General features: G+C 50.1%; 2 protein-coding genes across 3 annotated transcripts; both read right to left on the reverse strand.

Moving 5' to 3' along the window:
• Window positions 1-27,204: 27,204 nt before the first annotated feature.
• On the reverse strand, window positions 27,205-60,460 carry LOC142915453 (protein Wnt-7b-like). Its single transcript, XM_076061241.1, has 4 exons — window positions 60,345-60,460; window positions 47,907-48,133; window positions 30,005-30,279; window positions 27,205-28,433 (listed from the first exon to the last, which is right to left on the reverse strand). Exons 2-4 carry the CDS (start codon window positions 48,115-48,117, stop codon window positions 27,954-27,956), a joined length of 966 nt encoding a protein of 321 aa, XP_075917356.1. The 5' UTR covers window positions 48,118-48,133; window positions 60,345-60,460; the 3' UTR covers window positions 27,205-27,953.
• On the reverse strand, window positions 55,550-59,813 carry LOC142915454 (uncharacterized). 2 transcript variants are annotated; one of them, XM_076061242.1, is made up of 2 exons: window positions 59,756-59,813; window positions 55,550-59,106 (listed from the first exon to the last, which is right to left on the reverse strand). In XM_076061242.1, exon 2 carries the CDS (start codon window positions 58,916-58,918, stop codon window positions 58,178-58,180), a length of 741 nt encoding a protein of 246 aa, XP_075917357.1. In that variant the 5' UTR covers window positions 58,919-59,106; window positions 59,756-59,813; the 3' UTR covers window positions 55,550-58,177. The 2 variants fall into 2 exon arrangements, with proteins under 2 accessions (XP_075917357.1, XP_075917358.1); XM_076061243.1 differs by lacking the exon at window positions 59,756-59,813 and adding an exon at window positions 59,281-59,746.
• Window positions 60,461-65,012: the final 4,552 nt, after the last annotated feature.

The following is a 65,012-nucleotide window of genomic DNA, read 5'->3' on the forward strand; positions in this document are numbered from 1 at the left end:
AATGTGTGCTTCAGTCTGACATTGCATAGCGCATACATCAAGCAAACAAATACCCAGATCTCTTACTTGGCTTTTAATATACCACAGAGACACATGCAGACTGCAGGCACCTATAAAGACCAGCATAGCACATCAATTGTGGTGTCATCTGCAGCATGGCCTCGCCACCTTTGTCTCCCCAGTGCTGATGTTCACACACGACATCAGTCGGATATTTAAGGCTGAGTTGACCTTGGGAAGGCCCAGGACAGGTATGTTGTTGTATACCGCTGTATGTTGTTCAGCAGTGGATTGACTAAAGGCTGTACATTATTATTTTTACAGCTCATGAATAATGGCTGCATGGACGATTCATGCCAGGAGTGATGGCACAGTGACGGATTAGAGATGGACAAGAGATGGATAAGAGATGGATAAGTAAGTAATAAATGGCACGGCATTTTTTTTCTCTCTCAAAGGAATCAATCTTTATGGACATTTTGAACTGGGTCATAGTTTTACTTCTGCGCGCCTCTCGCATCTCCGCAAGTGACATGCGCGCGGCAGGGGCAGAGTTGCTATTATTAATACCCGGTGGATTACGTAATGTCTGCAGGCGCGTGCGCTACACCGCACTCTGTAATAAAACACGTGCTTCCCGACAGGCGCGCTGTAACGGGAGATAATGAATCCGCGGCGGAATGATCAAGCATGGATCAAGCTGTGATATTTTGAACACCTGTTTCTTTCTGCTCGAGCATGGATCAAGCAGTGTTCGAGATTTTGCATGGTAAAAAAAAAAATCGGTCGATTCCCCGTTTATTTGAAGATTGTTGGGTCGTTAAAATACGTCGATTCCCGTAGCGGTATTCCACATATGGGTAAATCCACGCCTGATTATTCCATACGTGGGCCTAAAATGCGACCGTAATTTATTATTCATTCTGTCGCGGATTAATTTTGTCCTGTTGGAGCACATTCCCAGGCAGTGGCGTTGGCCGTGCTTGCTAATGAGTTCTCCTCCGGGGCATTGGAGGCGTGCGCATTGATGCGACAGCGAGCTGAAAGAGTCCAAATACACGGAACGGCTGTGGCACCGGAACACGAGATTGATTTTCTGTTAGTGGCAAGTGCGTGGGGGCTGCTGCCCCTCATCTTCTTCCTCCTCCTCTTCCCTCCTCGTTGCTGCCGTTCGCAGCTCCGAGCTCGCTGCCTCCGCGCAAACTCCTACGAGACACGTCTCTTGGCTGGCTCTCGGCCACCTCGGGTCATTCGCACACACACGCTCCCCGCGTGCATTTCCCCTACACGTACCCAGGTATACGCCGCTGCCCACACTCGGCCATGCGCGGTTACCCACCACGTGCCCACGCTAAAAATAGCGCGGCGGCTGCCCGCGCGTCGCTCCCTTCGTCCGCTACGACTCGCGCTATAAATAGCCGTGTAAAGATGCGCGACCGCGGCTCCGCACGAGCACCACCAGTCATGCCACCGACCACAATGCCCACCACCACCACGATAGCCACAACTACCACTGCCACAACCGCAACAACCGTTGTATGATTATGCACGCGCGTACCCGGGTACCTCACGGCGCAGCTCTACACACACGCGGTAACCACCGCCAGCAGCAGCATCACGCACTTGAATTGCATAATCTTGTTTTATTTTACCGTCGATTATTTATTCTCCACGAATAAACAGACTAGACTGTTTCGATTTAAAGCTTTCGTGACTGCAAGGATTCATCTTCTTTGGTTCTTTCGGTAAAGTCACGTAGAATGAGAATAAAATAATAAATTGATAAAATAAAATAACACAATAATATTCTGACGACGTTTCGGCCACAACACAAGCGGCCTTCATCAGGTGAAGGGACGAGACTGTCTGGTAGGACAGCGCTGGAGTGAAAAAAGCCACGCTCAGATCATGACCTTTAAGCTGTGTCAGAAGAAACAAAGCGCCTTGACAAAGGAATTAGCATATAATTTAGCATTGAAATGGCCGAGTGATTAGCTTGTGACTGGTCACAGAAATGGCTATGTTAAAGTTAAAGCTTACACATCCGCAGAGGCACCCCTTGACAAAGGAATTAGCATAGAATTTAGCATTGAAATAGCTAAGTTAAAGCATACACATCCGCAGAGGCACCCCTTGACAAAGGAATTAGCATAGAATTTAGCATTGAAATAGCTGAGTGATTAGCTTGTAACTGGTCACAGAAATAGCTATGTTAAAGTCAGAGCATACACATTCACCGAGGCACCTAGTACAAATCAAACAGGAGAATTTAGCATTGAAATAACTAGGCGAATTTAGCATTGAAATAACTGAGTGATTAGCTAGTGACTGGTCACAGAAATGGCTATGTTGAAGTCAAGGCCTATACATCTGAGCTATTCACAGTAACTGGGTATACAATACAATGTATAATGAATACTACATAGTGAACCAATAAAAAACTAAAATATAAATTACCTTAATGTTATCAATAAACTCTATATTCTCCAATCAGCTAAGCTACCAACAATAAGTCGTTATATATCACAATGCTATATGGTGAAAAAAAAATGGGTGGATTCTTACCCTCAACTTTAGCAACACGGATAGCTACGGGCCCCGTTCAGACGGACGAGTTCATCCAAGGTCGAAACAGAGGAGGGGGAGAGAGACAGCTGCGAGGCGCTATTATACTCCATGTTGTAAACCATACCATTAACCGTGGTGTGAGAGGTATTAAGAGTCAATGCTGGCGAAAGAGCTGCGGTCTGAAGGTCATCGTGAAATACAATTAATTAAGAACGGAAATGGTTTAAAACATCTTTCCAATGGTTACTAAGCCAGAATCCATCTTCTCGGTTGAAATTGTCTCTGTGCTTGTATATGTGAATGGCCTCATGAACGAATCTCTCATGGTAGCCGGCTAGTTTGCAAAGAACCTCCGTCTTGGAGAAGTCAATGTCATGTGAGCCCACTGAATTATAACAGTGATCTGCCACGGCAGAGGAGTTCGTCCTACCGTGTTTCAAGTCTGCTTTATGTTCGCGGATGCGGTCCGAGATATGTCGTTTTATGTATTGTGTTGAATCGGACCTGGATCTTGTGTTTATTCAGGATTTTGGAGATATTTTTAGTGACCCCTGCAATGTAGGGTAAGGTGATGGTTTTGAGTGGCTCCACAAGAGAATCCTTCTTTATGACTGGAGTGATGGCTTTGCGAATTGTGTAGTCGGAGTAACCATTAGCCCTGAGAGCCTGGTGTACGTGATTGAGTTCACTGGTAATGTGTTCCTGGTTGGAAATGCATTGGGCTCTATGGTATAGAGTCTTGATGAGGGAGTTCTTCTGGGATGGATGGTGGTGGGAATCCGGTTTCAAGTAAGCATCTGTATGGGTGGCTTTCCTGTAGACAGAGTGGCTCATTGAACCATCATGTCTCCTTTTACTTAAGACATCCAAAAAGGGTAGTTTGCCATCTTTTTCGACCTCCATGGTAAATCTGATGGCTGGGTGTATGGAATTGATGTGGTCGCGGAATTGGTCTAGAGCAGGCTGGCCATGTGGCCAGCTGACAAAGGTGTCATCCACGTACCTCTTCCATAAGGTCGGGCGTAGAGTGGCAGTCTGGATGGCGTCAGTTTCAAATTTTTCCATGAATACGTTGGCTACAACCCGAGATAAGGGGAGCCCATTGGGGTGCCCTCAGTTTGTTTGTAGAAAGTTCCATTCCAGGTGAAGTATGTGTGTTGTGAATGTGTATGCTCTGACTTTAACATAGCTATCTCTGTGACCAGTTACAAGCTAATCACTCAGCTATTTCAATGCTAAATTCTATGCTAATTCCTTTGTCAAGGGGTGCCTCTGCGGATGTGTATGCTTTAACTTAGCTATTTCAATGTTAAATTCTATGCTAATTCCTTTGTCAAGGGGTGCCTCTGCGGATGTGTATGCTTTAACTTTAACATAGCCATTTCTGTGACCAATCACAAGCTAATCACTCAGCCATTTCAATGCTAAATTATATGCTAATTCCTTTGTAAAGGTGCTTTGTTTGTTCTGACACAGCTTAAAGGTCGTGATCTGAGCGTGGCCTTTTTTCACTCTAGCGCTGTCCTACCAGACAGTCTCGTCCCTTCACCTGATGAAGGCTGCTTGTGTTGTTGCCGAAACGTCGTGAGAATATTATTGTGTTATTTTATTTATCAATTTATTATTTTATTCTCATTCTACGTGACTTTACCGAAATAACCAAAGAAGACTAGACTGTGCATGTCAGTGCGGACCAGCAGGACAGGTCTAACCTATCTCTCTACTGCCCGATGCTTAATCGACCTGTCCGCTCTCTCTATTTTCTCTCCGAATTTCGCCACCTTTAGTCTTACCCCTCTCCCTCGTACTTGCGGTCCGACCTCGCGGCGATGGAGGTCGCGGCAAGATGATGCTGCAAACGGAATCTGGCTGCTCTCTGCCCCGTCTCACGGACGTGCGAGTAACAGTGAGGTGACGGCTCCTCGATCCCTCCCTCCTGTTGATCTTCAAAGCCCTCGCGCCGCCAATCTGCGGTGCATCACGGGTAGAACCATTAATCCGCGGTGCATCATGGGTAGAGATGCTAACCCGCGGTGCATTATGGGTAGAGACGCTAACCCGCGGTGCATCATGGGTAGAGACGCTAACCCACGGTGCATCATGGGTAGAGATGCTAACCCGTGGTGCACCATGGGTAGAGAAGCTTAAACCCGCGTTGCCCCACTCCCCACCTGCCTGCTGGTCCGCGTGTGTCCTGGGCATCTCCTCACTGCGGTTCTCAGCGAGTTCGCCGTGGTCATTTAAGTTAAGCCACGGCGCCCCAGTGTCATTTGGCCTGGGGGGGGGGGGGGGTGCCTGCCAATTCCCTGGCCCTTAGAAACCGTGGAGCACCCCCACGAGGGGGCCTCTCGGGTAAAAACTCAGGGCAGGTGCCCGCCCCCTCCCCACGAGGCCCTACGTGAGTGTGTGTGTTTATGTGGGGGGGGGGGGGGAAGTGCTGTGACGGGAGCCGGGTGGCTTCTCGGTCGCAGCAGCACAGCGACTGCCCCGGTTTCGACGGAGCGGCTTCGCTGTTGTGGCACCACACAGGTGCACTAATGCACGGTACCGTTATTTTATCATTAGCCCAGTGAGTACCGTTATTTTATAATTAGCCCAGTCAGTAGCGTTATTTTATCATTAGCCCAGTGAGTACCGTTATTTTATCATTAGCCCAGTGAGTACCGTTATTTTATCATTAGCACAGTGAGTACTGTTATTTTATCATTAACCCAGTCAGTACCGTTATTTTATCATTAGCCCAGTGAGTACCGTTATTTTATCATTAGCTCAGTGAGTACCGTTATTTTATCATTAGGCCGGTGAGTACCGTTATTTTATCATTAGCCCAGTCAGTACCGTTATTTTATCATTAGCCCAGCGAGTACCGTTATTTTATCATTAGCCCAGCGAGTACTGTTATTTTATCATTAGCCCAGTGAGTACCGTTATTTTATCATTAGCCCAGTGAGTACCGTTATTTTATCATTAGCCCAGTGAGTATGGTTATTTTATCATTAGCCCAGTGAGTACCGTTATTTTATCATTAGCCGAGTGAGTACCGTTATTTTATCATTAGCTCAGTGAGTACCGTTATTTTATCATTAGCTCAGTGAGTACCATTATTTCATCATTAGCCCAGTGAGTACCGTTATTTTATCATTAGCCCAGTGAGTACCGTTATTTTATCATTAGCCCAGTGAGTACCGTTATTTTATCATTAGCCCAGTGAGTACCGTTATTTTATCATTAGCCCAGTGAGTACTGTTATTTTATCATTAGTCCAGTCAGTACCGTTATTTTATCATTAGCCCAGTGAGTACCGTTATTTTATCATTAGCCCAGCGAGTACCGTTATTTTATCATTAGCCCAGCGAGTACCGTTATTTTATCATTAGCCCAGCGAGTACCGTTATTTTATCCTTAGCCCAACGAGTACCGTTATTTTATCCTTAGCCCAGCGAGTACCGTTATTTCATCATTAGCCCGGCGAGTACTGTTATTTTATCATTAGCCCAGTGAGTACCGTTATTTTATCATTAGCCCAGTGAGTAGCGTTATTTTATCATTAGCACAGTGAGTACCGTTATTTTATCATTAACCCAGTCAGTACCGTTATGTTATCATTAGCCCAGTGAGTACCGTTATTTTATCATTAGCCCAGTGAGTTCCGTTATTTTATCATTAGCCCAGTGAGTACCATTATTTTATCATTAGGCCGGTGAGTACCGTTATTTTATCCTTAGCCCAGTGAGTACCGTTATTTTATCATTAGCCCAGTGAGTACCGTTATTTTATCATTAGCCCAGTGAGTACCGTTATTTAATCATTAGCCCAGTGAGTACCATTATTTTATCATTAGCCCAGTGAGTATGGTTATTTTATCATTAGCCCAGTGAGTACCGTTATTTTATCATTAGCCCAGTGAGTACCGTTATTTTATCATTAGCCCAGTGAGTATGGTTATTTTATCATTAGCCCAGTGAGTACCGTTATTTTATCATTAGCCCAGTGAGTACCATTATTTTATCATTAGCCCAGTGAATAACGTTATTTTATCATTAGCCCAGTGAGTATGGTTAGTTTATCATTAGCCCAGTGAGTACCGTTATTTTATCATTAGCCCAGCGAGTACCGTTATTTTATCATTAGCCCAGCAAGTACCGTTATTTTATCATTAGCCCAGCGAGTACCGGTATTTTATCCTTAGCCCAACGAGTACCGTTATTTTATCCTTAGCCCAGCGAGTACCGTTATTTCATCATTAGCCCGGCGAGTACTGTTATTTTATCATTAGCCCAGTGAGTACCGTTATTTTATCATTAGCCCAGTGAGTAGCGTTATTTTATCATTAGCACAGTGAGTACCGTTATTTTATCATTAACCCAGTCAGTACCGTTATGTTATCATTAGCCCAGTGAGTACCGTTATTTTATCATTAGCCCAGTGAGTACCGTTATTTTATCATTAGCCCAGTGAGTACCGTTATTCTATCATTAGGCCAGTGAGTACCGTTATTTTATCCTTAGCCCAGTGAGTACCGTTATTTTATCATTAGCCCAGTGAGTACCGTTATTTTATCATTAGCCCAGTGAGTACGGTTATTTAATTATTAGCCCAGTGAGTACCGTTATTTTATCATTAGCCCAGTGAGTATGGTTATTTTATCATTAGCCCAGTGAGTACCGTTATTTTATCATTAGCCCAGTGAGTACCGTTATTTTATCATTAGCCCAGTGAGTATGGTTATTTTATCATTAGCCCAGTGAGTACCGTTATTTTATCATTAGCCCAGTGAGTACCATTATTTTATCATTAGCCCAGTGAATAACGTTATTTTATCATTAGCCCAGTGAGTATGGTTATTTTATCATTAGCCCAGTGAGTACCGTTATTTTATCATTAGCCCAGCGAGTACCGTTATTTTATCATTAGCCCAGCGAGTACCGTTATTTTATCATTAGCCCAGCGAGTACCGTTATTTTATCCTTAGCCCAACGAGTACCGTTATTTTATCCTTAGCCCAGCGAGTACCGTTATTTCATCATTAGCCCGGCGAGTACTGTTATTTTATCATTAGCCCAGTGAGTACCGTTATTTTATCATTAGCCCAGTGAGTAGAGTTATTTTATCATTAGCACAGTGAGTACCGTTATTTTATCATTAACCCAGTCAGTACCGTTATGTTATCATTAGCCCAGTGAGTACCATTATTTTATCATTAGCCCAGTGAGTACCGTTATTTTATCATTAGCCCAGTGAGTACCGTTATTCTATAATTAGGCCGGTGAGTACCGTTATTTTATCTTTAGCCCAGTGAGTACCGTTATTTTATCATTAGCCCAGTGAGTACCGTTATTTTATCATTAGCCCAGTGAGTACCGTTATTTAATCATTAGCCCAGTGAGTACCGTTATTTTATCATTAGCCCAGTGAGTATGGTTATTTTATCATTAGCCCAGTGAGTACCGTTATTTTATCATTAGCCCAGTGAGTACCGTTATTTTATCATTAGCCCAGTGAGTATGGTTATTTTATCATTAGCCCAGTGAGTACCGTTATTTTATCATTAGCCCAGTGAGTACCATTATTTTATCATTAGCCCAGTGAATACCGTTATTTTATCATTAGCCAAGTGAGTACCATTATTTTATCATTAGCCCAGTGAGTACCGTTATTTTATCATTAGCCCAGTGAGTACCGTTATTTTATCATTAGCCCAGTGAGTACCGTTATTTTATCATTAGCCCAGTGAGGATTGTTATTTTATCATTAGTCCAGTCAGTACCGTTATTTTATCATTAGCCCGGTGAGTACCGTTATTTTATCATTAGCCCAGCGAGTATCGTTTTTTTATCATTAGCCCAGCGAGTACTGTTATTTTATCATTAGCCCAGCGAGTACCATTATTTTATCCTTAGCCCAGCGAGTACCGTTATTTTATCATTAGCCCGGCGAGTACTGTTATTTTATCATTAGCCCAGTGAGTACCGTTATTTTATCATTAGCCCAGTGAGTACCATTATTTCATCATTAGCCCAGTGAGTACCGTTATTTTATCATTAGCCCAGTGAGTACCGTTATTTTATCATTAGCCCAGTGAGTACCGTTATTTTATCATTAGCCCAGTGAGTACCGTTATTTTATCATTAGCCCAGTGAGTACTGTTATTTTATCATTAGTCCAGTCAGTACCGTTATTTTATCATTAGGCCGGTGAGTACCGTTATTTTATCATTAGCCCAGCGAGTACCATTATTTTATCATTAGCCCAGCGAGTACCGTTATTTTATCATTAGCCCAGCGAGTTCCGTTATTTTATCCTTAGCCCAGCGAGTACCGTTATTTTATCCTTAGCCCAGCGAGTACCGTTATTTCATCATTAGCCCGGCGAGTACTGTTATTTTATCATTAGCCCAGTGAGTACCGTTATTTTATCATTAGCCCAGTGAGTAGCGTTATTTTATCATTAGCACAGTGAGTACCGTTATTTTATCATTAACCCAGTCAGTACCGTTATGTTATCATTAGCCCAGTGAGTACCGTTATTTTATCATTAGCCCAGTGAGTACCGTTATTTTATCATTAGCCCAGTGAGTACCGTTATTTTATCATTAGGCCGGTGAGTACCGTTATTTTATCCTTAGCCCGGTGAGTACCGTTATTTTATCATTAGCCCAGTGAGTACCGTTATTTTATCATTAGCCCAGTGAGTACCGTTATTTTATCATTAGCCCAGTGAGTACCGTTATTTTATCATTAGCCCAGTGAATATGGTTATTTTATCATTAGCCCAGTGAGTACCGTTATTTTATCATTAGCCCAGTGAGTACCGTTATTTTATCATTAGCCCAGTGAGTATGGTTATTTTATCATTAGCCCAGTGAGTACCGTTATTTTATCATTAGCCCAGTGAGTACCATTATTTTATCATTAGCCCAGTGAATACCGTTATTTTATCATTAGCCCAGTGAGTACCGTCATTCTATCATTAGCCCAGTGAGTACCGTTATTTTATCATTAGCCCAGTGAGTACCGTTATTTTATCATTAGCCCAGTGAGTACCGTTATTTTATCATTAGCCCAGTGAGGACTGTTATTTTATCATTAGTCCAGTCAGTACCGTTATTTTATCATTAGCCCAGTGAGTACCGTTATTTTATCATTAGCCCAGCGAGTACCGTTACTTTATCATTAGCCCAGCGAATTCCGTTATTTTATCATGAGCCCAGCGAGTACCGTTATTTTATCCTTAGCCCAGCGAGTACCGTTATTTTATCATCAGCCCAGTGAGTACCATTATTTTATCATTAGCACAGTGAGTACCATTATTTTATCATTAACCCAGTCAGTACCGTTATGTTATCATTAGCCCAGTGAGTACCGTTATTTTATCATTAGCCCAGTGAGTACCGTTATTTTATCATTAGCCCAGTGAGTACCGTTATTTTATCATTAGGCCGGTGAGTACCGTTATTTTATTTTTAGCCCGGTGAGTACCGTTATTTTATCATTAGCCGAATGAGTACCGTTATTTTGTCATTAGCCCAGTGAGTACCGTTATTTTATCATTAGCCCAGTGAGTACCGTTATTTTATCATTAGCCCAGTGAGTATGGTTTTTTTATCATTAGTCCAGTGAGTACCGTTATTTTATCATTAGCCCAGTTAGTACCGTTATTTTATCATTAGCCCAGTGAGTACCGTTATTTTATCATTAGGCCAGTGAGTACCGTTGTTTTATCATTAGCCCAGTGAGTACCGTTATTTCATCATTAGCCCGGTCAGTACCGTTATTTTATCTTTAGCCCAGTGAGTACCGTTATTTTATCGTTAGCCCAGCGAGTACTGTTATTTAATCATTAGCCCAGTGAGTACCGTTATTTTATCATTAGCCCAGTGAGTACCGTTATTTTATCATTAGCCCAGTCAGTACCGTTATTTAATCATTAGCCCAGTGAGTACCGTTATTTTATCATTAGCCCGGTCAGTACCGTTATTTTATCATTAGGCCAGTGAGTACCGTTGTTTTATCATTAGCCCGGTCAGTACCGTTATTTTATCATTAGGCCAGTGAGTACCGTTGTTTTATCATTAGCCCAGTGAGTACCGTTATTTCATCATTAGCCCGGTCAGTACCGTTATTTTATCTTTAGCCCAGTGAGTACCGTTATTTTATCATTAGCCCAGCGAGTACTGTTATTTAATCATTAGCCCAGTGAGTACCGTTATTTTATCATTAGCCCAGTGAGTACCGTTATTTTATCATTAGCCCAGTGAGTACCGTTATTTTGTCATTAGCCCAGTGAGTATCGTTATTTTATCATTAGCCCGGTCAGTACCCTTATTTTATCATTAGGCCAGTGAGTACCGTTGTTTTATCATTAGCCCAGTGAGTACCGTTATTTCATCATTAGCCCGGTCAGTACCGTTATTTTTTCTTTAGCCCAGTGAGTACCGTTATTTTATCATTAGCCCAGCGAGTACTGTTATTTAATGATTAGCCCAGTGAGTACCGTTATTTTTTCTTTAGCCCAGTGAGTACTGTTATTTTATTATTAGCCCAGTCAGTACCTTTATTTAATCATTAGCCCAGTGAGTACCGTTATGTTATCATTAGCCCAGTGAGTACCGTTATTCAATCATTAGCCCAGTGAGTACCGTGATTTTATCATTAGCCCAGTGAGTACCGTCATTTTATCATTAGCCCAGTGAGTACTGTTATTTTATCATTAGTCCAGTCAGTACCGTTATTTTATCATTAGCCCAGTGATTACCGTTATTTTATCATTAGCCCAGCGAGTACCGTTATTTTATCATTAGCCCAGCGAATACCGTTATTTTATCATTAGCCCAGTGAGTACTGTTATTTTATCATTAGTCCAGTCAGTACCGTTATTTTATCATTAGCCCAGTGAGTACCGTTATTTTATCATTAGCCCAGCGAGTACCGTTATTTTATCATTAGCCCAGCGAGTACCATTATTTTATCATTAGCCCAGCGAGTACCGTTATTTTATCCTTAGCCCAGCGAGTACCGTTATTTTATCATTAGCCCAGCGAGTACTGTTATTTTATCATTAGCCCAGTGAGTACCGTTATTTTATCATTTGCCCAGTGAGTACCGTTATTTTATCATTAGCCCAGTGAGTACCGTTATTTTATCATAAGCCCAGTCAGTACCGTTATTTTATCATTGGCCCAGTGAGTACCGTTATTTTATCATTAGCCCAGTGAGTACCGTTATTTTATCATTAATCCAGTGAGTACCGTTATTTTATCATTAGCCCAGTGAGTACCGTTATTTTATCATTAGCCCAGTGAGTACCGTTATTTTATCATTAGCCCAGCGAGTACCGTTATTTTATCATTAGCCCAGCGAGTACCATTATTTTATCATTAGCCCAGCGAGTACCGTTATTTTATCCTTAGCCCAGCGAGTACCGTTATTTTATCATTAGCCCAGCGAGTACTGTTATTTTATCATTAGCCCAGTGAGTACCGTTATTTTATCATTAGCCCAGTGAGTACCTTTATTTTATCATTAGCCCAGTGAGTACCGTTATTTTATCATAAGCCCAGTCAGTACCGTTATTTTATCATTGGCCCAGTGAGTACCGTTATTTTATCATTAGCCCAGTGAGTACCGTTATTTTATCATTAATCCAGTGAGTACCGTTATTTTATCATTAGCCCAGCGAGTACCGTTATTTTATCATTAGCCCAGCGAGTACCATTATTTTATCATTAGCCCAGCGAGTACCGTTATTTTATCCTTAGCCCAGCGAGTACTGTTATTTTATCATTAGCCCAGTGAGTACCGTTATTTTATCATTAGCCCAGTGAGTACCGTTATTTTATCATTAGCCCAGTGAGTACCGTTATTTTATCATAAGCCCAGTCAGTACCATTATTTTATCATTGGCCCAGTGAGTACCGTTATTTTATCATTAGCCCAGTGAGTACCGTTATTTTATCATTAATCTAGTGAGTACCGTTATTTTATCATTAGCCCAGTGAGTACCGTTATTTTATCATTAGCCCAGCGAGTACCGTTATTTTATCATTAGCCCAGCGAGTACCATTATTTTATCATTAGCCCAGCGAGTACCGTTATTTTATCATAAGCCCAGTCAGTACCGTTATTTTATCATTGGCCCAGTGAGTACAGTTATTTTATCATTAGCCCAGTGAGTACCGTTATTTTATCATTAATCCAGTGAGTACCGTTATTTTATCATTAGCCCAGCGAGTACCATTATTTTATCATTATCCCAGTGAGTACCGTTATTTTATCATAAGCCCAGTCAGTACCGTTATTTTATCATTGGCCCAGTGAGTACCGTTATTTTATCATTAGCCCAGTGAGTACCGTTATTTTATCATTAATCCAGTGAGTACCGTTATTTTATCATTAGCCCAGCGAGTACCGTTATTTTATCATTAGCCCAGCGAGTACCATTATTTTATCATTAGCCCAGCGAGTACCGTTATTTTATCCTTAGCCCAGCGAGTACTGTTATTTTATCATTAGCCCAGTGAGTACCGTTATTTTATCATTAGCCCAGTGAGTACCGTTATTTTATCATTAGCCCAGTGAGTACCGTTATTTTATCATAAGCCCAGTCAGTACCGTTATTTTATCATTGGCCCAGTGAGTACCGTTATTTTATCATTAGCCCAGTGAGTACCGCTATTTTATCATTAATCCAGTGAGTACCGTTATTTTATCATTAGCCCAGTGAGTACCGTTATTTTATCATTAGCCCAGCGAGTACCGTTATTTTATCATTAGCCCAGCGAGTACCATTATTTTATCATTAGCCCAGCGAGTACCGTTATTTTATCCTTAGCCCAGCGAGTACCGTTATTTTATCATTAGCCCAGCGAGTACTGTTATTTTATCATTAGCCCAGTGAGTACCGTTATTTTATCATTAGCCCAGTGAGTACCGTTATTTTATCATTAGCCCAGTGAGTACCGTTATTTTATCATAAGCCCAGTCAGTACCGTTATTTTATCATTGGCCCAGTGAGTACCGTTATTTTATCATTAGCCCAGTGAGTACCGTTATTTTATCATTAATCCAGTGAGTACCGTTATTTTATCATTAGCCCAGTGAGTACCGTTATTTTATCATTAGCCCAGTCAGTACCGTTATTGTATTCATAATAAAGGTTTTTGGGTTAGATCGCGTTTATTTATAAATGTGTCGTAACCTTCCACCACCCGACACGGCCAATCAGCAAAAAAAGTGTCACGTTGACAAAAGACAATTCAATACTTTAGCCCACCGGTGTGTTGAAGAGTGAATCCACATTTACAGTTTGAGTAGGACGTTTCGCTGGTAAATAAACAAAAGGAAGGAGCAGCAATGGGTTCTCCTTTATCCCCTGCTATAGCAAATTTGTACATGGAAAACTTTGAAATAAGAGCACTTGCCTCGAGCACATTAAAACCATCCTTTTGGTTTAGATATGTGGATGACACTTTGGTTGTCTGGCCACATGGTAAAGATACACTTAATGATTTTCTAAATCATCTCAATGCACAAAACCCGGCCATCCAGTTCACCATGGAAATGGAGGTGAATAACACACTCCCATTCCTAGATATTTTGCTTGGACATGGCCTAAATGGTAAAATAACACACAGCGTTTACAGAAAGCAAACGCACACTGATGCCTATCTGAATGCAGAATCACATCATCATCCAGCTCAGAAATCCTCTCTTATCAAGACGCTCATACATCGGGCTAAAACAGTGTCAGATGATGAGAGTCTAGTGAGAGAGATTAAACACGTTAAAGATGCACTACGACAGAATGGCTACAATAATGCTCAAATTAACAGAGCACTGAATGCCAAATCACGATCGCAAAGCAATACTGCTGAAAGCGACCAGATTGTTAAAACAATAAAAATTCCATATATCTCAAGAGTAACTGACAAATTAGCCCGTGTTTTGCAAAAGCAAAACATTACAGTAAGATTTGGTACAGTACACAAAATTCAAAAACTAGTATCTTGCACTAAAGACGCATTACATAAATTATCAACAGAAGGTGTATATCGGATTAATTGTTTATGTGGCAGCTGCTACATTGGACAGACGGGACGTAACATCCGCGTAAGACTAAAAGAACATCAGAGAAATATTAAATTATCTCAAACACAACTGTCGGCAGTGGCAGAACATGCTTGTCAACAAGGACACTCAATTGATTTTGTTGTTATATTCTGTTTTGTCCATGATGACAGTGGCATTGCCCTTGTCGGCTGAGAGGACGACAATATCACTTTTCTTTTTTAATTGAGATAATTCAAAACGTTCGTCTTTGCTGATGTTGCTGGGTGGCAACTTAGCGTTTTTGAGGGTTGCAGCGATTTCAGATCTTGCTACGTCTGCAGAGATGTGACTCAAGCCCTTGAGTGCAACGTCGACATAGGCAATGATATCATTAACCGGTAAGTGTCTCGGTGTGACAGCAAAGTTTAGACCTTTAGCTAAAACGGATTTCAGACCATCAGAAATATTACATACACCCAGCCATCAGATTTACCATGGAGGTCGAAAAAGATGGCAAACTACCCTTTTTGGATGTCTTAATTAAAAGAAGACATGATTTTAAATTTTGATTTAAAGCTTTCGTGACTGCAGTAATTCATATTCTTAGTTCTTTCGGTAAAGTCACGTTGAAGGGAAACAATAAAATAATAAAATATATATTTTATTGTTTCCCTTCAACGTGACTTTACCGAAATAACTAAGAATAAGAAGACATGATGGTTCAATGAGCCACTCTGTCTACAGGAAAGCTACCCATACAGATGCTTACTTGAAACCGGATTCCCACCACCATCCATCCCAGAAGAACTCCCTCATCAAGACTCTATACCATAGAGCCCAATGCATTTCCGACCAGGAACACATTACCAGTGAACTCAAGCACGTACACCAGGCTCTCAGGGCTAATGGTTACTCCGACTACACAATCTGCAAAGCCATCACTCCAGTCATGAAGAAGGATCCTCTTGTGGAGCCACTCAAAACCATCACCTTACCCTACATTGCAGGGGTCACTAAAAAGATCTCCAAAATCCTGAATAAACACAAGATCCAGGTCCGATTCAACACAGTACATAAAATCTGTGATCTAGTTCCATCTGTAAAAGATGCTGTTCCAGACATACAGTACCCGGGCGTTTACAAACTAAAGTGCCTCTGTGGTACCCGCTACATTGGAGAAACCAAACGACATATCTCGGACCGCATCCGCGAACATAAAGCAGACTTGAAACACGGTAGAACGAACTCCTCTGCCGTGGCAGATCACTGTTATAATTCAGTGGGCTCACATGACATTGACTTCTCCAAGACGGAGGTTCTTTGCAAATCAACCGGCTACCATGATAGATTCGTTCATGAGGCCATTCACATATACAAGCACAGAGACAATTTCAACCGAGAAGATGGATTCTGGCTTAGTAACCATTGGAAAGATGTTTTAAACCATTTCCGTTCTTAATTAATTGTATCTTACAATCACCTTCAGACCGCAGCTCTTTCGCTGGCATTGACTCTTAATACCTCTCACACCACGGTTAATGGTATGGTTTACAACATGGAGTATAACAGCGCCTCGCAGCTGTCTCTCTCCCCCTCCTCTGTTCCGACCATGGATGAACTCGTCCGTCTGAACGGGGCCCGTAGCTATCCGTGTTGCTAAAGTTGAGGGTAAGAATCCACCCATTTTTTTGCCATATAGCATCGTGATATATAACGACTTATTGTTGGTGGCTTAGTTGATTGGAGAATATAGAGTTTATTGATAACATTGAGGTGATTTATATTTTAGTTTTTTATTGGTTCACTATGTAGTATTCATTATATATTGTATTGTATACCCAGTTACTGTGAATAGCTCAGATGTGTAGGCCTTGACTTCAACATAGCCATTTCTGTGACCAGTCACAAGCTAATCACTCAGTTATTTCAATGCTAAATTCGCCTAGTTATTTCAATGCTAAATTCTCATGTTTGATTTGTACTAGGTGCCTCGGTGAATGTATATGCTCTGACTTTAACATAGCTATTTCTGTGACCAGTTACAAGCTAATCACTCAGCTATTTCAATGCTAAATTCTATGCTAATTCCTTTGTCAAGGGGTGCCTCTGCGGATGTGTATACTTTAACTTAGCTATTTCAATGCTAAATTCTATGCTAATTCCTTTGTCAAGGGGTGCCTTTGCGGATGTGTATGCTTTAACTTTAACATAGCCATTTCTGTGACCAGTCACAAGCTAATCACTCAGCCATCTCAATGCTAAATTATATGCTAATTCCTTTGTCAAAGCGCTTTGTTTCTTCTCACACAGCTTAAAGGTCGTGATCTGAGCGTGGCTTTTTCACTCCAGCGCTGTCCTCCAGACAGTCTCGTCCCTTCACCTGATGAAGGCCGCTTGTGTTGTGGCCGAAACGTCGTGAGAATATTATTGTGTTATTTTATTTTATCAATTCATTATTTTATTCTAATTCTACGTGACTTTACCGAAAGAACCAAAGAAGATGAATCCTTGCAGTCACAAAAGTTTTAAATCGGAAGTTATTGTTGTTCGTTTGTATTACCATTGAGGTCCGTTCTCTCCTGCGCCAAACTAATATAAACTGACTGGGAGCATGTGCTGGATAAATGAGTTGGGTTTTAGATTAAGGAGACATTTTCATGAAGTAAGGCTCCCGTACCATGATTTCACAGTGCGCCGTGACGTTGCAGCACTGGCGACGGAGCAATGTAGATTACCTGTTGATCCATCCATTGAGTTTCTATCGTCACGGACATTGAATCCAGTCTATTGATTCCCTCTACAATGAACCACGTAATCTGCCGGCAAACAACGATGTACATAAAATGTATTGCGTGCTAAAAACAAAGGTCATTATAATCGGAATTACAAGTCAAGCTTATTCTAAATCACATTCTTGTCTTAAAAAATATCTTAATATTAGAGAAAAATCCACTATACACACACGAGTACTGTTCACACACGTTCATTACATTTTTGTCATGGTCAATTCTAAAAGCTTGCGACGGCTGCTGAATGCGCACCTATTGAGGCCGTCCAGTCTCCTCGCTGTCGATTCCGCACGTAGTCTGGCAGCTTTCTCTGTGTGCCCACTTAAAACTTTACGTAGCATCGTGCTCACATCGGCCTCTGTAGGACATTCTCATCAACACAGCTGGGCCCACTGTAGTCGCCGCATTTAAGTTCCTCGACAAGAAGCGTTGGTTGGGCCAGCTCTAGCCCAACCAGTCAGCGGCCAACGCCTGCACTGAAAGGGTTAAAGAACTCCATATCACAATACTTGAGGTGAAGACGTTTGGATAGTGCTTTAATAATGTAATCATTGAACACAGAGCTGATGGGTTTTTTTTAACGAAATAAATATCTGTGAATAATTAGTGGGTGGTTTTTCCCGAAAGTTTTTAGTTAGCGTTTTGAGTTGTTAAAAACAGCCGAGTATTGCCCAGACCACAAGGTTGACAAAAAGACATGCACTTTTGCGCAAAGTATAAACGCAGAACGGCGCCCCAGATGACGGCCCCGCGGTCTGTGCCGTGTTCCTTTTCCCCCCGCCATCGTCGGCCCTCTCGCACCCTCAATGTTTGCCCACCACCATCGCTCCCCCACCACCCCTACCACCCCCACCATCATACTACAAGTCTCGCTACAGCCCCCCCACCCCCCCACCGGCTTCTCTAAATAAAACGACTCCAAACCCACTTTGAAGATGCTGCTTGCATGTGCTGGTCAGGGCAGCGGCCCCGGGGACTTTGGGAGTGGGTGGATAAGTGGCCACAGGGACTGTGACGGTTTGTTCTGCATCGAGTTCCCCCCCACCGCCACCGCCCCCGGACGACGCGCGATCGGTTCGATCCACCCGCATTGGGATGTGAAGTCGTCTCTCTAGCTCACACATTGTCTTCAACATTGAAACGATCGGCGTCTTCTCGATGTGAAGCAGTCACTGCCGTGTTCGGAGTGGCAGGGTGGCAGCACAGTTGGACGTACGTCAAACTTCTTTCATGCCGTACGTAGGCAACTGTGCTCATCAGAAGTGGGGGGAAATTTGCGGCATTTGTGCCTCGCGGCAAAAATGGACCGAGGTTTGAATCCTGCAGTCCGGGAATCGGCATCTGTGTTCGGATGGCAGAAATGTATTTGTGCCGAGCTGTGGTACAGGTATTGTGGTGAACCTTATGGCAGTTTACTGCACCGTTTTAATAGACCTAGGCTGAGAAATTCGTCCAGGTTTGGCTGTGCTCGTTGTGGGGGTTAGAAATAGCCACTTGCAGTAGCCTAAGGCTTCTCACAGAATCACAGTTGCAGCGCTGTTTAGAACGCACCAGGGGTGATCTGTAGAACCTTCTTCTCCAGTAAAGGATTTAGGAACGTGTGGAAATGTCTCCGCGGAGTTGGATTGACGTGCATACCAATGAAGATCGACCGTCGGTGACTGTTAAGCCCTGTAGTGAGCGTCTACAGGAGGCTTCACTCTCAGCAGCGCTGAACCTGCGTGTAGCCAAAGCCTGGCCAACACCTCATGAGTGCTTGCTGCGGGCTCTCGCTCAGGCCACACGATGGATGCTTCCTTGGCACCTTAGCACTGTGCCGCTAACGGCTGGTTGTTTGCAGATAAGGCGGTGAGTTGAAGCCCACAGATGCGTCACCTTTTTGACCGTCAGGTGTATCGCAACCAGGCAGTTCGAGCAATAAACGTGCACAGCTGTTAATATTGACTGTAAATACGTGTTGTATTGAAATAAATATGATAGACTGGAGGAACCATGTTTGTATGATGCCATTATGCACACAGTGTGATTCAAATTATTCTCATGCGATTACAATCCCGCACCTACATTTATGTTATTCAAAACTTTAGCAGCTTATAGTATTTATTTTAATACCGTTACAATGGATAGGTTGAAGTGTATAGGTTGCAGTGTTCACACTGTTAGAGCTTATTATGTGAGAGTTAACAGCGTCAGAGTTGAGCAAAGCATCGATCAAGGGCATCAATCGGATGCGTTTGATCAGAGTCTTTGATCAAAGACGTTATCCCATCACGGAACACCACCTTCCTGCGAGGGTGATGCACCCAATTCTGATTCCCGCTATTTGTGGCCGGGCACTACTTTTGCGGGACCCCACACGTCTTTGGAAATAATTGCGATGATCATGTCTGAGCTGAGATGTGAGCGACTAAAGTTTACTTTGTTTCAACATTACTGCGTTTAGGTTCGTAACAGCGGGGCTAAACGAATGCTACTCAAGAGTAAATTGTTTAATGACAGAAATTGTAATCATTTGGGCTGCCCGTGCAGAACAAGTCACCTTCCTTGTCTAGACGCATTCTAAACACAACACTGTCCTTAAATATATTGCTAAAATAACGTCTACACCCGATTCAACATGCAGCTCCACATCGGCCATGGGAAACCCACAGCACGCCCGGAGACAGGAGACCACGAGGGAGACGGCCTCAACTTGAACAGAAAGTTGACAAACTCTCGGATGCCATCACCCAGCTGCTGCAACGCCTGTCGGAAGAGATGCTGCGTCCCGCGGCACCATCCAGGCGAGGAAAGGAAGAGCAGAGCCAGAATCGGAAGCCGCCACCCGCAAAACAGCAGCAGTAGATAGTGAGATTCTAATAGGACCACATTGTTACTTATTTTGATGCTAATCTAAACCACGCACCTCACAGGATGCATTTATTACTCCCAATGCGCATCTACATATAACATACACTCTAGCTCAGTGTAATTCTAATACTACCATAGTGTTATTCTAATAATTTTCAATCGATCCTAATCTCGCACCCCAGAGTTCGCATATCTGACCCCTGGTTCGCAAGGCCAAATGGCATACATACATACTACGTACATACGAGCACAGTTCACATGCACGTACACTATACATACATATTAGCAAAGTGCGATTCTAATATGACCACGGTGTAATTCTAATACTTCTGTAGGGTAGTAGTTAGTAACGTCATGTCACGCTCGCCCTCCGGTATGATGACGTCACGTATGGTGACATCATGCACAGGGGGCGGGACGGTGACATCATGTCCCCCTGGGATATTTAGGTTGGGACCCGTGACGGGTTCGAGGTCGTTGCGGGGAGACAGGAACATGTGAAGTTGCAAGTTGGGACCCAGGGTAGGGGAAAATTAGCACCCGGCTCGGGGAGCCTGTGGGTGTGCTAGGGATCTCCCCAGTGCCCTTCCCCTGGGGTGTGGAGTGTAAGCGGTGAGTGGGCAGTACACAGAGTCGTGTGCGAAGAGAAGTCTTTAATAAAACAACTGGCGCAAGCCCCTGCACGAAGATCTGCCTCCGAGCCGTCATTGACGCCTCAACAACTGGTGTCAGAAGTAAAACCTGTTAAGAAGACGACGACTTACCAAGACGTCTTTGATGGAGGAGGACGGCGAGGGAAGATTCCCCACGTGGCCCCGGGGGTTTGCGGCCCGGTTACCCACTGCCTGGCGGAGTACAGCGGGTGGGGGGCTGCGTCTCCACGCCACCGCCGCCACCTGGGTGAGAGCGCCGCGCAGCACAGCGCCACCCCACCGATTATTTTTCTTTTATTGTTTTGCTTGGGGTGGCGGCACTGCTCACCGAGCTCCAAGCTGGAGGAGCCGGTCGAACGAGTCGGGATGCCGGGGCCGCGGGGAGACGGCTCCATTGCCGCTGTTCCCGTGCGTGCGGGAAACCCAAGAAACGCTGCACGAGTGGCCGCCATTCACCGCCAATAACATGTTCCCGTCATTTTCTACACCGGCGGGAGGGGATCTCCGGCCATCTTGGTGACGTCCCCGTCTTCTGTTCGAGTGCGGGGGGCCGGTTCGGGTCGCAAGAGGATGCCACGCTCACCGTCCAAGATCTTTCACGGTGTTAAAGTCTCCACCCTGGCGTCCTCTGCTCGTCACAGCCTCACAGGCGAGTCGTGACATGACAATTAGCACCCGGCCCTAAAACAAAAAAAATAACTTCACCCATCTCGCGTGCGCCGGGTTGCGATTGCGCGTGTGTTTTGTTTTTACCTCGCTGGGTTGCGGAGCGTGTTAGTCAGGTTGTGTGCGTGGCGAATTGACGCGGCGTCCGTGCGGGTGTCTGCTTTGTAACAATGGTTGTTGTTAATTACGGCGTCGGGATCGTTATCTTCAGGGGGCAGTTAATGATTAATTCGTTGTCGGGTGTCCCGAGCTCCATTAACATCCTGTGGGTTGCCGTGTTAACGACTCGCGTTGTTACATCGTTTTTGTTGTTGCGGAGTCGCGATTGTTATTGTGTATACTGTATGGAGCTTCGCTCGTGATTGTTCATGTGTGACTGGGAGAAACTTTGATCGTCATTGTTGCCAAGGTACAGGCCATATGGAGCTTTGTTCGTGATTGTTATCAATTTATAGACTTATGGATCCTTGCTCGAGAGTGTTAACAGTGTATGGACTGTTGGGTACTTGCTTGTTATTATTTACTATGTACGGATTGTCTGGAGCATTGCTTGTGTGTGTTGCCATGTGCGGACTGGATGGAGCATTGCTCCAAATGATTGACAATGTACGGACTGCGTATACTGCATATACTGCATGTACTGTATTGCACGACATCGTCGATTATTTGGACCATTCGGGATTGGATTGATTCATGGGGGGATCTTAATTTAAAACATTTGTATGTGTTGTGATGTTGTGAAATTGCGATTGTGGGTGGAATGACTGAGTGTTGCGTGGTTCTTGAGTTTTGTGCCGAAGCCCCGTGGAAATCCCATGGTTGCGGTTGTGTGGGATTTTTGAAATATACATGACCGGTGCGGTTCGAACTCGCTGGTGGGTTCGAGGGTGCCCCTTGAGTTCTGTGTGGATCAGGGGTGCGTTGGGCTGTGGATTGCCTCCAGATGGCATCGCTCTCTCCGCTCGATTGTGTACAGCCGAATGCTGCAATGCGAGTCTTGGAGAGAAACGCGCTTTAAAATTCCCCCCGATACGGCTGACACGTGAAACTGTTCCAATGTAACACCGCGTCGGAAAGGCGGCGGGGTGGTGACGTGGTATTCCCCCCCGATATGGCCGACGCGTGCAACTGGTTGTGACGCCACGTTGAAAAGGTTGTGGGGTGGTAACATGGAAATTCCTCCCGATATGGCCAACGCGCGCGGTTTTAGGATGGTAGCTAACAGGTGACATGTAATGTCTGTGGTGGTCCTCAGTGAGGGCTGCTGGGACGCAAGCGCGGGAAACCACGGAGATGCGGTTCGCGCGTGCGGACGCCATTTCTGGGCAAGAGCAGGCATATTTTTTTTGTGTCATGTCGATTTTATATATACATTTTAAAATGTAGATACTGGAGCAACCCTGAAGTGCAACTTCTTTGCCCAGTACATGGGTCGACCCTGAAGTATGACTTCTCGACCCGGGACGTAGACAGACGTCCGGAATATTAATTGGTGTGTGTAAATGGGTGCCTTCTCACCACCTGATGGATGGGACGGTGGCAGGGTGGTGTGGGACCCTGCCATCCATGGGGTGATTGTGTGATTTCGGTTCGATTACCGGTGTTGGTTGTGCATCCAACGCGTCGGAATCTATATATTTTTGTTTTCTTTTCTCCCGCCGGGCGGTATACAATCTTCTCTACTCCCTGGGGCCGGGTGGCTGTCGTGTCTGACATGCTGAGGCGCGTTTTATGGTGCTGTGCCTCAGGAGGTTGGGTTCTCCCTCTCATCACAGATTTCCGGTGCCTGCCACGCTTGGAGTCACCGGTCGTGCTGACCGGATGTGGACTTGAAGGTGGAGTGGAGCGCCTGTTCGTCACTCCTGCTCTACCTGTTGTTCTCCGAAGTTGGACTTGAGCCATGCAGATGGACCGGCCACACGGACACGCTCTAAGACACCGCGGTTTTCTGATTGATGCATGTCTGCCCGTTCTTGCGTGTCGGTTACCATTGTTGTTACATTAATGTCTATCTATCTGGGTTGCCGGGGCTCCACTTTTGTAAGGGTTGCAGCCGGGTCGGCTGATTTTTTTTCACGGGGAGGTGTGATGTATAGTAGTGATGTCATGTCACGCTCGCCTCCGGTACGATGATGTCACGTATGGTGACGTCATGCACAGGGGGCAGGACGGTGACATCATGTCCCCATGGTTACGGATATATTCAATTGTAATGTATTACTTGGTCTAAAATAAACACACAAATGTACTCAATACAGCTTAATTAGGTAAACCACATGCAACATTATTTTTCAGTCATTCCGAGCTCTCGGTTTGACTCTCGAGCCACTCCATTACATCCAGCCATCTCTCGGGATCCAACTGCATGGGATCGAAGGTGGAATCTTCTTCAGGTTTCATTGCAGCACCTTGAAGTTCAACGTTTGTTTTCAGTTTCCTATCATCGTGGATCTTCTGATGCCTGTTCAGTTTTGATGACTGTGCAAATGCCTTTCCACACACAGAGCATGGGAATGGCTTCTCGCCCGTGTGTGTTTTCTTATGGTCTTGAATAATTAATGACCATGCAAAAGCCTTCCCACACACAGAACATGGGAATGGCTTCTCGCCCGTGTGTGTTTTCTGATGGTCTTGAAAAATTGATGACCGTGCAAATGCCTTCCCACACACAGAAAACTGAAATGGCTTCTCGCCCGTGTGTGTTTTCTGATGAGCTTGAAGAGTTGAAGAATGTGCAAATGCCTTCCCACACACAGTACACAGGAATGGCTTCTTGCCCCTGAATGCGTGGGGCTGTGGAGAGTGTTTCTGCGCCATGTGAGCGTCGTAACAGTAGCTGTGTAATGGAGTCAAAAATATGCTCTCGGCCGCAAGTATGTTTAGCGTTGAGTTTTGATTTTGTTAACTGCTAATACAAGAATGACACTCGCGTCGAATACAAGAAAATCACGCCAATTTGACGACGAACATGTTTAAAGATTATCCATGAAAATAGATTCACGGTGTATCGATGTCAGGAACCCGTCTGAAGATGTCCACACTAACTCTCCCGAAGCAAAGTCGCCTGTCTGTCGCCACGCAATTGTGCTCGCCAGGCTGCGTTGTCTCGTGGTAGAAGGGCGATCAGCAGAACGACGAGTCGAGCGTCCAGCCTAATCAAGTTTTCTCTCGAAATGGCATTGAGCTCTGCTTCTGAGCCGCCTTATAACTCCCCCCTAGAATCCAATCCTTTGTCTTTAAGGATATTAGCATTCGATTGTTAATTTTGAATGTACAATCCGTACGTCTATTAACATACCGAAAGGTAATGTGCCCATTGTGCTTCATGCCTGAATATGTAAGAGCATCTCAGTGTGTAATTGCGCACTTATTTTGAATAAATGGGATTAGTGCTGGAAAAACACGTTCCCCATGTCCTCGATTTAAAGTGAATGCAGTCCCGTGGAGTTGCCCACACCTGCCGAGCTTCAGGAGTGAGCACGTACAGAAGCATTGTGACCACACTTGCAACGCAATCACTTTAACATCAGTAACCAAAATCCGATCTGGTACATGGCCTCCGCTTGGTCTGGTCTGTATCCATCATCACGCCGGAGACAAACAGCGAGTCATGGTTCGGCCAGCCACCACCTCATTTGCCGCAGCGACTTTAATAGCTGCTCTCAAACAACACTGTCACCAATAGTGGTTTATGGGTTAGGGTGTTAAGCGGACAATCAGTCGTTTTGGTCAAGGCGTATGGGATAATAGACACCTCTGTTATCCCATAAACACAATACACGGCAGCGGGAAGGCTGCCTTGTTGGGGAGATGTAGTTTGTTTAAGGAGCTGTGACTGGAGGTAGGCGATGTGACTGGGTGATCACACGGATTCCGAAACATAGCAGAGACGATACGATCCACTGCGCTCCATCTCCCTACATGGACAACGACATTGTGGTGCCGCAGCAGCGGAGCCCTCCTGCCGACTCCATGGCCTCGACGCCGCCACCTCCGAGCGACGGGGCCGACGCTGCTCTTCCCTCACCACCCCCCACATGAACACACACACACACCCCCACATAGAGCCCCGAGGGAAGGTCACCTGGCCGACAGGTTTTCCCCCAGAAGCCCTCACATGGGACCAAACTTTACGGTTTCCTGCGACCAGGGAATTGGGCGACCTCCCCCGAGGCTAACGTGCACCGCGGCGCCGTGATTTGGGTTGTAATCATGTGGCCACGACGGGGCTGCTGAGCCAACGCGGATAGAAAACACCCACAACACACACGGGTCAGCAGGCAGGTAGGGGGGGGTACGGAGTCACGAACGGCGGGAAAAACAGGGCCGGTCCTCTGATTGGTGGGACAGATGCGCTTGTTTAGAGGGTGAAAAGCGGACGTCTCAGAGGGCACCGGTCCGGGTAGAGTGGCGGGAAATCCGAGCCACCTGATTGGACGGGAGGCCAGCAGATCAGCGCTCATTTATCTTTGATGTAGAGTACAATAAAAAGGGTAGAGAAGGTAGGGAGAGTTAGTTCGTGTTCTACTCAAGCCAGCACTTGGGGCGGTCGACTTCCCATCCACTCGAACGTCCGTGTGACGAGTCGAAGTGCAGCGAGGATCCGACCCAGCAGCTCCGTACGAGTCGAACCGTGAGTTCCCGAGAGTAAGATATCGAGGCCATTGGGAGATTGTCTTAGGAGAGTGATTTGAAAGAGGCGATACAGATCGGGTCTTAGACTATCGGGAGATAGGTTAGACCTGCACTACTGACTCAAACTGACTCCGGTAATTTAGCCTCGGACTCGCTGAGAATAAACTGCTGGGGATCAATAAACCTTGTCGTGTGGTTTCTGCGAGGGTGGAATGGATGCATGTTGGTGTGCGTCGTATGTTTGTGCGTGACGGTGTATTTACTCACGTGTTTGCGCTTGCCCATGCGTGTAGCTCGTGGTTAGCGTGTGCATGTGGTGAGCGGCGGCAGACTCGTACCGGGGCACGTGAGATTACTCATACGCCCTTTCGTTTAATGTGTGCGTGAGGCTAACGGGCGGCGTACATGCGAGATTATTCGTGCGACCTTTTGTTTAGCTTGTGGTGGGGTGAACGGGCGGCGTGCCTGTGAGTTTGTTCATACAGCCCTTTAAATAAATCTCCGAGACAACCCCCCAATCGGCGAGTGACGTCCCTGCCCTCTGACCCCTGACCCCGAGTCCCGCGCGCGCGATTGGGGCGTGGCACGGAAGAGGAGCGACGTCGGATTTCGAGTGAGTGGGTGTGAGTGTGCGCGGAGATTGTGTGAATTGATCCTAGGTGGCTAAGCGCCAGCCACGAATCATGCCCCGAGGGGCCGCAGCGAAGGGGGGGGGGGGGGAGTCGGTGAGCAGTAACCCTCCCCAGGACACGGAAGAGGGGAGCAGTGGATCCCACGTGAGCGAGGAGCCGGGGGTCAGCCTTCCCAGCAACTGGACCCTGGTTATTAAGCTGCGCGAGCGTACTGGCAGGCTATTATTTATTTATTTTATAGGTAATTGGATTTGTATTGCAGCAAATTACTACAACAGATGAGGCGAGGTACACTGCCGTCATTGTCTTTTTTTAAATAAACATCCTCACTTTTGTTTTCTTTCACTGTAAAAACAAAGGACAAGTATGGCCACCCATCATCATCGCTCCGTTGTGTCATTGCTTCAGTGTTGTTTGAGGGTGTTTTGACCCCCTCTTCCAAGCTGGCCAAACACCTCGACGGAGGTGGAGGTGCCCACACTGTGCCGCACCACACGCGGCCTGCTGATGGACCAGCTCTGGGCGCACCCACGTGGTGGACACGTGGTGGACACGGGGTGGACACAGGGTGGACACAGGGCGAGACATGTGGGGTATTGAAAACAAAAACTAATACTTATTTGATGTCAGCAGGTAAGGGCCACCGAGCTACAGAGGTCCGCGCTCGCCGCGCCGCTCAATAAATAATCGAAACGAGAAAATATACAGTGACGAATCACGAGGAGAAAGAAAACAGCGTTGGCTTTTTTGCAATCGACATGCAGACTCCTCACTCTCCCATCATGCTGAGATCTCGGTGGCTACTTTGTCCCAGGCTTGGGAGCCGATTGCAGAGCTCACTCTTGCAGGAATCCGCCTAGCCCCGACCCCCCGCGTCGGTAATCACGCAGGGTGGCGGTGGGTGGGGTGGTGAGTGGGGTGGGGGGGAGTTGAGGGCAACTGCCAGGTGCGGAACGACAGCCATCTCCATCAGGCAGTGACATCCGCTGACACTTTTGTCCGGACATGATTGTTGGCCAGGGGCGAGGCTCGTGGGGGGCAACGTCCGACAATCGACCTGGCGAGCGATCGAGCGGGCGGAAGAGTCGGGGCCAGCTTCCCAGCGAGCCGCCGTCACTTGCACGTGTACTCCTCTGCCCTCTCGCTGCACGTGCCGCAGAGCACATGGCAGCACCAGTGGAACTTGCAGTTGCAATTCCACGAGCGCGTGTACTCGCGCGTGTTGTACCCGCGGCCGCAGCAGCGCAGATCGCAGCCGTCGGCGTTCGGCGACGTGCGGTTGCACAGGCGGCCGCGCGTGCCCAAGCTGCCCTTCAGCAGGTTCTCCTCGCAGTAGTTGGGCGAGCGCTCGGTGAACACGAGCTCCGTGTCGAGAGGCTTACGGTGGGCGCGCGAGCGTTTCAACTTGAGGAAGAGGGGGTAGCGGTAGCGGCCGCCGTGCACCGGCTCCACGTGGACCGCCTCGTCGTACTTGTCCTTGAGCGCGGAGCCCACCTCGCGGAACTTGGGCAGCGTGGTCCAGCACGTCTTGGTGGTGCACGAACCCGACACGCCGTGGCACTTGCACACCGGCTTCATCTTCTCCTCCAGGACCTGGCGCCGAGTGGGGGAGAGAGAGACAGAGGGCGGGAGAGCATCGGGGAGGTAGGTGGGGACAAGTGGACAGAGAGAGACAGAGAGAGGTGAGCGGTGAAGGCATCGCTAACGGCGGCGTCGCTCGTACGAGTGAAGGAGAGGAGGTCAAATGTTTTTGTGTTTCTTACAAAACCGCTGTTGGCGTTGATCCTCTCCGATCCGCTTTGTGCCAGCTAAATGCTGCGGAAGAAATAGGCATTGTGCCGGAAAAATGACGAGAAGAGGTAGGAGAATGGGGGGGGAGAGGCGAGTAGAGTGGGGAGGGAAGGGGTGGGGTGGCGGGTGGAGAGGTCAAGCGAGGGAGTGTGGGTAAGAAGGTTCTGGACGCCTGGGGGGGGGGGGGTAGAAATGGAGACGGGTCATATTTTGCTTTTCACCCCCAAGACATTTCAGCACCTGCGTTGGATTGGATCTGGAGAAGTGCTCGGTTTGGGGAAATCGCCTGCAGAAAAAAAGAGCCCCACAGGCGTCATTATAATTCCCTGCATGCCACGCGATCGCCTTCATTCAGATATGGGCCTGCAGGTGTGATAAGGGGGAGAGGAGACTCCTATCGAGAGCGGTCAAGGAGCATCGGGGCAAACGAGCTGCAAGGCAGAAAAGTGTCGTTGTCTCAAGAGGAGGTGGGTGGGTGGCCACCTCCATCCCCGTGGCCGTGCAGGCAAGATGAAAGCACTGTGTGAGCTCCTGTTCGGCTTCGCTGACCTAGAGGACCTTGGAGGAAGGAGGTCCTCAATGGAAATGGAGCCACCAATGTCAGGTGCAAGGAACAGGTAAAGGTGCAGCACTGCAAACCTGCTTTGTCGCACCACCGCTGTCAGAAGGCCATCCAATCGAGGGAGCCCTCAAGAGCCCTCACCTATAGAGGGCATGTTGCTCTGCTCTCCCACAGTGGCCAGACGTCTTGGATAACCCCCACACTTCACCCCACCGCACGTGGCGTGCCAGTCGCCTAACTGCGGCATTGCTCATAGTTCATAGTTCATTTATTAGGTATAGCCCTGTGAGCCATTCGGCTCTTGAATCGGGTGCAACCGCAACAAACAAAAAACATGAACAAGAAAACATCTTAAAGTGATTATGTGACTGTGCAAACAGAAAATACAGGAAAAAAATATAAAAATATTCCTGAAATAGCACCGTACACCAACGCTGTGTGCAAAAATCCCAGTGGGATGCAAGTCAAATAACAACAACAACCACGAGACAACTAAGCTCATTTTACTGCCGCAATTAGAACGTCATGCCGCGCCCGGAGGACCCAAGCGAAGACTTCTGATTTGCTGACCCGTTATACCACCGCCGCGTGTCCCCTATGGTATGCGTTCACGAGTAAATGAAGTCATTGCGCGCCGATGATTGACGTCAAACCTTTCCGATTCAAATGGAGAGTGAGATCTGTAAACGAAGGGCACGCGTGTCGTCGTCATCTGCGGAGACAGCTGATTGAAAGGCGTCGTGGGAAGACGAAGAGCAAGGTGGGGCACCCACGCGCACCCATGCATGCCTTCGCGCGCGCACCCACGCACCTTGCGCCCGGCGGCGTTGTTGTGCAGGTTCATGAGCGTGCGCGCATTCTGCTTGACCTCGCGCGCGTCCACGAAGAGGCGAGAGAACTCGAGGCCGTAGCTAAGGTCGGCCGAGCAGCCATCCCAGTGCCAGCCCCCTTGCGCGTTGTAGAAGCCCCCCTGCTTGGCGCGGTCGCAGCCGCACTCGCTCCAGTTGCCCTGGCTGCACGCCGCCGTGATGGCGTACACCACGGCGGCCGAGATCACCGCGTGCATGAAGGCCGCTTCTCGGCTACCTGCTCATGTCAGGGAGCACAGGCACGAGGGGGGGGTTGTTGGGAGGGGGGCGGTGTGAGCAGCAGGGTGGTGGAGCAGGGACACGTGGGAGGTGGGGGGGGGGAGACGCGGGGTCGAAATTATGGGCAGATGGGATTTGTATGGGAGGCACACACACAGACACACACACAAAGCCACCCGGCGCTCCGCTCGTTGTTGTGAGCGTCGCTCCTCCACCCTCCGTTGTTGATGGAGGGCGACTGCCTCCAACTGCCCAGTAGCATTCTTCACGAGCCTCCTCCACAGAGGCCGATCTTGACACCGCTGGTACCAGTCATCGGCATGTCCACTCAGCTCCACGTCCTCCTGTACCACATCACTCCATCTCTTCTCTAGCCCGTGCCGCGCCCGTTTAGCCCCCTCGATCCGGCCGAACAAAAGCTGTTTCGGCATGCGGGCTACATGACCCAGCCAACGCAGCCTTGCCTGCCGGAGGTGCTCACCGATGGGACCTTGCCCAGATCTTTCAAAGATTTGTGAGCACCTCACAGAATCCAGCCTGGTTAAACCCAGGATGGATCGTAGGCAGGCTAGCCTAAATGTTTCTAACCGGCGAAGATGTTCCATTAGGGGGGTCCACGTTTCGCAAGCGTAGAGATGGGAGGGAATGACCGTGGCTGAGAAAACCTGAAGCTTAGTGCGGAGCGACAGACCAGGTAGCTTCCACACAGCGTTATAACCGATGAAAAGATATTGCCGCTCGACTGATTCGGAGTGAGACCTCTGCTGTTAAACTGGAGCCGGTCATATGCACACTGCCCAGGTATGGGAAACTCTCCACTCTCTCCACAACTGCCCCATCACCGGTTGGGAGTTGTGGGGTGGAGTGTTCGATGGTACAAAATACCCAGGCAGGTGCTTAGTTTTGGTGGGGCTGATGGTAAGACCCCATCTCTTAGTGGCACGCTCCAGTCTCAGCAGCAGCGTCTCCAACTCCTCCTCTAAACGAGCAGCTATTACCAAATCATCGACATACATAACGTGGTTGAGCAATATGGAGCCATCCCTTGACCGCACTCGGGCATCGATCAGCCTCCCATTATATCTGTACCAAATGGAGATTCCCCCGGTACAGCTATTGAAGGCTTCATGAACAACGTGGTCAAAATAGATGTAAAATAATGTGAAGCCAGAGGACATCCCTGCCGTACCCCAGGGTGTACAGGGAATGGCTCTGACTCCTGGCCACGTAGTTTCACCCGGGCCTGCTCACCATCATGAAGGTCCTTAATGATCATGAGCAGAGGGTCAGGGACGCCAAAAACACGAACAACCCAGAGCCCAGGCCTACTGATGGTATCATAGGCCTTGACCAGGTCAATAAAGCAGAGATGTAGGTCTTGTTGGAATTCCCTAAACCTCTGCTGTAGCAGATGGACAGAAAATATGGCATCTGTGCAGGACCGCCCTTTCCTGAAACCTCTCCTCAGCATGCCTGGCAAGGCGATGTTGATTAATCCTTGCCAGGACCTTTCCCGGCACACTGAGGAGTGAGATGCCCCTGTAGTTATTACAGTCTGTGCGGTCCCCCTTCTTAAAGAAGGGGACCACCAGGGCATCCTTCCAATCCTGCGGAACCCGTCCAGTGGTTCAGACTGTTGTCATGATGTCATATAGGGCAGTCTGTGCACAAACGCCACCCTCCCTCAGCATTTCACTTGGGAGATCATCTCTGCCCGGTGCCTTCCTGGTCTCAGACTCCGGATCGCCTTCAGATGGCACCTCAGCCAGCCACTCAAAGGGGGTGACTTCTTCCAATATTTGAGGCACCGCAGCCTCAGCAAGGTCATCCCCACTTTCTGCCACGATGTTTTCCTGGCTGAGGGATTTGCCTTCCCGCAGGACCTCACAGAAATGCTCAGCAAATCTGCAAACCTGTTCCTGGGGGTCGGAGATTGGATCACCGTTTTTCCTCTAATGATGTTAATAGGTGTGGCGCTGCAGGTTACTTTTTTGATGGAGTTAAATAGAGATTTGTGATTGTGGGCTACTGAGGCAGACTCCATCTCCTCAGCAACCTGCGACCACCACCCATCCTTGCAGCGCCTCACGGCTCTCTGAACCTCCGAGCGAAGGCTGCGGTAAGCCTCCTCATTCTCTGACGTGGGATTCTGTAGCCGATGACAGTGGGCCTGTCGCTTTTTCTCAACTATCCTGAACGCCTCTTCTGTCAGCCAGGGTCTCTGGGGAGGTCTGGACCGCCTACTCAAAGCAGCCAATGCAGCTGCATGAGTCACAGTCCTAAACCTCATCCATTTACCCTCGACATCAGGAGGAGTGGGGGACAATGCCAACCCCAGCCGCAAGCGATGATGAAATTCTCGCTTGCAACTTTCATCAGATAACTGAGACCAGGCCACTTTAGATTGGAATGGGGTCCTGGGTGTACACCCACCATCGGAGTTGAAGAATGGCAGGCGCATCTCACAGATGACAAGTCGATGGTCAGAGGGCAGATGAGCTCCACGGTAGGTCCTGGTGTCAAGGACATGGGCTCGCATCCACTGGTCCGTCACTATGTAGTCCAGCAGATGTGCTTGCTTTGACCCGGCATGCATCCATGATGTTGTGTGGATGCGCCGATGCTGGAACAGCGTGTTGGTAATTACAAGCCCATGGGCTGCACAAAAATCTAGCAGCCTCCTACCGTTGTTTTTGAGCTGATCTGGCCCATGCCCTCCAATCACTCCAGACCAGGTGCCAGCATCATGACCAACTCGGGCATTGAAGTCACCCAACAAGATGACTATCCCGAGGGGCCACTTTAGCCAGCACCTGTGACAGATCATAGAAGGCATCTGACTCATCGGCTTTGCCTGCATCCCTCCACGGATGTTCGTCTTCGGTGGGGGAATAAGTAACCACGACCACCACTCCTCGCCACGCTCCCACACCCTCTTCATTCTTTTGTTCAAAAGAAGAGCCACTCTCTGTTGTTTGGCAGTCTGCTGCCCCGAGTAAAGGACTGTCCACCCCTCATGGTGGCAGGAGCCAGAACCGGTCCACCGGACCTCCTGAATGCTACAGAGATCCAGGCGGTACCGGTCGAATAGAGGAGTGGCAGCCTCTCCTCGCAGTGAGCGTTCGAACATTCCACGTGGCCACACGAAGTGGCTTTTCATTGTTTCTGGAGGAGCCCCGAGGGTAGAGATTCAATCTCCTGGCTCCGCCAATTGGGGTTTGGCCAAGAGACGTCATAGACGCCTGTCCCCCATGGGGCTTCCGGCACAAGCTTATTAGTTACATTTATAATTCGTGGTTTTGAGCTAAATTTTTGAAGGTGGAGGGTTACCAGCCCCTCGCACCCGTCCAGAGACCCTGTTTAGCCCCTGTGGTGGTCACAGACGCCATGAGGGGAGGGATGTTGTATATGCTGGGTCTTGAAATTTTAGTGAAAATAATAATAATTAAAGGAAATGTGGAAATATGCGTAACTGTCCGAAGTTATGTTAATTGATGTAATTATGCACTAAATTGTGCACATAATTAAATTGTATTAATGTATGCGAATGTGCAGTGTGTTCTTTTATGGAGATGGAGATGATAAAGTAGAGGCAACACAGTGTGTTTATTTATATATCGGTCTTCAGTCTTCAGCTGCAACTGCCTCTAACCTCTCCATAGGCCCTCCTTATATACAGTTTATATCCGAGGAGCGGGGCTCTGTGGGATCGTAGAACACCCCACAGCCCCACCCGTTGGGAGGGGTCTGCGGGGGATCATAGAATACCCTGCAGCCCCCTCACCCCCCAGGCTAGGAATCATAACGGTTTCTCCCGCCATTTTAGTTGTACCGCCCCTGATGGGCACTGTCCGCCATTGCAGATATTTGCAGCCCATTTACGGCGCTACATCACCCCCCCCCCCCCCCAACGTAGCATTCAGCCGTCTCAGCTGTCAAATACAATGACAATAATTAAACAAAACTTGTACAACAATTGCGAGTGCGTGTGCCTGGGCATGAGGCGATCCGTGTGGCCGTAGCAGTTTTCCGTGGCGCCGTTACTGCGGAGGGGTAAGCACACGGCTATACTGAAAGTTAGGCTTGGCAACCGCACGACTCGGCTCATCGGACAATTCACGTTCTCGGCCCCTTTGTGTAGTTTGAGTATCAAGAAATGGTAAAAAGGGTTTTAAGCGCGACGGGTGCACAAACCAGCATCGTTTACTATGGCGGACTTTTACACATTGTGGCCGAACGACCTTCACAACATCTACGGGCCCCCTCCAAGGTTTTAAAAGTTTGGGTGACGTTGACAATGGTACTTGAGGACAGTGAATCCATGCCCTGTCACCCTCGGACCATGTATGCGAGGAAACTTTGAGATTCCGCAGGCGCTCATTGGCCAATTGACGGGCCTCCGAATTATGCTTTGCCGCCACTCTTGCTTCCATAAACTTGCGGATATTTAACCGAATGTGCTCGGAAAGTTTGAATTTAGGGAACTCTGAGCGACGCGTAATTGAATATCCACCGGGGGGTTTGCCTCCCTGCCATACATTAAATAGAATGGCATGAGGAGCCAATCGATAGGTGGCCAGAACCCCGGGGATATGAAGATCCCAATCAATCTGTGAGTCGGATACTTGGTGGCTCAGCATGGCAGTGAGAGTCCTATTAAATCGCTCCACCATGCCATCCATTTAAGGGTGATAAGGGGAGGTGCGTACCTGGTGTGTGCCCAACAAGTCGCAGACCTCACCCAGCAGTTTGGACGAAAAATTATTTCCCTGATCGGTCAGCAGCCGCTCTGGAGCACCCTTATCCAGGACATAGCCGTGGAGGAAGGCCTCTGTGATGGCTGCCGCCGACTGGTTGGGTAGTGGCCAAGCCATAGGCCAGCGGGTAAAATATTCAACCCCAACCAGGAGGTACTTGTTACCCCTAGGAGTAACAGAGAAAGGCCCCAAAATGTCGAGCGCAACTAGTTTGTTCACTCTGGATACCTTAATAGGTTGCAATGGAGGACACGACGGATTAGAGGCAGGCTTTCGTCGCGCGCATTGGGGACATACCTGATTTACAAGGATTTTAATGGGCATTTTTGCCAAAAAATCAGTACCAAGCAGGCAAGGCACCGCGAGTGTGGATGAAACAAGCACCGGACCCTCTAATTTGATATCGCCAATTTGAATTTGTATGTTGATAATACCCATTATTCCCAACAATCCTCCATTAGCGGCGAAGCATGGGACGTCAACTGGCCGCAAGGAACGACAGGACTGGGGAAGTATATTGAAAATTAGGTCTGAAAAAATAGTTGCTGACTCGCCCGTGTCGACTAGCACAAGGACCTCCACCCTCTCAATGAATCCAATTATCGAGGAGGATCCTGCTGCCGCAGCGACTACTCTATGGGCTAACTGGGACCACTGACTCGGTCCCAGCGCTCGATCTTTACTCCCATTTATTAGCTCTCCCCCGTCCGTCGCACGCCCAACCCACGGAATGTGATGGATTGCATGTGTGTCGAGTGGGGGCCGAGAGCTTGAGGTGCCGCTACTTGCCTGAGTCTGTCACGGGTTTGATGGTTGTCGCTGGTCCTGATCCCGAGATCCTGCGTTGCCGCGACGTGGAGCCAGGCAGCCGGAGGAGACGTGGCCCCACAGGCCGCAGTTGTAACAGATCACCGATGAGCCGTCCAAGGGCGTGATCCCCCGTTCCGGGCGGCGCATATCATCGCGTGGTCTGCTGCTGCTGCTTGATCGCCATCCGCTCGTTGAGGCAGACGCAAAGGCCCGCGCAGGCTGCTGGTCATCCTCAGAGTCGCCGTTGTTGGTGGCATCGACACAGGCTGCGATGGTTTCGTCCCACTGCAGGAGGTGTGCGTGAATACTTCGTGCAGCTCGCAGGGAGGAGAAGTCGTCATCGTCAGCCGCTAGGAGGATGACACGAAACTCACGAGCGAGGCGCAGCAGCTTCTGCAGGACGAGGGAGTCGATGCCTTCCTGGTCCAGGCGCGGGTATGCGGCTCGCGCCAGGGCCAGCAGCGCGCTGCGGTAGGCAAGGGCCAACTCCGAGGCGGTCCGTGTTCGAATGTCAAAATGGTGACGGGTGTCGGACGGCGGACCATTAATGGCCTGCATGTTGCGAAAAGCACCTTGCAATGTGGAGCGAACCCGCAACGGCAGCGTAATGAATGAAGCCAAGGCGTCGTCGTCAAGCAAGGTCGGGAGGGCACGGAGCGCCTCTGCCTCCGACCACCCGGTCAACTCCCTGTGGGAGTCGAACCGACGCTGGAAAGCAGCCCAATCTCCACCGGCTGCTGAAAACTATTTTAGCGCCGGCAGGCGTTGCTGTACGGGATGCAGCCGGTCGGCAGGGAACTCCTCGGCCCTCGCTGCTGATGACGTTGCCCCCAAGATGGAGGCCGCGGGTAGTGCTCGCACTTGTGATGACGAGGTTATTGCAGATTAGTCGCCGCCCGGCCCGGACGTGACGTCAGGTCCGTGGTGCACCGCGGCACCGGCGGAAGCGGAAACGGCGATGGCGGCGGCCTCGGTTTTGATGGCGGGAACCGGCTGCGCGCCTGAGGGGGCCGCACCCTCCATTCCCAGCGCCACATCCTCGTGATGGATGTCGCCGAGGATGGTCGCGGCGGAGTTGAGCAGCTCTGTAAGGCAGAAATGCGCCTCTTGGAGCGAGCGGCGAACAGGAGGTAAGGCGGCGAGCGGCAGCACGTGCAGCTGCATAGCCGGCAGCGGCTCGTCACCCGCGGCCGGGGTCGCCATGACCCCGGTGTCCGGCGCGATATCGTCGCCGTCCGGGCCCAGAGCACGGCGTCTCCTTCTAAGTCTCCATGACCACTTCTGACACCAAATGTAGCGTGTTCTTTTATGGAGACGGAGACGATAAAGTAGAGGCAACACGGTGTGTTTATTTATATTGTTATAATAACTCTCTTACGCCCCCTAGCTAGGAAGGTACAGCCTTCGGGCTATTGTGGCTTAACACTGCCCCCTGCTGGCTTCCCACCTTCCGGCTATCCATGACCTCGGGGAAGCTATTCTGACCGACCCTGGTATGGTACTCGTCCGACCACTGGTCCAAGCTCGACCCGGCCCTTAGAAGGGCAGCGGGCTCGAGGGTCCAGGGTCCTGGTCTAGCTGCCTTCAGTCTTCGGTCTTCAGTCTTCAGCTGCAACTGCCTCTAACCTCTCCATAGGCCCTCCTTATATACAGTTTATATCCGAGGGGCGGGGCTCTGTGGGATCGTAGAACACCCCACAGCCCCCACCCGTTGGGAGGGGTCTGCGGGGGATCGTAGAATACCCCGCAGCCCCCTCACCCCCCAGGCTAGGAATCATAACGGTTTCTCCCACCATTTTAGTTGTACCGCCCCTGATGGGCACTGTCCGCCATTGCGGATATTTGCAGCCCATTTACGGCGCTACATCTGTGTGCGATTATGCTAATGCAAGCCCTTATGATTATTAGGCCCCGCCTCGCTGACGAGGGTAGTATTATCAATCGGGATCACACAATTAATTGTATGAGGTTATGCAGGTGTGCTGTAAGTATGCTAGATTAAACTTTGCTTCTTCGTCTAGGGTCGAATTATCAATCGGTATAATACAATTATTCTCGCTTTAACATTTACGGATTATGTATTAGTGTGTTCATGTCAGGCCTCCAAATTCAAATCTCACCGCAGGAAACAGTTAAGATTATTATGCATGAACTTAGGAAGGCACCACTCAGACACTTCTGGGTTAAGCAATTTTAATTTCTAAACAAAAACATAACACTCTAATATGCGAACTATTATGCTTGGAATTGTCAACACAGTACTCCTGGAGATGTTCTCCTCATCGATCCATACATTTAACCCTCATTGATCACGTTGTTAACCTGGGTAACAGAATAATTGATTAATTCCTTAGAGTAACGCGAGCATATACAGTGATAGGAAAAAGTCCTTAAAAATTAATGCAACGATGTTCATACGAAGGGCAATAAAGAAACATGTCCCGAAGGCAAAAGTATACGACAATGAATTCATAGGGAAGATAATGTAGTTACGAAATGTCTTGGGACAATGGTGTGCAACAGTGTGCCTGCTTCAGCAAATGCTTATCAATTGGCTGAGGCTTCAATTAATTTGTGGGCAAGATTCTGTGATCAAAAGAACGATTTCAACACAATATTCTCCCTGTGAGTGTGTAGACGCGTAACGTAGGTTTCTAAACGTTTAGTTTCATTAATTAATTCATTGGTAATAGTTATGCAATTAAAAAGAAAGAGAAAAAAATAACGACTAAAATACTTCTAAATGTCTCTATCCACATAACTCAATGGGACGCAATGTTCTTCGTTATCAGCTAATAGTTGATGCATTTATCATGAGTCTTCTTGTATGTGTTGATGTGTAAGTGTTGTAGATCTTCTTGTGTTAAGCAAACGCCGAGGTTGGGCATCCCTTGTATCAAAAATGTGTTTGTCCCCTGCGGAGCGGTGAGGGTGTGAGGGTGGGCGTGTCTTACAACGGCTTCGTTGCTTTTTCTTGTTCGGGGAGTCGGCTTAGCTGCCCGTCTGCTGGCAGATACAGGCTCTTTCCACTGCTGGAGGAGCTGCGTCGGCACGTTGCTTGTCCTTGAAGATGCTCGATCACGCTCGCCGCTGGTCCGCTGACAGCAGCAGGCTCCTTCCACTGCTGGAGGAGCTGCGTTGCACGCACTCCCTCCTGCCCCGTGCTGCTTGTCGATGCCCGATTGCGTGTGCAGTTCGTTCGCTGGTGGCAGACACCCTTGCCCATTATTCTTCTGTCAGCTCTAAACTCGTACTCGGTGACACATCGCTACTCGGCAAGTCTCTCCATCCCTGGTTGATTGCAGAGTCTCACCCCGGAGCTTGCCGCTCGCCGCCCTCTCCTGTCGCTCGCCGAGCTGTCCCTTATCGAGCTTAAATGCCGAGCTTAAATGTGAAATTCTCTCTCCTCTCTCCGTGTCTCTTGCGAGAGAGAAAAAAAACAGATGCCCTGTGTCACCGTCCTCCTCCCGTGGCAGCAGCGGCCTGGCTGCCCCCCCCCCCATTTTTGACCTTCGACCTTTGACTGTTTTACCATCACATTTTGTTTGTTTGCATTCCCAACCCCTCTCTCCGTGGTTTCTCCTATTAGGGAGGGGAGGCACTCTCCCTTCATACGTATTTTATGGCTACCATGTGTTTGTGTCAAATTGTTGGAAGACAAAGGTGGCCAGGGATGCTCTGATTTCATGGAATATATTATCTGGTCTTGTGTGTTTGACCTATTTTCTTGTATCTATTTTGAGTCACCCTAGGTCGAATCTCTTGTGATTATTATTTGGTTTATGTTTAACCGAGATTTGTAATGTCATTAGATGTTCCTCCGGTATTTCAAGGGTTTTATTACTTTTTGCTCCCTGTCTGCATCCAGGGATCCGTGCTTTTTATTCTCGAGGTCAGAGATATAGCTTAGTTTGGACTTAAGTTTTCGTGATTGCAGGAACTCAATCTACGTGACTTGGTAAAGTCACGTAGATAGAAAGATACAATAAGAAATAATATAAGGAATACTGCAGTCTATAATGTCGACTTATTCTTATAGCCAAGCTTCAACTTTTTCTATACAAAAAAATATATCAGTTATAATGTCCGTTTGCCCTGTTTGTGAACTGTCCTTTGGCAATCTGGAGATTTTGCAGATAGTCGTTTACCTCCCTTTGCCACGGAGTTTATTATTTAATGGCCTTTTACGACCTCCAGATGTTTGGTGCTTGTGGGAGGTAGCGGGTTTGAGGGTGTTATATTTATTTATCGATTATTATTATTGTTATTATTTTTAAAAATGGCAGAATTATTTTTAATATTAATTTCAATCAGAAATTGGGCCTCCCCCCACAGCACTGTCCACGACAGAGTTGCCCGTCCGGCACTGCGAGGAGGTAGGGGGTTGTTTTGCCGGACACACACACAGACACAAAGACAAATATCCCCCTATATAGCCTTAACAGACTGTAGGGGCAAGTGCTGTTAGTGAGCACCTATGAAGACACACACAGACACACACAGACACACACAGACACACACACACCAACACACACACAGACACACAACAACCGCCATTCGCCACTAAGTGGCGGTGACGTCACCATGATGTTTGCCAGGCCATGTGCACCTTGAGGCCACGTGAAGTGTCGAACGCCCGCGGGCAGGAGGTAATGGGGCAGACCCAAGTCCCACGGGTCGACTGACTGAGATGACTGAGATGACTGGCTGATGCACCACCTGTGGCCCCTACTGTGCCAACCTGCTGTGCTTTAGAGTTCTGCTCGTTATTGTGAGCGTCGCTCCTCTGCCCTCCGTTGTTGTTGGAGGGCGACTGCCTCCAACTGCCCAGTAGCGTCCTTCACAAGCCTCCTCCACAGAGGCCGATCTTGACACCGCTCATACCGGTCATCGGCAAGTCCACTCAGCTCCACGTCCTCCTGTACCACATCACTCCATCTCTTCTCTAGCCCGTGCCGCGCCCGATTGGCCCCATCGATCTGGCCGAACAAAAGCTGTTTAGGCATGCGGTGGCTGGGTGAGCGGGCTACATGACCCAGCCAACGCAGCCTTGATTGCCGGAGTAGCTCACCGATGGGACCTTGTCCAGATCTTTCAAGGATTTGTGAGCTCCTCACACAATCCAGTCTGGTTAAACCCAGGATGGATCGTAGGCAGGCTAGCCTAAATGTTTCTAACCGGCGATGATGTTCCATTAGGGGGGTCCACGTTTCACAAGCGTAGAAAAGGGAGGGAATGACTGTGGCCGAGAAGACCTGAAGCCTAGTGCGGAGCGACAGACCAGGAGGCTTCCACACAGCGTTACGCAACCGATGAAAAAACATTGCCGCTCGACTGATTCGGAGTGAGACCTCTGCTGTTAAACTGGAGCCGGTTATAAGCACACTGCCCAGGTATGGGAAACTCTCCACTCTCTCCACAACTGCCCCATCACCAATTGGGAGTTGTGGGGTTGGAGTGTCGGATGGTACAAAATACCCAGGCAGGTGCTTAGTTTTGGTGGGGCTGATGGTAAGGGCCCACCTCTAAGTGGCATGCTCCAGTTTCAGCAGCAGCTTCTCCAACTCCTCCTCTGAATGAGCAGCAATTACCAAATCATCGGCATTTAGATTAAATAATGTGGGAGCCAGAGGACATCCCTGTCGTACCCCAGGGTGTACAGGGAATGGCTATGACTCCCGGCCACGTAGTTTTACCCGGGCCCGCTCACTGTCATGAAGGTCCTTAATGATCGTGAGCAGAGGGTCAGGGACTCCGAAAGCACGAAGAACAACCCAGAGCCCAGGCCTACTGATGGTATCATAGGCCTTGACCAGGTCAATAAAGCAGAGATGTAGGTCTTGTTGGAATTCCCTACACCTCTGCTGTAGCAGACAGACAGAAAATATGGCATCCGTGCAAGACCGTCCTTTCCTGAAACCACACTGGGGCTCCGCAAGCCTCTCCTCAGCGTGCCTGGCAAGGCGATGTTGAATAATCCTTGCCAGGACCTTTCCTGGCACACTGAGGAGTGAGATGCCCCTGTAGTTGTTACAGTATGTGCGGTCCCCCTTCTTAAAGAGGGGTACCACCAGGGCATCCTTCCAATCCTACGGAACCCATCCAGTGGTCCAGGCTGTTATGATGTCATGTCGGGCAGTCTGTGCACAAACGCCACCCTCCCTCAGCATTTCGCTTGAGAGATCATCTCTGCCCAGTGCCTTTCCTGGTCTCAGACTCTGGATCGCCTTCAGTACTTCCTCAACAGATGGCACCTTAGCATGCCACTCACAGGGAGTGACTTCTTATTCCAATATTTGAGGCACCGCAGCCTCAACAGGGTCATCCCCACTTTGTGCTATGTTTTCCTGGCTGAGGGATTTGCCTTCCCCCAGGACCTCACAGAAATGCTCAGCAAATCTGCAAACCTGTTCTTGGGGGTCGGAGATTGGATCGCCATTTTTTCCCCTAATGATGGTTATTGATGTGGCGCTGCAGGTTACTTTTTTGATGGAGTTAAATAGGGATTTGTGATCGTGGGCCACTGAGGGAGACTCCATCTCCTCAGCAACCCGCAACCACCACCCAGCACCTCACGGCTCTCCGAACTTCTGAGCTAAGGCTCCTCATTCTCTGATGTAGGATACTGTAGCCGATGAGAGTGGGCCTGTAGCTTTTTTTCAACTATCCTGAACACCTCCTCTGTCAACCAGGGTCTCTGGGGAGGCCTGGACCACGTACCCAAAGCAGCCATTGCAGCTGTATGAGTCACAGTCCTAATCCTCACCCATTTACCCTCGGCGTCAGGAGGAATGGGGGACGATACCAACCCCAGGCTCAAGCGATAATGAAATTCTCACTTGCATCTTTCATCAGCAAACTGAGACCAGGCCACCTTATGTTGGAATGGGGTCCAGAGTGTACACACACACCTCTGGAGTGGAAGAATGGCAGGCACATCTTACAGATCACAAGTCGATGGTCAGAGGGCAGATCAGCTCCACGGTAGGTCCTGGTGTCAAGGACATGGGCTCGCATCCGCTGATCTGTCACTATGTAGTCCAGCAGATGTTCTTGCTTGGACCCGGCATGCATCCATGATGTTGTGTGGATGCGCCGATGCCTGAACAGCCGGTGTGACTACCGCAGAGACGGATGAGGGTGAGATGCGGCTGCCTGGAGGACGGAGGCGGGCGGAGGGGAGAGTGACGAAGTGCTGGCATCGACCTCTACCGGGAGGAGGCGAGCAGAGGAGGATGCCTGGTGGCAGCGGGCAAGGAAAGGAGAGGTGCCACCGCGGAGGGAAGCAGTGTCAGCCAGCCTGGGAGGGAAGGCTGAGGAAACGCCGAACTCTGCTGGCCGGTAGGCGTAAGGTGCCCAAAACGATGCTGTGCATGCGAGTACTGGACCTGTGAGGGCAGGACGGCCCCAGGAGCGTGGAGGATGGTGGCGCAGAGGACCGGGGGTGAAATTCACCCCGATACACGCCAGGAGGCACAATTGTGTACGGGTGGCTTTCAAAGAGGACGTGCCGGAGGAGGTCACTATCGACCGACCGAGTTTCGTGCGCACTGTGATGATAGAAATACTATGAGTTGATCCTGCAGACCTGTTTTGTTTGATAGCCTTGCCGGGTGGCAGGGCTCTTGACGTTTGTTTCAGGGCACGAGTGAAGGCAGTGGAGGAGGGAGAGCGGTGTACGCGGTTCTTTTTTAAGAAATGTAGGAAGGCAGAGAATACTATCCGGGAACTGGTGAGCCCCTGGGCAGACTCACACCTGCACAGAGGAGATAGTGGAGGCAGCTAGGGATTACTTCAGGGAGTTTTACAGCAGCAGGTCGTCGGAGGCAGAAGCACGGACCTCCTTGCTGGGGGAAGTAGAAAAGGTCATCGAAGCTCTAGAGGAAATGAACAGGCAGATCCAGATGGCAGAATTAGATGAGGTGGTAGGAGGGTTACGTCGTCACAGAACAGCAGGAGAAGACGGGATACCGGCAGAATTCTATATTACCTTTTGGGATACCATCAAGTACGACATATTGCAGATGTACAGAGAAGTCTTAGAGGAAGGCCCAGTGCCAGATTCCATGAAAAGGGGGGTGTGATAACCCTTATAGATAAGGGGAAAGGGGAGTGCAGTGACCTTGGGAGCTGGCGCCCGATCACCCTGCTGAACTCTGATTATAAGATCCTGCCAAGACCATCGCAGCACGTTTGGGGAAGGTGGTGAGGGAGGTGGTCGGATCCAACCCGACCAGAAGTGTGCGGCTCCGGGCAGGCGGATGTCAGATAACCTTGTCCTGTTGAAGGAGGTTGTGGAAACCACGGTGGAGAGGGGCGGATCCTTGGGCTCCTCAGTTTGGACCAGGAGAAGTCCTTTGACAGTATCTCACATGATTGCTTGTTTGCGGTTCTGGGGCGAATGGGGGTGGGGAAACAATTGATCGGCTGGATAAGGCAACTCTACCATAAGCTCACGGGCAGCCTGCTGATAAATGGAGTCCTCTTTGAGGAGATACCAATTGGGTCAGGTGTGCGACAGAGGTGTCCTTATGTCACCGGTGTTATTCATATTGTGTATGGAGCTCTTTGCCCAGGCGGTCAGAGGAAATCAGTGGATTGTGTGGATTGTGTGTACATGCCGGGGTGTAGGGAGCAAGCAAAAATATCCCTGTACATGGACGATGTCGTCATTTCTCTGTGGTGATGACTCCCCAGTATGGGAGACCCTAGGACTCGCGGATAGATTATTTTTCGCCTCGGGATCTAAGGTAAATGCGAGGAACACTCTGATCTTCGGCGACCCCCAGGCTATTCGAGAGCCGTCCACCCGGTATAACAATGCTCGTAGAGGGGATAAAGATCCTAGGGGTCACCTTCTATCGGGGGGGGGGGGGGGGAGACTTTGAAGGTGCCGCAAGAAGCCGGGGGAAGACTTCAAGCAAATTAAGTTGCACAGGGAGCGCTCTTCTTGAACGATGTTGCGACGCTGCAAACTGGGAGGAGATTTCGAGGGCACAGTTCTTTACTCATTGGTTCTTTCGTTAAAGTCAATCTCGTGGACAGGCCTGCATGGAAGGACGGCCAGGACACGACACATGCACAGTATTGAGAGAGAGAGAGATACAGTATATATACATCTCATATGCATTCGCATGATGCCATTCTTGCATAAGGATATTACTTGGTTTTCACAAGGGCGTCTAATTAGACAGCCACACCTAAGCGCACTGATGGGTCTTGTGCGTGATTACCATAATTGTCGTAATGTTATTTTTTTTCTCTCTCCGAATTATTACACGAAATCTACTCACTTGTATTTGAAAGTAAAACGTTGGGGGATGCGTCCTATAATCCGGAGAATATTGGTCTTCTCGAAGACGCGTATGAATAATCTTCCGGAAGACGGTTCCACATAGCGATACGATACAAAACCAACCCAGAGGACAAGATACCATCAGCCCTTCAAAGATCGTGTGGATTTTTTCCTCCGGGTCCTCCGGTTTTTACCTCCACATTTAGAATCAACATTCACTTCCATTATTGAGGTTAACACATTCTTGCGGAGGGAGCTGGTAGGAACGATGGGTTGCTCAGTCAATGGCCAGGGTCAACGGCGGCGTGGTGTATTCCGCAAATATGCCCGACTGTGAGGGCGGGCACAAGCCGGCGTGAGTAGTTTTATAAGGGCACCACGGGGTGACCAGCCCCTCCCCACCCAGCCCCACCCCTCCCACCCCCTACCCAGCCCCACCCTCCCCACCCAGCCCCTCCCCACCCAGCCCCTCCCTACCCTCGCCTCTCCACCCAGCCACCACCCCTCCCACGTGGACAGACAGCCACAGACATACACAATGAATCCCCTGCCTCCTGTGAATTAATCCCGGTTGGGGTTCCAGTCCATATAAGGGCACCATGGGGTGACCAGCCCCTCTCCACCCAGCCCCACCCCACCCAGCCCCACCCCTCCCATCCCCCACCCAGCCCCACCCTCCCCACCCAGCCCCTCCCCACCCAGCCCCACCCCACCCCACCCAGGCCCACCCCTCCCACCCCCCACCCAGCCCCACCCTCCCCACACAGCCCCTCCCCACCCTCCCCTCCCCACCCAGCCCCACCCCTCCCACGTGGACAGACATCCACAGACATACACAATCCCCTGCCTACTGTGAATTAATCCCGGTTGGGCTTCTAGTCCACTACGTTTCCTACCAGAAACTTTGCAGCTATACATTTCCACACGATATGCCACTTAGTTGAGCTATCGTTTGTGGCCAGGTTGCTTCTGAAATAAAGAAGCTGATAGGTCAGCGGGATTTCCCTGATGAGATTTAACAAAAAAGTTTTGTTTTTTTTGCATATTTTTTCAAGTGATTTCCGTAATTTTCCAATACTTTGCACTCCAATCGTGTTTTAGTTTGCTACTCTTTGGGTCTTTCGGCTGTTGTAACGTTCTGACATTACCCCCCGACTGGACATCTGTGAGCAGGAGCTTTATAGCTCATCGGATTCCTCCGGTATGAAGGTTCTGATTCTGCATCGTCTTCTGGAAGACGGCTCTGTCCATTGTACAGCAATCTCCCTCGTAACAGACACGCCGCTTACATTGCATCGGTGGTACAATAAAACGAGCCCTCATTCGCCACTGAGTGGTGGTGACGTTGCCGCAGCGCCCGTGCCAGGCTAGGTGCATCGGTGGCTCCCGCATCTGCACACACACTCGCGAGACATCTACGTGCATACACACAATAACTATATCTGAAGTGAATCAAGGCTGTTTATGCCAAGTGGAACGTGTTTAACAATCATCAAGTGCATGCAGCATGCAACGACTTAATTTGGAAAGATCATATTGATAAACGTGTCGTGTTGCGACGAGGGGATGAAGCATGGCAAAATCCGTGATGTAAAGCGTTCGATTCTTCTGAATAATAATAATAACTTCAACTCGTATCAGCCAAGCATCCTGAGTGCACAACTACAAGAGAACAGCTGATTATTATACAAGGTGAGTTATGTTTTGTACAATTTAAAGTCGAATTGGGGCGGCATATCGTCAAGGGAGGGAGGGTCCACCATGCCTGCAAGATCGCCAGTTCACCAGCATTGAGTGAAGTAAGCCCCTGACCCTGCTGACGAGACACCGAATGTCGAAACCGCTCCAGAGTTTGCTCGTCTTGAAACAATGCTGCCGACTCTTAACTTAAAGCTTTCGTGACTGAAGGAATTCATATTCTTGGGTCGTTCGGTAAAGTCACGTAGATAGGTTCAAAGAAAATGATGATAAAAAATAACAAATAACTATGACGTTTTCTTGCCAACGACAACCGCCTACCCATCAACCAAGACATCAACATCTTCACCTCGCACACCGACTACTCATCGTGTGTGCATTATTTGTTTGGCTCAACATTTTCCTTTAAGACTCGGGATGCAATTACAACGTGTCTGGGCGTATCCAGGAGCGCGATGACGACAGCGGGAACAAAGCCGCCTCAGTTGTCACCCGCACGCTCCCTCGTCTTGATCACAGCGGCCGCCCTGATTAACGCTGCGGGTGTAAAAAAATTAGAACCTCACTGTGCGCCGGCTGCTTTACGGTGGGAATTAATGATGCCGTGACGGCATTGGCAAAAAGTGTCAGCCATTGTGTACCGGCGTCATGATGCGGCAAGATTTACCAAATCGGAATTTAAAAAATACCCGCAATTTCCTAAACTTGGATTTCGCATTGCAATCACCGCCCCCCCCCCCCCGTCCCCCCACTATTACGAACACTCGGAAGGATCCTCTTAAAGAAAAAAAATCACGAGACTCAGTGAGGCATTCCCTGTGTAAATAAGCGAACAACAATAATATCAACAAAACAATAACAATGGTCAAACGACAACAACAAGGACAACCCCCACAACTCGCTCGGAGGGGGGAAGAAGACCCCTCTCGTGCGTCTGCTGATCGTCGATAGAACGCGCCGTGCGTGCGGTACACGCGCGCGCGCAACACGACGCACAGGCGCGCAGGCGACCGCACACCGTGGGTCAACTCCTCTGCCGAACTGAAGCTGAGTTGGGGCGCTTACCATTGTTGAGCTCCCGGCCGAACATCGTCTTCTTACCCAGCGCCGAGCAATTCCAGTGGCTAAATCGAAACTGGTGCTGGCACTCGCCGATTCCCAGCTGCACGCCCTCGCCGATCACGATGATCGCGTCCGGTCGGCTCTGGCACAGTGCCCGCTGACGTGGCGCCAGTCCCGGAATCTTGCTGCAGATGATGTTTGAGCCCAGTGCCATGACCGTGGAAAGTGCCCTGCGGCAATCGGGCAGGCAGACGGACGCACAGGCGTGGACGCATGGACGGACAGACACGCGGCGTGATGTTTCGTGGTACATTCTTGACATTATTTATTCGTCCGTTACGTTTGTCGTTCGTACACGAAGCGTACAGAGTGCAGCCCTGCCATTGCTGGATCGCCAGAGAGTGTTCTGGACTGTCCTCTAGAGCAGACGTTGGCAGCCCGCAGCTCCGAAGATGCACACGGTGGCTCTACAAGGGCTGCATCATGGCTCGTTATTTATTAAGGACCACCACCGTCTCGTAGTCACACCACTAACGCTTCTATTTTATAAAGACAAAGATCTCCCGTGTAGCCTTAACAAACTGTAGGGCAAGTGCTGTTAGCGAGCACCTATGAAGGCCGGAACGGTACACAAGGGGGGTGGGTGGCCGGCACCACGCCTGACCGCCTTTGTCTCCCCAGTGGCGATGTTTACACACCGCACCAGGTACTCATTTGAGGCTGAGTCGACCTAGGGGAGGCCCAGGACCGGTTCAGATAATCGTCACTGGTGTTGGCCTTGAGCGGGAATCGAACCCGGGTCGCCAGGTTCGTAGCGTAGCGCGCTAACCGCTACACTACCACTCCCCACTGCATGCACACAGAGATGCACACACAGACACTCACCTACACACACACACAGACACACACAGAGACACACACACAGACACTCACCTACACACACACACAGACACACACAGAGACACACAACAACAACAACAACAACCGCCATTCGCCACTAAGTGGCGGTGACGTCACCACGACGCTTGTGCCAGGCCATGTGCACCTTGAGGCCACGTGAAGTGTCGAACGCCCGCGGGCAGGAGGTCATGGGGCAGACCCAAGTGCCATGGGTCGACTGACTGAGATGACTGAGATGACCTACTGATGCACCACCTGTGCCCCCTACTGTGCCAACCTGCTGTGCTTTAGCCACCCGGCGCTCCGCTCGTTGTTGTGAGCGTCGCTCCTCCGCCGTCCGTTGTGTTTGGAGGGCGACTACCTCCAACTGCCCAGTAGCGTCCTTCATGAGCCTCCTCCACAGAGGCCGATCTTGACACTGCTGGTACCAGTCATTGGCAAGTCCACTCAGCTACACGTCCTCCTGTACCACATCACTCCATCTCTTCTCTAGCCCGTGCCGCGCCCGTTTAGCCCCCTCGATCCGGCCGAACAAAAGCTGTTTCGGCATGCGGGCTACATGACCCAGCCAACGCAGCCTTGCCTGCCGGAGGTGCTCACCGATGGGACCTTGCCCAGATCTTTCAAAGATTTGTGAGCACCTCACAGAATCCAGCCTGGTTAAACCCAGGATGGATCATAGGCAGGCTAGCCTAAATGTTTCTAACCAGGGAAGATGTTCCATTAGGGGGGTCCACGTTTCACAAGCGTAGAGAAGGGAGGGAATGACCGTGGCCGAGAAGACCTGAAGCTTAGTGCGGAGCGACAGACCAGGTAGCTTCCACACAGCGTTACGCAACCGATGAAAAGATGCCACTCGACTGATTCAGAGTGAGACCTCTGCTGTTAAACCGGAGCCGGTCATAAGCACACTGCCCCGGTATGGGAAACTCTCCACTCTCTCCACAACTGCCCCATCACCGATTGGGAGTTGTGGGGGTGGAGTGTCCGATGGTACAAAATACCCAGGCAGGTGCTTAGTTTTGGTGGGGCTGATGGTAAGGCCCCATCTCTTAGTGGCACGGTCCAGTCTCAGCAGCAGCGTCTCCAACTCCTCCTCTAGAGACACACACACAGACACTCACCTACACACACTCGCTAACCACGACACGATGGCTCCCCACTTGTTTTATATAAACACACACACATACATGGTATGCGTGTTTGTATGTGTATATATGCACACAAGATATGCCTACCAAGTTTGATTCCCAACCACGGCTAACACCAGTGACGAATTCTACCAGACCCGTTACCAACCGGCACTGACCAGCGTGGTGAAGTATGGTTAAACAACTCAGATGTATACTGAGACGGCGTGCTCGGGTCTATCACGTCAGCATTGGATTGACACGTGGTTTTAATATTATTAATTTTAAACGTTGCTTACGCATAGGTGTTAGTGTCTATCTATATTTATATACACGTACACACGCGCGCCGGAGTTCCGACATGCGTTAAATGTGACCACCCAGCCACACAGCAGCGTATTTGCAGACTTTCCCGCTTACAGTCTCCCATTGGCGATCTTCACACCGACGCGTTACGATTCATGATGGCCTTAATCTAAGTTTTCTTGTGGCTGTTGTTGTTGTTTGACTTGCATCCCACTGGGATTTTTTTGCGCACAGCGTTGGTGTACGATGCTTTTTTTCAGGAATATTTTGCTGCTTTTTTTCATGGATTTTCTGTTTTGCACAAAGTCACGCAGAGTCACTTTAAGATTATTTTCTTGTTCGTGTTTTAGTTTTTTTGTGTTGTGGTTGCACCCGATTCAAGAGCCAAATGGCTCACAGGGCTATACCAAAATAAATAAACTAACTAAACGAAACTATAAATATTCTTGGTTCTTTCGGTAAAGTCACGTTGAAGGTACCTGATGAAGACTGTTTGTGTTACAGTTGAAACGTCGTGAGAATTATTGTTTCATATATATTTTATTATTTTATTGTTTCCCTTCAACGTGACTTTACCAAAAGAACCAAGAATATGAATCACCGCAGTCACGAAAGCTTTAAACTAAACTAAACCGACCAAATTCACCGCAGGCCCCCGTCACGACGCCGCACGACCAGCCCGCCTTACAAAACGAAAGCGAGCGGCGCTCTTTACCCTACGCCAAAGTAGAAGAGCGCAACAGTGAGCAGGAGGAGGCGGTGCGGTGGTGCCCAGTGGCGGACGCGCGCGTGAATGGCGCCGTCCGATGCACGGGGGAGGAGGGGGGGGTCGACTGCTGATACGAGTTGAGCGTCTCCGAAATGTCTTGAGATGCTCGCTGCTGCTGATGACTCCGCCGCGGTGCGAGTCGTCGTCTCTGCTGCCAAGGTGCTGCTGCTGCTGATGGGTGCCGGGTCGGGGGTCACGCGGCTCGGCGCTGCTCAAAGAGTTTTCGTCCCTCGGTGGAGAGAGAGAGACAGGTCGCTCTTCTGTCGCCTCCTCATCCTCCTAGCGCAGTCTCCGCATGACTCGCTGATTGTCGCCACTCTCGACCGAAGTGATCCGCATTCGGGCTGCTGATATCACACGTACACCAACACTCACGCACACACCAACACACACCAACACTCACCATCACACGTACACACACCAACACACACCAACACTCACACACACACACCAACACACACCAACACTCACCAACACACACCAACACTCACACACACCAACACACACCAACACACACATACACACACCAACACACCCAACACTCACACACACACACCAACACACACCAACACTCACAAACACACACCAACACTCACACACACACCAACAAACACCAACACTCACACACACACCAACACACACAAACACTCACGAACACACACCAACACTCACACACACACCAACACACACCATCACACGTACACACACACCAACACTCACCAACACTCACGCACCAACACACACCAACACTCACATACGCACCAACACACACCAACACACACCATCACACGTATACACGTACACACACACCAACACACACCAACACTCACGCACGCACCAACACACACCAACACTCACACACACACCAACACACACCAACACTCACACACGCACCAACACACACCAACACTCACACACGCACCAACACACACCATCACACGTACACACACACCAACACACACCATCACACGTACACACACACACCAACACTCACACACACCAACACTCACACACACCAACACTCACACACGCACCAACACACACCATCACACGTACACACACCAACACTCACACACGCACCAACACACACCATCACACGTACACACACACCAACACTCACCATCACACGTACACACACACACCAAGACACACCAACACTCACGCACACACCAACACTCACGCACGCACCAACACACACCATCACACGTACACACACACCAACACACACCAACACACACCAACACTCACGCACACACACCAACACACAGCATCACACGTACACACACACCAACACACACCAACACTCACACACCATCACACGTACACACACCAACACACACCAACACTCGCACACGCACCAACACACACCATCACACGTACACACACCAACACTCACACACACGTACACACACACCAACACTCACGCACGCACCAACACACACCAACACTCACATACACACCATCACACGTACACACACCAACACACACCATCACACGTACACACACCAACACACACCATCACACGTACACACACCAACACTCACGCACCAACACTCACGCACCAACACTCACGCACCAACACACCCTCACCCCCCAATGCTCACCTGCGCCAGGTGAGCAGCGCTCATCACCATCAGCGCGTACGTGCTGATATAACTTTGTTAACAGGTTTAAGTCGCTCGGTTTGTAGCACCACCAATGGGTCATTCGGTAAAGTCACGTATAAAGGTTCCAAGAAAATCAAGTAAACTACGACGTTTCGATCGCAACACCAAGAATATGAATCCCTGCAGTCACGAAAGTTTTAAGTCTAAAATTGTATTTCTTACACTTGGCCAAAATAATGGGGGGGGGGGGGGGGGGGGGTGTATCGCGTGATTTCAAGAGGACATTTTATATAAACATCATACCTGGCTAAAGCAATTAACCACTCAGTTACTTAAGGTGATAAGTGGAGACACGTGGCTGGGCTAAACCATTTAAATACTCACGCGCCACCCGCTAAAGCAATTAACCACTCAGTTAATTAAGGTGATAAGTGGAGACACATGGCTGGGCTAAACCATTTAAATACTCACGCGCCACCCGCTAAAGCAATTAACCACTCAGTTAATTAAGATGATAAGTGGAGACACGTGGCTGGGCTAAATCATTTAAATACTCACGCGCCACCCGCTAAAGCAATTAACCACTCAGTTAATTAAGGCGATGGCTTGGGCACTTTGAACATGCATGATGTTCTAGATTTAAAGCTTTCGTGACTGCAAGGATCCATGCTCTTTGGTTCTATTCGGTAAAACAACAATATTTTGTTGTTTTATTATTTACCTACGTGACTTTACCGAATAGAACCAAAGAGTATGCATGATGTTGAAAAGACATCACATTTGTCTTTATCTTCATGAAATATTCAGCTCCCTACTCTGTATCAGGCTGTTCACACATGTAATGAATTTAATATTGCTTACTTTAGCAAATTGACTTAGATTGTATTTATTCAGATCTATAGTCCCGCAGCTCACACAAGATAGTAGAGCAAGTTTTTTTCTTTAATATACAAAGAATATTCAAACGTTGTCTACACTGCTGATGGACAATATATCAAGGTTTTGTCAACACTTTTCAATACCTTATTTGAGTCGCTACAGTCTTGCAACGCATTCTCATGTTTTAATAACCTCGCCTTCACATTTCCCTCTCGAGAAAATTTGCACGGTGCGCTGAACGCGATGTGAACGCGACCGTTCCGTTTCACTAACGTACGCGTGGGGTAGGATGCGAGTTGGCATTTCCCCGTTTGCAGCCTCACAGGCGATCGACCGATCGCTGCTCCGCCGGGCACCGCTCTCCTGTTGTTTGTGCTGTGCCTCTCTCGTGAACGTAGCCCGTGACCAACCTGGACAGGAAGGAGCTGTAAGGCGCAGCCCTATTGGACTCAATGTTGAGACTTTAAACATCACATCGAGTTCCTTGTTGAGACGTTCCATTAGGCAGTAAATCACACGCCTGAAATCACTGCAAATGCACTGTCCAGGGACCCAGTATGCAGACAAAATCAGACTTCATTTTCTCCCCTCGCTAGCTTTTACTTTGCTTTCCAAAGTAGAAAAAATGCTTCTCAAAAAATAAAACGCCACTTTTTTCCAAATTTTATTGCTGTTGTTTTCACACCTGATGATGATTGCTTGTGTTGCAGTCGAAACGTCGTGAGAATTGTATTGTTTTATATTTGTATTATTTTATTGTTTACCTTCTACGTGGTGGTGACTTTACCGAAAGAACGAAGAATATAAAAAATGCTTCTCAAAAAACAAACATACAAATCTAAAACGGTGAAATGCGTGCGGTATTTCTTGCACTGCTTTCGTCTTTAGTTTGTTTGTGGGTACTAAATAGTTTTTTTTTTAAAGAACGTGTTTTCACCAGTGCATGTTGTCTGCTGATGACATACAGAGCAGAATAAAAACTGCACAGTGACAAGGGAAATGTAACCAAAGGAAGGTGGACGCTTGGACTTGCGCGCGTTATAGACATCACGTTGACTCACAGGAGGAGTGTGTGAGCTTGGGCAGAACGCCTCACTAGAAGGGATGACGGCCCTCTGCTGAGATAAAACGATGGAGTGCAGCCACAGGAGGGAACGTGCCTTGTGGGTAGCGCTGGGGTGGATGTTGGTTGTTGGGATGGGTCGTTGTAAGGTGTTGAGAAGAGGGTGGCCCGATGTTCACTCCCTCGCCTGGTCTACAGGTCGTGGATTCCATCCAAAACCCTGACGATACCTGCTGCTGTATGAGTCAGGGTCTCTCATCACCATCATCACAGTGGCTAAGAGATGTTGACTACCTCGCCTGGTATACAGGTGGTCGTGGGTTCTATCCCCACCCTGACGATGCCTGCTGCTGTATGAGTCAGGGTCTCTCATCATCATCACAGTGACTAGATGTTGACTACCTCGCCTGGTCTACAGGAGGTCGTGGATTCGATCCCCACCCTGACAATACCTGCAGGTGCTGCTGCTGTATATTTTGGAGACTGCTTCTCTCTCTCCCCGTGGTCGCGTGGATTTTTCTGCGGCTCCTCCGGCTTTTCCAGACTGTTGGGGCAAGTGCTGAGGAAGCGACTTGCGAAGGCTGACACGGCACACGAGGGGGTGGGTGGCCAGCCGCACCACGGCCGGCCGCCTTTGTCTCCCCGGCGCTAGCGATGTTTTCACATGCCGCTCATTTCACGCTGGGTCGGCCCAGGACCAGGTGTTGGGAATCGAACTTTCGGTTATTTGACGTATCCCCCCATACTATCGCTTAGAAAATATACGGGGTGGCGGTAACAGCGCCCCATTACAATCCGCAGGACGCGTTAAGTGACGCAAACACACTCGGGGGTGACGCATTAAACAACGGACAAACCCGTTTTAATTCAACGTTCACAAACACGCGGGTTGTTTTAAACGCAACACAAACTCCCGCCGTTGGGATATCGGCAGATTTTTTTTTCCCACCCACCCATGTCTCCCCCCACCCCCCAAAACCCCCCACCCCACACACACACAAAAAAACCCCAACGCAACGCATTTCAAAACATTTCTCGGTCAAAATCTTCGCAGGGGAAACGACGACCCCCAAAGAAACCAGAAGGGTGTCCAAGCTCCCTGCGGCAGCGGCTACGCAGCGATGCAACTCGACCGAGGTGGGGGGGGGCTGTGCGGGGAAAACGTCAACCCAAACTTGCAATGTAACCGAGTGCCCCCCCTTTACCGTTTACAACTGAAATGTATTCGTGGTAATTTTTACTGGAAAAAAAAAATGCATTTCCGGCAAATATAAATCTCTTTTTTTTTTCGCACCGCCGTATTCTCCGGATCGTCGTTCCATGATGCGCGTGGGAAGTTAACTTTGCGGAGTAGTTTCGAGAGAAAAAAAACACAGACCCCCCCCCCCCCACTTCGCTTTTCCACAAAAATACAAGGTTGGTCCTTCCTGCAAAAATGCGGGAAACAAAGGGACGTATCTATATATACGTATATAACACACACAAAGTACAACAAAAAGAGCGTGTGTTTTTACAATGAACGCAACACGGCACCACGGCGGACCGCAAGACGATTTCCCAGACGACGTCACAAGTCGTCTTGCCGAGCAGGTAGCTCTCGGCATCGTCGTCCGTATCACGGGACACGCCTAACCCACCCGCCCACCCAAGCCGCTTCTCTAAACCACGGCACGGGGTGGGTTCAAAGGCAGCGGCTTGCAACACGGAGGACGCGGGCCTGGCCGCCCCCCCCCCCACCACCCACCGCGGTGATAGTGGCAAGTCACGCTCGCGGTCAGGGCCGGATTAAGGCACGGGGGGCTTTAGGGGCCGCAGCCCAGGGGCCTCCGCCAGCTGGAGGGCCTTCCAGAGGTTAAGTTAAAAGTTGTTTCGTTTGTGAATGCTGAATTTTGTTTGTCGTCAGCCTTGTAAAAAAATAATCTTTTTTTTTTACTTTGTTTTCCTTTTGAAAATTTTACCGGGGGCCTCACAGTACCTGTAGCCCAGGCGCCTACACAATCTTAATCCGGCCCTGGTTGTGGTGAGCGGTGATGGCGACGACGACGGCGGTGGTGGTGGTGGTGGTGCTACTTATGGCAATTAGTTTAACACGTAGGCTTTCGCGACCAATATCATCCATATTAGAGGCGTTTGGGTTAGATCGCGTAAATATATAAATGTGTCATTTGTGGCTTGGCTCTCCAACACACAATCGGTGTGCTGTACTAGTACACTACACTATACACTACTATATACACTACACTATACACTCGTGCTGTACTAGTGACGAATTGGCCACGTTCAGTTTACGTGACAACCCTTACTAGTTGGTTGTGTCGGGTGGTGGCGGGTTTAACGACACAACATTTATATATTTACACGATCTAACCCAAAAACCCTCTTTTGTTGGATTATGGCAATGAGTGGGGGATGTTGAGACGATGGCAGTGGTGATCAGCGTCAGTGGTGGTAGTCGTGGTGGTGTCGTCGGTGACTGTGGTGGCCGTGGAGATGGCCGTCGTGATAGTGGTGGTGGTGTCGGCGATAGTGGTGGTAGCGATGGTTCTGTCGGTAGTGATGGCGCTGCCCGGTAGCGGTAACGGACATCAGCCAATAGCCACACGTCAGCACATCCGCACAAAGCTACAGAGAGCTCGTGGCCGCAACCTCACTACCACCGTCACCTCCACCGTCACGTCCGCAGACGTCGGGAAAGTTTGCCGATGGACCGTGGTGCAGGTGACGGTGGCGGCGGAGCGATGTCAGGCCCTGCTGGATCCAGTCCGGCAGCTGCACCTCCACCATGACCGCGGGCAGGTCGTCGCAGCTGGATCGGTCACGCACGTGGACGCCGTCGGAGGTGCGCCTGTCGTCGAAAGCCATCGCACGGTGGCGCAGCGATGCCGGAGGCGGTGTTGCTTCCGCCACCGGTGACGGTGACACCGTCGGTGCTGCTGCTGGTGGTGGTGGTGGCAGTCGTGGCGATTCCGGCAACGATGTCGGCGAAGCGGCAAAATTCGGCTTCGGAGTAATGGGTAACGGTGGTGGCCGTCGTTTGTGGCGACGAGACTCATCGCGGATTTCCCGGTTTTCTCGATCGGGTCGATGCAGAGGCGTGCCCAATTGGGCGGTGCAGTCTCATCCGAGGTGGCTTCCAGGCCGGCGATGCCACCGCCACCACCACCACCGTGACACCGTCACCACCACCGTGACACCGTCACCACCACCATGACACCGTCACCACCACCACCACCACCGTGACACTGTCACCACCACCACCGTGACACCGTCACCACCACCACCGTGACACCGTCACCACCACCACCGTGACACCGTCACCACCACCACCGTGACACCGTCACCACCACCACCGTGACACCGTCACCACCACCACCGTGACACCGTCACCACCACCACCGTGACACCGTCACCACCACCACCGTGACACCGTCACCACCACCACCGTGACACCGTCACCACCACCACCGTGACACCGTCACCACCACCACCGTGACACCGTCACCACCACCACCGTGACACCGTCACCACCACCACCGTGACACCGTCACCACCACCACCGTGACACCGTCACCACCACCACCGTGACACCGTCACCACCACCACCGTGACACCGTCACCGCCTATGCGACCTCCCGAACAATCGCCGCAGTCTCCGCAACCGGCCCCGCTGCGGCGATCTCCACATCGTCGTCGACGCCTCCGCTTGTACAGTCCCAGTCGACGCCACCCCAGTCGAAGCCACCCCCGCCTCTGCCTCGGCCGGCTCTCCCCGCGTCGAGACCTCCGCCGCTTCCGCCTCCCGCGTCGCCACGGGCGAAGTCGCATCCGCCGGGGCCAGCCGCGTGGCCGCGACGCCCCGCTCCGCCTCCGTCCCTCGGCACCGTCGCTCCGACGCACCCCTCCGTGGCGGCGTCGTCGCCGCCGCCGCCGCCGTCGCCGGCGAAAACGTCGCTTTCGTCCGGCCTCCGCTGCTCGACCGACGCGGCGTCGGGGAGCGCCCGCCGCCGGTGCCGGCGGCCTGTCGCGCTCGCTCCCGCCCCCTTCTTCAGCGGCGGCTCCGCGGGAGGCTCCGCGCGACCGCCCGCCAGGCCGACGGCGTTCCTCCTGTCGTACCTCTCCTGCCCGAGCCTCGCCTGCTCCGCCACCGACGCCCGGCAAACGCGCCCGTCGCGCCGCCGCCTTCCCCTCGCGCCGGGCGCCCCCGGCGCCGCCGCCGTCGCCGGAGCTCTCCCGTCGTCCGAGCGGTTCCCGCAGGGCCGTAGAACCGCCGGCTCGCGCGGGCCGCCGCCGTCGTCGTCGTCGTCGTCGTCGTCTTCGCCGTCCGTCACGAACCGCACTTCCAGGCGGCGCGCGTACCCCATCGCGGCGCGGAAAGCGAGCGGGCGGCGCCCGCAGGTGCCCCGTGTAGAGCGGGGTCAGGAAGTCTTCGAAGGCGGCGGCGCTCGGCCCCGGCACGCGCAGCTGGTTGAGGAGGCGGCACAGGGCGGAGCAGTGCGGCTGGCTGATGAAGATCAGGTCCACGTCCGCCATCGGGGCCCCTCGCTCGCACCTGGGGGTGAGCGCCGCACACGCGCGGACGTAGAAGTTACGTCGCGACACACGGCGGTGACACTCTCGTGCCCAAACAAGCGGAGGCCTGGGTTCGATTCCTGACTCTGGCACCTCCCGTATTAAATCACTCAACGGGGTTACACGCAGCAGCATCGGCGACGTCATCCCCTACCTGCTGTAAAAAAACCTGGAAGGACCCTGTCCTGACAAAAAAAAGTCTTGGTTGTGAGGCTTTCCTGGGTCAACGAGCAAAATACGAATACACCACACACACCACATACACACCACACACACCACACCACACACACACCACACACACACCACACACACCACACACACACCACACACACCACACACACCACACACACACCACACACACCACACACACCACACACACAACACACACACCACACACACACCACACACACACACACCACACACACACCACACCACACACACACCACACACACCACACACACCACACACACGCACCACACACACCACACACACCACACACACACCACACACACACACCACACACACACCATGCCTGGGCACACACCACACACACACCACACACACACCACACACACTACACACACCACACACACCACACACACACCACACACCCCACACACACCACACACCTCGCAGCAGCAAGATGGAGACCTCGGGCCCAATCAACAGCGCCCAGAAGCCCCCGGAAGACCCCTGAAGCCCCTCCCCCTGAAGCCCCCTCCCCCTAAACCCCCCCTCCCCCTAAACCCCCCTCCCCCTGAACCGCCTCCCCCTGACCCCCCTCCCCCTGAAGCCCCTCCCCCTGACACCTCGTGGCTCTCAAATTCGTCATCTTTGCTCGGTCCACCACCCAGCGACTCAGCGCTCATCCATCTTCACGCGACCACTCAAAGTGATTCACCCACCCAGCGTCTCAATCACCCACCCAGCGTCTCAATCATCCACTCAACCACACGTTGATTCACCCACCCAGCGTCTCAATCATCCACAGGTTAATTCACCCACCCACCCGCCATCTCACTCAAGCCAAGCCACTCAACTTTTGCCAATTAGCCCCCTGCCCTGGGTCTCCGTAGTTTGCTCACACGTGGTTTTAAACACACAAATAATTCAGCACTTGTAACTTTCTCATCATCTGAACTCAATAATCTAACCACTCTGCCCCACCACCATCTCACCCAGCCACGAGACTTCTCTCCTGCTCTCCAGAGACCTCACCTGCGGGATAAACTTGTTGTTGTTGTAGTTTTGTTGTTGTTGGTATTATTAAACGATATAAAATCCCTGAATTTTTCAGAGCGGGTTGGAACGCAGCCAAATTGCTACGTGATCGTGTTTCCTGTGGGCGTGGTCTCTGCCCCCCCCCCCCCGTGGGCATGGTCTCTGTCTCCGTGGGCGTTGGCGCTGTTCCCATGGGCGTGGTCTCTGCCACCTATGGGCGTGGTCGGAGCGCCCCGTGGGCGTGTTCTCTGCCACCTATGGGCGTGGTCGGAGCCCCCCATGGGCGTGGTCTCTGCCACCTATGGACGTGGTCGGACCGCCCCGTGGGCGTGGTCTCGCTCGTCCACTTTCGCTTCGCTGGGATCGCTGTCTGCAGCAAGCACGGCGTGTACAGTGCAGTCGCAACAACACGTACAGTGTGCACTGTGCTTGCGGTACGTACAGTTTGTGACGTGCACTTACAGTGCGTACAGTGTGTGCGGTACACCTGAAGTACAAACATCCCTGTGTCTCACTCCACGTGTCTCTCTCCACGTGTGTCTCTCCACGTGTCTCTCTCTCCACGTGTCTCTCTCCACGTGTCTCTCTCCACGTGTCTCTCTCCACGTGTCTCTCTCCACGTGTCTCTCTCTCCCCGTGTCTCTCTCTCTCCCCGTGTCTCTCTCCACGTGTCTCTCTCCACGTGTGTCTCTCCACGTGTCTCTCCACGTGTCTCTCTCTCCACGTGTCTCTCTCCACGTGTCTCTCTCCACGTGTCTCTCTCTCTCCACGTGTGTCTCTCCACGTGTCTCTCTCTCCACGTGTCTCTCTCCACGTCTCTCTCTCCCCGTGTCTCTCTCTCTCCCCGTGTCTCTCTCCACGTGTCTCTCTCCACGTGTCTCTCTCCCCGTGTCTCCACGTGTTTCTCTCCACGTGTCTCTCCACGTGTCTCTCTCTCCACGTGTCTCTCTCCCCGTGTCTCCACATGTCTCTCTTCACGTGTCTCTCTCCACGTGTCTCTCTCTCCGTGTCTCTCTCCACGTGTCTCTCTCCCCGTGTCTCTCTCTCCCCGTGTCTCTCTCTCTCCCCGTGTCTCTCTCCACGTGTCTTTCTCTCCACGTGTCTCTCTCCCCGTGTCTCCACGTGTCTCTCTTCCCGTGTCTCTCTCTCCCCGTGTCTCTCTCTCCCCATGTCTCTCTCCACGTGTGTCTCTCCACGTGTCTCTCTCCCCGTGTCTCCACGTGTCTCTCTCCCCGTGTCTCCACGTGTCTCTCTCCACGTGTCTCTCTCCCCGTGTCTCTCTCCACGTGTCTCTCTCCACGTGTCTCTCTCCACGTGTCTCTCTCCACGTGTCTCTCCCCGTGTCTCTCTCCCCGTGTCTCTCTCCACGTGTCTCTCTCCACGTGTCTCTCCCCGTGTCTCTCTCCACGTGTCTCTCTCCCCGTGTCTCTCTCCACGTGTCTCTCTCTCTCCCCGTGTCTCCACGTGTCTCTCTCCACGTGTCTCTCTCTCCACGTGTCTCTCTCTCCACGTATCTCTCTCCCCGTGTCTCTCTCCACGTGTCTCTCTCCACGTGTCTCTCTCCCCGTGTCTCCACATGTCTCTCTTCACGTGTCTCTCTCCACGTGTCTCTCTCTCCGTGTCTCTCTCCACGTGTCTCTCTCCCCGTGTCTATCTCTCCCCGTGTCTCTCTCTCTCCCCGTGTCTCTCTCCACGTGTCTCTCTCTCCACGTGTCTCTCTCCCCGTGTCTCCACGTGTCTCTCTTCCCGTGTCTCTCTCTCCCCGTGTCTCTCTCTCCCCATGTCTCTCTCCACGTGTGTCTCTCCACGTGTCTCTCTCCCCGTGTCTCCACGTGTCTCTCTCCCCGTGTCTCCACGTGTCTCTCTCCACGTGTCTCTCTCCCCGTGTCTCTCTCCACGTGTCTCTCTCCACGTGTCTCTCTCCACGTGTCTCTCCATGTGTCTCTCTCCCCGTGTCTCTCTCCCCGTGTCTCTCTCCACGTGTCTCTCTCCACGTGTCTCTCTCTCCACGTGTCTCTCTCCACGTGTCTCTCTCTCCATGTGTCTCTCTCCACGTGTCTCTCTCTCCGTGTCTCTCCCCACGTGTCTCTCTCCACGTGTCTCTCTCTCCCCGTGTCTCTTTCTCCCCGTGTCTCTCTCTCCATGTGTCTCTCTCCACGTGTCTCTCCTCGCGGTGCCGGACGGGCAACTCTGTCGTGGACAGCGCTGTGGGGGGAGATCCAATTTTGATTGGCTCCTCCCCTCATGGCATATGTATCCACCACAGGGGCTAAACGGGGGCTCTGGACGGGTGGGAGGGGCTGGTAACCCCTCCACCTTCAATTAATTACCACGAAACTACGAATTAAACTTAAATATGTAACAACTAAGCTTGTGCCAGAGGCCCCGGGGGGCCAGGCGTCTATGACGTCTCCTGGCCAAACCCCAATTGGCGGAGCCAGGAGATTGAATACCTACCCTCGGGGCTACTCCAGAAACAACGAAAAGCCACTACGGTTGGCCACGTGGAATGTTCGAACGCTCACTGCAGAGGAGAGGCTGCCACTCCTCTGTCGGGAGCTGGACCGGTACCGCCTGGATCTATGCGGCATTCAGGAGGTCCGGTGGACCGGCTCTGGCTCCTGCCACCATGAGGGGTGGACAGTCCTCTACTCGGGGCAGCAGACTGCCAAACAACAGGGTGTGGGTCTTCTTTTGAACAAAAGAATGAAGGGGGCGTGGGAGCGTGGCGGTGAGGTGTGGGAAGCTGTAAGCCCCAGGCTACTTTGGGCTCGCCTTCCCATCAACAGGAGGCGAGGAATGGTGGTCGTGGTTACTTATGCCCCCACCGAAGATGAACATCCGTGGAGGGATGCAGGCAAAGCCGATGAGTCAGATGCCTTCTATGACCTCCTGTCACAGGTGCTGGCTAAAGTGGCCCCTCGGGATAGAGTCATCATGTTGGGTGACTTCAATGCCCGAGTTGGTCATGATACTGGCACCTGGCCTGGAGTGATTGGAGGGCATGGGCCAGATCAGCTCAATAACAACGGTAGGAGGCTGCTAGATTTTTGTGCAGCCCATGGGCTTGTAATTACCAACACGCTGTTCCGGCATCGGCGCATCCACACAACATCATGGATGCATGCCGGGTCCAAGCAAGAACATCTGCTGGACTACATAGTGACGGACCAGCGAATGCGAGCCCATGTCCTTGACACCAGGACCTACCGTGGAGCTGATCTGCCCTCTGACCATCGACTAGTCATCTGTAAGATGCGCCTGCCATTCTTCCAGTCCGGTGGTGGGTGTACACCCAGGACCCCATTCCAACCTAAAGTGGCCTGGTCTCAGTTATCTGATGAAAGTTGCAAGCGAGAATTTCATCATCGCTTGCGGCTGGGATTGGCATCGTCCCCGACTCCTCCTGATGTCGAGGGTAAATGGGCGAGGTTTAGGACTGTGACTCATGCAGCTGCAATGGCTGCTTTGGGTACGCGGTCCAGACCTCCCCAGACACCCTGGATGACAGAGGAGTTGTTCACGATGGTTGAGAAAAAGCGACAGGCCCACTGTCATCGGCTACAGAGTCCCACGTCAGAGAATGAGGAGGCTTACCGCAGCCTTCGCTCGGAGGTTCGGAGAGCCGTGAGGCGCTGCAAGGATGGGTGGTGGTCGCGGGTTGCTGAGGAGATGGAGTCTGCCTCAGTGGCCCGTGATCACAAATCTCTATTTAACTCCATCAAAAAAGTAACCTGCAGCGCCACACCTATTACCATCATTAGGGGAAAAAACGGCGATCCAATTTCCGACCCCCAGGAACAGGTTCGCAGATTTGCTGAGCATTTCTGTGAGGTCCTGGGGGAGGGAAAATCCCTCAGCCAGGAAAACATCGTGGCACAAAGTGAGGATGACCCTGCTGAGGCTGCGGTGCCTCAAATATTGGATGAAGTCACCCCCTGTGAGTGGCTGGCTGAGATGCCATCTGCTGAGGAAGTAGTGAAGGCGATTCGGACTCTGAGACCAGGAAAGGCAGCGGGCAGAGATGATCTTCCAAGCGAAATGCTGAGGGAGGGTGGCGTTTGTGCACAGACTGCCCTATATGACATCATAACAACAGTCTGGACCACTGGACGGGTTCCGCAGGATTGGAAGGATGCCCTGGTGGTCCCCCTTTTTAAGAAGGGGGACCGCACAGACTGTAACAACTACAGGGGCATCTCACTCCTCAGTGTGCCGGGAAAGGTCCTGGCAAGGATTATTCAGCATCGCCTTGCCAGGCACGCTGAGGAGAGGCTTGCGGAGCCCCAATGCGGTTTCAGGAAAGGGCGGTCCTGCACAGATGCCATATTTTCTGTCCGTCTGCTACAGCAGAGGTGTAGGGAATTCCAACAAGACCTACATCTCTGCTTTATTGACCTGGTCAAGGCCTATGATACCATCAGTAGGCCTGGGCTCTGGGTCGTTCTTCGTGCTTTTGGAGTACCTGACCCTCTGCTCACGATCATTAAGGACCTTCATGATGGTGAGCGGGCCCGGGTAAAACTACGTGGCCGGGAGTCAGAGCCATTCCCTGTACACCTTGGGGTGCGACAGGGATGTCCTCTGGCTCCCACATTATTTAACATCTATTTTGACCACGTAGTTCGTGAAGCCTTCAATAGCTGTACCGGGGGAATCTCCATA

Source organism: Petromyzon marinus, unplaced genomic scaffold (genome assembly GCF_048934315.1).
Source record: "Petromyzon marinus isolate PM22_M1 ecotype Great Lakes invasive population unplaced genomic scaffold, UKy_Petmar_22M1.pri1.0 PM_G_Scaffold_311, whole genome shotgun sequence".
NCBI lineage: Eukaryota > Metazoa > Chordata > Hyperoartia > Petromyzontiformes > Petromyzontidae > Petromyzon > Petromyzon marinus.

Bases quoted from the DNA above. Each gene is read 5' to 3' on its own strand.
- LOC142915453 (XM_076061241.1), bottom strand. From the start codon at position 48,117: ATGGCACTGGGCTCAAACATCATCTGCAGCAAGATTCCGGGACTGGCG. The intron at 30,280-47,906 runs GTAAGCGCCCCA...TGACATGAGCAG, and splicing joins CGGCCGGGAGCTCAACAATG to GTAGCCGAGAAGCGGCCTTC. The intron at 28,434-30,004 runs GTGCGTGGGTGC...ACTCGGCGCCAG, and splicing joins ACAACGCCGCCGGGCGCAAG to GTCCTGGAGGAGAAGATGAA.
- LOC142915454 (XM_076061242.1), bottom strand. From the start codon at position 58,918: ATGGGGTACGCGCGCCGCCTGGAAGTGCGGTTCGTGACGGACGGCGAA.